This window comes from Hyperoodon ampullatus, assembly GCF_949752795.1.
Source record: "Hyperoodon ampullatus genome assembly, chromosome: 3".
Taxonomy (NCBI): domain Eukaryota; kingdom Metazoa; phylum Chordata; class Mammalia; order Artiodactyla; family Ziphiidae; genus Hyperoodon; species Hyperoodon ampullatus.
Genome location: NC_136916.1, coordinates 33,532,601 through 33,604,689, shown reverse-complemented (window position 1 = coordinate 33,604,689; position 72,089 = coordinate 33,532,601). Strand labels below are relative to the sequence as shown.

The 72,089-nt window shown below is 44.6% G+C and overlaps 1 protein-coding gene across 1 annotated transcript; it reads right to left on the bottom strand.

Moving 5' to 3' along the window:
- Window positions 1-11,612: 11,612 nt before the first annotated feature.
- On the bottom strand, window positions 11,613-66,637 carry ABHD17C (abhydrolase domain containing 17C, depalmitoylase; the record flags this gene model as incomplete). The annotated part of the gene is given in 5 exon segments (XM_079700209.1): window positions 11,613-11,832; window positions 15,698-15,877; window positions 66,048-66,429; window positions 66,432-66,487; window positions 66,489-66,637. Coding segments are annotated over 5 exon segments (987 nt in total).
- Between the last annotated feature and the right edge of the window lie 5,452 nt (window positions 66,638-72,089).

The following is a 72,089-nucleotide window of genomic DNA, read 5'->3' as shown; positions in this document are numbered from 1 at the left end:
ACTAGAAAATATGAATTCCAGGACATATTGCAGGAACTCTGTCCTGTCCCTCCCCTCCTCTTCCTTTCCCAACTTCCCCCTCAGAATGTGTGACCCATCCCGTCCTGGGGAATCCTAGACCAGGTACTTCCCAAGGAACCTCCCAGGTTTGTGATCCTATGTTTGTGGCAGATCGTGGTTTAACACATGAACTTCTGGTCAAGGTATGAGCCATGTTAGTAAAGTGATGTCAATTGAAAATGCAGGAGGCAAGGAAGTTTACAAGACAATTGGGAGAGGAAGAGAGAGAGAGGAAGAAGAAGTAAGAAAGAGAGAGAGAGGCTGGCTGACTTTAGAAATTCTCCTTCATATCACCAAGGAAAACTGTCCCTCTTTATATCCGTGTAAGTGCTGGGTGATATCAGATTGTTGTGGTTCGTTGAAGATAAACCATGTTGCAGGCAGGACACACACTGTCCTCAGAAGGAAAGTTTGGCACACCCCTGCGTTTCTACTGTGACAGTCTGAGGTAGGGCCATTGCGTGTAAATGTATGGAAGAGAAATGGAAACACTTTGTGTTTCTGAAGAAAAATTTTTACAAGGAAAATTCTGGTTAAACAAAAAAACCCCAAGGGATACTAGGACACACAAAAGCCATGGCTCTGCCTGATACGGTGCCAGGAGTGAATGCTGCCATTTTCCCATATCTTCCCAAGAGGCTTTTACTAATGGGTTCTTTGGAAAATTCTTTCAGTAGAGACCACAATGCTCTATTTCTACAGGTGGAAATAGCTAGTATTTTTATTGAGAGCTCAGTATGTTCTAGGCTCATACAATCCTCACCTGAGTATTATGAGGTAAGTACTAAGTCACCCTTATTTTACAGGTGAGGAAACTGAGACACAGAGAGGTCACATTGCATCCAGGGAGTAGCCAGTGGAGCTGAGATTCAAGCGCAGGCAGAGGGACTCCCCAGATGCATGTTGAACCGCTAGGTCATAATCCTCTCAAAAGCCTAAAGATTCGATCCCCTTAATCACTTTCTCGGCTTGTTTGTTGTTTCCTTTAGAACACATTATGATTTGATTTTTTCATTTGTTCACCTGTTATTGTCTGTTTCTCCTCCTAGCATATAAGCTGCAAGAGGATAGGGGCTTTGTTCACTGCTGCATCCCCAGAACCAAGTGTTTGGGCTCATAAACATTTGTGGAAGGAAAGAAGGAAGGAAGGAAGGAAGGAAGGAAGGAAGGTAAGAAAGAGAGGGAGGGAGGGAGGAATTCTGAGTATCAGTCAGCTTGATAGATGAGGTCTGATTAAAAGAATGCCTGTTATATTTTGTTTTTTCTACCGACCGCTAATTATGCACCGAGCAGTCTTGTTTTTAAAGAAAAGCCCACCTGTGTCTTGCGCTGAGAAGAACAGAGGTCATCTTTAAGGTGACAGCAGGCAGTGCAGAGGGCAAAGCACTGCCCAGCTACATCCATCTGCCCTTTATGTACATCCTCCCTTAGGTTATACTGAGACCCTGAAGGTACTGGCATGGCTCCGTATTGGAAGTACCAAACTTCCTTCTAGTATGTCACCTGGGTCATCTCTGGTGTGTGGGATTAGTAAAGTAGGAAAGAGGAGGCAAAGAGGAGGCCTCGGGCTTCCCTGGTGGCACAGTGGTTGAGAGTCTGCCTGCCGATGCAGGGGACACGGGTTCGTGCCCCGGTCCGGGAAGATCCCACATGCCGTGGAGCGGCTGGGCCCGTGAGCCATGGCCGCTGAGCCTGCGCGTCCGGAGCCTGTGCTCCGCAACGGGAGAGGCCACAACAGTGAGAGGCCCGCGTACTGCAAAAAAAAAAAAGAGGAGGCCTCTCATCTTTTTACTTTAAATAATCCTGTATTGTTTGAATTCCACCCCCCCCCACCATGAGCATGTATTATTTCTGAAATGAAACTCAAGCAATAAACAATATAAAAAGAAGAATTTGTAAGGCAGGGATTGGCAAACTACAGCCCATGAACCAAATCTGGCCCACCACCTGTTTTTTTTTTAAATTTAATTTAACTTTTTTAAACATCTTTATTGGAGTAGAATTGCTTTACAATGTGGTGTTAGTTTCTGCTGTACAACAAAGTGAATCAGCCATATGCATACATATGTCCCCATGTCTCCTCCCTCTTGCGTCTCCCTCCCACCCTCCTCATCCCACCCCTCTAGATGGACACAAAGCATCGAGCTGATCTCCCTGTGCTATGCAGCTGCTCTACCACCTGTTTTATAAATCAGGTTTTCTTGGAACACAGGCACATCCCTTCCTTTACATACTATCTATGGTTGCTTTAGTACAACAGTGGCAGAGTTTGAGTATGGAGACCATATGATCCACAAAACCAAAAATATTTACTCTCTGACATTCTGTAGAAAACATTTTCTGACTCTTGATCTAAAATAATTTATTTTAAATTCCTTATAGGTTTTTTCCCCCCCATAGAAACGAGACCTAGTGAAACCAATTAACAGAACTGGGTTCTTTCTGTCTACTAGGAAGGTAATCACTGGCTATATTTTGTTAATTTATTCAACGGCTGTGTTCTCTGAATATACAAAGAATATAAGATAATTGCTCAGCTAAAAAAACAAACCTTTCTTAGCATTTCTAGAAATACAAACATCTGTCGGGATATCTGCAAGACTCAGGAACAACTACACTGACCACCCTACTTGACTTTCCCTCAGAGCATCTGGTAACACTTGGCATATTACACATTTATCTGATTATTGCCTGTTGTCCCACTGCCACCAGAATGTAAGTTTTACTACATTAGGGATATAGTAAGCATGATTTCTGTAAAAGAAGCTTGATACTGAGGCAATCTAGATATTTGGTGTTATTGGAATTGATGGTGTTTATTGATTTCTTCTTGTGGTTTTGCAAAAAAGTTTAATGTATTTTGAGTCTACTTAATAAAGTAATAATGAAGCAAAAACCCATTAGGGTTTCCCCGAGTAAAACTGAGAATATCCGCTCCGCAAAACATGTCACAAAGAAAATAAAAAGGCGAGGAACAAACTGGGAGAATATATTTGCAGCACGTGAAAATAAAAGATTTGTTTGAATATCAAGAATATATAATCACCTGAAAAAGAGAGTACTCTATCAGAAAAGTGGGCCAGAGTCATGCACAGACATTTCACATGAAAGAACGTACAAATGGCCCGGCCCGTGTGTTTTTGAAAAGTTGCTCATTCCCATGCATAATCGGGGATGTAATTGAATTTCACATACACTGTTTAGGCAAAAATTCACAAAGTCAGACGATGTCAAGTGTGAATGACTAGGGACTTCCCTGGAGGTCCAGTGGTTAAGACTCCACACTTCCACTGCAGGAGGCGTGGGTTCGATCCCTGGTTGGGGATCCTGCATGCCATGCGGCACAGCTGAAAAAAAAAAAATGTGAATGACTAGAACTTCTATCCAATGTTGATGGGAGGGAAATCAGTGTCTTAGTTTGGAAATGACTTGGCATTACCGAGTGAAGCTGAACAGACAGATCCCCTACTCAAAATGGGGCCGTGCAAGTAGCATTGCTTGGGAGCCTCTTAGAAATGCAGAATTTGGGGCCCCATCCTGGACCTACTGAGTCAAGATCTGCATTTAGATGCCCACTGGAGGCCCCTGGGGAGCTTTGAAAAGTCCAGATGCCCAGGTGGCACCCAGACCAGCTAAATTGTAATCTCTGAGGGTGGGACCCAGGCATCAGCATTTTAAAAAGCTTCTCAGTAATTTCAACATGAAACTAGGGTTAAGAAACAGCAACCAGATGTCTCTCATATCATGAGAAATACAAAAATATCTTTAATAGCTAAAATCTGGGAGATAACCAGTATGTCTACCAATAGTAGATCACACACACACGCACACCCACATTCTTACTATAAAGAAGAGCAAAGGAATGACTAGTAGAAAATTCAGGATAGTGGTTACTCTGTGGGGTAAGGGAGGAAAAGGCATGTGATTGGAGGACATGCAGGGAGAAGGTGAGTTTCTAATGTCCTGGTAATATTCTATATCTTAGGTTCAATAACGGAAATATGGGTGCTCATTTTTTTCCCCTTAAACTATAAAAATAGGTTTTATCCACTCTTTTGGATAAAATTTTAAAGTCTAAAAAATGTTTTAAGAGGGCATCTTTCATATCCGTTCTTCTGAGCCGCCTTCTTCAAGGCATCCCACCCTTTCCAAGACCTCATCTGCTACTCTCCTCCAAGCTGGTTTTCTCTGCCTTTGCTAAGAAGTCTGAGTCAAGAGGATCCACTGCTCTACCCACCTGGATCTTTTTTATCCCAGAAATCCTGGCCCACTCCAGGTCCTATCTTAGAAAGTTCTGGATGGGCTCGGGATCTACATGTGCCTCCCAGCCCCATCTAAGGGTCATCTGGAAGTCCAGGGAAGGGAGATCTGAAGGGCACTGAAACAGGAGACAGTATCTGCACATGTCTGGAAAGCCCCGGGCCCTCCCACCCTGAAGCAGAGCCAGACAGGGCCAGGTGTCAACAAGTTGTGTCCAGCCAAATGGTAAATCATTTAGCAGCAGAGTAATGATTAAGCTACGACAGGGTAGACTGTCTTAAACTAGAGTTTTCAAAGTGTTCTCTGTTTTGTTCTAAACCCAAACTCAGCCAGCCATTTAATGAGTGGGTCTAAGACCCCACGACCTCTTACAAAGCTTTTCTACCTACAGAATTTCATCTGATCCCACCATGACTGCGGTGGGGATTACTACCACTTTAGAGAAGAAGAACAGGCTCAGAGCAGTTAAGAGAATTGCCCAAGGTCACACGGTATCATGGCAGAAAAACTCACAACCAGGCCTGCTGTCTCCAAGATTCTTCCAATGGTCTCAGCCCCTTCTGGGTCTGTAAATGCTTCTGCACTCAACTCCCGCACATCCGGAGATGCCCTCCTTATGCAGAGAGCTCTGACCAGCCCATGGCCTTCCCTCCCTGGGCCTGCCTGCAGAATACATTCAAGCTCCTTAACCTCCCCAGGAACTCACAGTTCCTAGAATTCAAAAATATTGGCTTTAAAAGAAGCTGTAGACATTACTGTCTAGTTCAGTGATTTGAATCCTTCAGAATCACTGATACCTTTGAGAATCTGCTGAAATTGTGGAACTTCTCCCCAGAAAAATGCCCATAGGTACAGACAACTCAAAGGGGCCACAGACCCCAAGACTCTTGTTAAGAATTGCAGATCAAGTATTACAATTTTGGTGTTTTCTCCAAAAAGTAAAAATAGAATTACCATACAATCCAGAAATTCCACCTTTAGGTATATATCCAAAAGAACTGAAAGCAGGGTCTCCAAATATATGTGTGTGTGTGTGTGTGTGTACACACCCATATTCATAGCAGCACTATTCACAATAGCCAAAAGGTGGAAACAACCCAAATGCCCATCAACAGATGAATGGATGAACAAAATGTGGTCTATCCATACAATAGAAAATTATTCAGCCTTAAAAGGAAGGGAATGAAATGTTACATGAATAAACCTTGACAACATTCTATTAAGTGAAATAAGCTAGTCACAAAAGGACAAATACTGTGTGATTCCACTTCTGTGAGGTACTTAGAGGAGTCAAATTCACAAAGACAGAAAGTAGAATGGTGGTTTCCAGGGTCCAGAGGAGGGGAAATGAGCAGTTAGCGTTTAATGGGTACAGAGTTGCAGTTTGGGAAGGTGAAAATTTTCTGGGGATGGATGGTGGTGATGCTTGCCCAACAGTGTGAATGTACTTAATGCTACTGAACTGTACACCTAAAATTGGTTAAAACGGGGAATTTTATGTTACATATATTTTCCTCTGGCTGGGAAGAAATAGGGCCAGGCCTCCTTGTTCCAAGGGCTGCGTCCCAGGCCCTCTGCCTGGGCGAGATCTGTGCAAGCTCCTGCAGACACGACTATGTCTTCTTTGCAGAAGTCCTGGTAGGCAAGGCCTCAGGGAAGAGGAGGCATCAGAGCTGGACGGCATGGGCTGTGATATTTATATGAACTTCGTCTATTGGCTTAGTAACCCTCACACAGGAGGGAATGAGATGTACCGAGGATGACTTGTTCTTTCTAGCTTGGGGAGTAAGACAGTGCCATCCAATGGATTCCAAGACAAATTATTTTAACAAAAGATTCTACTGATGATATGTTTTATAACCACTTCTCATGAATTCTGAAAGAAGGTTTGGGCTTTCCTCTTTATAAAGACTTATTGACAATATAATTAAACATCAACAACAAAGATGTCCATCTATTACATATCCAGCTCTTGGTCCAAGTTTGAATGTGTGGGGGTGTCAAGAGAAGAATCATACACGGGAACTCTTTAGTGATCAGTTTTACCATATAACGTATTTTGGCAATTTTGTCATGCCACTAAATATTGTTCTATAGCATCGTTTATGATGGTTACAGAATAATGCATTGTACGGACATAATAAAAACGAAATCCCTGTTGCTGGAAACTTAGATTGTTTGCAAGTCTTCACTTTTACTAACAGTGTAGCAGTGATTATCCCATATAAGCCCATGTCATCTTCTTGATTATTTCCTAAGGATAAATTCCTAGAAGCCAAATTGCTAGATTAGGCTTTTGATTCAAAGTATACTTTAGAACATTTGTACCAACTTGGTGTGTAAAATTAGCAATATAATTTTAAAGTAACTATTTATCCAAACCTTTACCACCAATGGGTATTATAATTCAAATATTTATACCAGCTTATAATTTAAATGGCATTTAATTATTTAAATGTATTTAAAAATATATCTATTAGATTATTTGATCAAATCTGTAAGTGATTATTTTGGGCAATAATCTTTTCAAATAAATATTGAGCAACCTCTTCAAATAAATATTTGTACCAAGTTTATAATTTAAAATGGCATTTCATTGTTTAAATGTATATATATTTGATATAGTCAGTTGATTATTTGATTGAATCTATATGTGATTATTATGGACAATAATCTCTTATGATAGTCTCTTCACATCCTGTGCTCTTTGATAAAGAGTGCCTCATCATTTGATTATTAAATATATTTTTACATTATATGTCATTTGCTTTATAATGTCACCCCAGTTTGTCACTAGGTTATGCTATTTTTTCTTTTACTCTGAAAGTTTTTTATTTTTAATAAATCAAACCTAGAAATGTATTCCTTTGTGGTTTCAAGCAGTAATGATATACTATGGTAGGTGAGTACAGAATACTGAAGCAGCTGTTGGCAGGGGCTACAGTCAGGGTCATGAAAAGTTTTCTAGACTCTAGAATCTGAAAGTCTGAGCTTTTTCAGTCTTAAGACTTCCCACCTGGAATTATTCTATCTGGTAAAGCACATGCCTGCATCTTTTTCATCTTCAGTTGCCCTGGCTATTCTTGACACTTTGTTCTCCCATACAAATTTTAGGATCACCTTATCAGTTTCCTGACAAAAAATCCTGTTGGGATTTTTACTGGAATCATTATTAATCCTATAGGTCTATTTGGGAAGAACATATTAAAAATGAGTCTTCTTATCCATTAACATGGTATAACCCTCATTAATTTAGGTTTTCTTTAATGTCCTTCAAAAAAGTTTTATGATTTTCTCCAGAGTATGTCTAACATGTGTGTTAGATTCCCAGTTACTCAATATTTTTAAAAGCTATTGTAGGGGCTTCCCTGGTGGCGCAGTGGTTGAGAGTCCGTCTGCCGATGCAGGGGACGTGGGTTCGTGCCCCGGTCTGGGAAGATCCCACATGCTGCGGAGCGGCTGGGCCCGTGAGCCATGGCCGCTGAGCCTGCACGTCCGGAGCCTGTGCTCCGCAACGGGAGAGGCCACAACAGTGAGAGGCCCGCGTACCGCAAAAAAAAAAAAAAAAAAAAAAAAGCTATTGTAAATGGCATCTTTGTTTTTAATTGAATTTAAAACATTTTTAACTGATTTATAGAAATAAGATAGACTTTTCTATATTGATTTTTGTGTCCAGCAACCTAACTAAATTCTTATTACATCTAATAATTTGTAGATACTTTCTGGTGTAGCTGTCTGGTGTTTCATCCAGACATCATAATCTGAGTTTTATTTATTTTTCATTTCTTTAAACATCTTTTATTATGTATAATCTACATACCATAAAATCTACCCCTTTTAAGTGTACATTTCAATGATTTTTGGTAAATTTAGTGAGTTGTGCAGCCACAATAATCTGACTTTAGAACATATTCATCCTTTTTATTTTTCCATGTCTCATACCTTTTTCATTTCTTTGACTCTACTGCATTTGCTAGGGGCTTTGTGTAATTCTGAGCAGAAGTGAGAATGGTACTATGGCTAATTCCCAATCTAAAATGGAATAATGCTTCCACTGTTTTACCACTCAGTACAATGCTTGGTTTTTGTTTGTTTTGAGAGAATCTGTTCATAAAGTTGCTTTCTAGCCCTAGTTTGATAAAAGTTTGGTTTGGTTTTTAATCATGAATGGGATATTGAATTCCATCAAATGTTTTGTCTGTGTCTGTTGAGATGATCATATGATTTTCCTCTTAAAAGGGAAGCTTCCAATTAGTCTCCCCACCGTGGAGGGTGCTCTAGGGTTTGTTTACTGTCCCCTGAGCACCACCAGACTGGAAAACCAATGCTCAGGTTAACCTAGTCCAGGAAATTCCTTCCAAGAGAAAACTGGCTTCAAAGCTCCTCATCTTTACCTAGTATTTGGCCTACATAGTCTTTATTTTCTTACCAGTTCATGTGTCTAAGATTTTTCCATTTTATTTAGTAGTGCTAATTTGTTTTTGCTTTTTTTTTTTTTTCCCCCACAAGGAGAGTTTGTCCTCACCCCAAGTCCATCTTACAGCAGAAAACAGAAGTGGCCAGATCTTTCAGGTTCAGTACTAAGTATGTTTTGTAATCTGAAACTGTCATGAATGGGGTGTCTCTTGGGATTCCCACTGTCATCACACACACCATCCTCAGAGAAAAGCTGTCCCCATGTCAAACTCTGCTAAAGAGTAGACAAAACCCCCTCCCCGGTTTTGGGGAAAGAGTCAGGAGTCAGAAAACATGAGCTGCTTCCAATAGATATAAACCACCTACATCAAGTTATAAAAACAATGAACTGAAAGGGCTTTGCCACCTTAGCTTCTGTAATTGTCAATCTTATTATCGTTTCCCACTAACTGCTGAAATCTGGCGGACAAAAGTAAGTTTACTAAATAGTTCAGGTGGGAAAAAAGGGGGAACTGGTTTACAGAAGATGCAAGCAGTAGACAAACGGGATCAGAAATCAGGTCTCTGGAAACCAAGGTTAGCTGCTCTCACACCCCAAAGGCAGGCTGTTGGATATGCTTCTTTCCCTTCTAAGTCTCCTGGACCTCTGGGACAGTACCACCTCCGTAGCTTCACTAATGACTCCCCTAGGTGAGCAAGGCCCCATCCTTCCAAGGTCCCCCATTACAGGTACTGATCTAAGACCAGGAAGCAGCCTGCAATGTGCTGGGACACACACTCACGGGAGCATAACCCACGCCCTTACACCTTCCCTCCACCACCATTTCTCTTCCTGCGTGCCCAGAAGGGGTGTTCTGAGAGTTGAAAACAAGCATCCCTCAGTTGCTCTTTTTCTAGTCAGTGATCAAAGGACTGAAAAGACTCAGCTCAGGTTTTCCAAAGAAACAGGCCTGTTCTCCCTCCTAGCCAGGTCACAGTGAGATTGCCTTCATCATTCTTGTTTCATAGCCAGAATCCACTGCCCTCTCTATTTGGATTCCATCTGTACTTTACTGCTACAGGCTTTATATCTTGGCTTCTTCAAAAGTAATCTATGGGGCTTCCCTGGTGGAGCAGTGGTTGAGAGTCCGCCTGCCGATGCAGGGGACACGGGTTCGTGCCCCAGTCTGGGAAGATCCCACATGCCGCGGAGCGGCTGGGCCCGTGAGCCATGGCCGCTGAGCCTGCGCATCTGGAGCCTGTGCTCCGCAACGGGAGAGGCCACAACAGTGAGAGGCCCGCGTACCACGAAAAAAAAAAAAAAGTAATCTCTGGTCTTTTATAGAACAAAAACACACACCTTGAGACCTACTGTATAGCTCAATATTATGTAACAACCTAAATGGGAAAAGAATTTGAAAAAGAATAGATACATGTATATGTGTAACTGAATCACTTTGCTGTACACCTGAAACTATCACAACATTGTTAATCAACTATACTCCGATATAAAATAAAAAGTTAAAAAAAATATATACACTTTGAGAAAAGTAATGACGTTTGTAAGCTCCAAGGGTTTCTTCTTAAATCTAGACAGATGTTTTCTTTGATGGAGAGATGAAGGAAAAAAACCGCATGAGCCCACACATTCTGATCCATGCATCCTTTATTCCATGACCAACCGCTGTGTTGCATCCAAGCAACAGTACACAAACTGGCAATCAACCGCAGTCCAGCTGTACAACAATCTGAGGCTTACAGTACATTTAAGGCTTTTAAATTTGGAAAAAAAATTTTTTTAATAAAACCAAAGAACCCTCAAACCCAAACCCCCAACCAACACAAGTAGTGTAGCAATTTTAAGCATCTTACACTTCTGATGCTTACTGGCGCAACTCCAGTGTCAAAACCCAAATAACTCCTAAACTAAAAAGATTAGTTTAGTGAAATTTTAATTACATAAATTTTTCAAAACATAAACTTGTAATTTTTTGTCTTGGAAATGTTATAAAATTTTTTAATAGCAAAACATAGGAATAAAAACGTATTAACAAAATGTATTCAATCATTTACATTACAAACAAGGAATCTGCAGTTCATTGTTGTAGCCTGACAAAAGAAAACTATCCATTAAGAATCTATGCACAATGTAATTGCATATATGTACAGTACTTTAAAAAAGCCTACAAGGAGGACTTTACAGAAGGAAAGTTGGCTAGGTTCTTTGTTAGACCAACCAGACGATCAAAATATTAAAACTCTGTGGACTAGTAATAAATTTACACTTAAAAAAACCCCCAGTTTCCTTTTAAGAATATTCCAGTTATATTTGTATGGTTCCAGTTGATGAAGCCGTTCATGATAGTTCCAGTAAATTACCCTTTAATTGATTTGTTTGGGGGAAAGATCGGAGTGTTAACAAAAATTAACGAAGGAATTTTCATCACGATGGTTTCCAGTTACACTATCACAGCTTCACAAATGGATTGGACCCATGAATCTAGTGGCTGAAAGAGAGCTGCAGGTCACCAACTGAGAACACAGGTGGAGAGAGGTTGAGTCCTGCATAAATGAATCCTATGTGGTGGGTAAGGAATAGAAAGGGGTGTGAGCATCTTTTATAGCAGGAGAAAATGGTCCCCCCACTCAGCTCTCATTCCCATTCTGCAAGGCGATGAAGCTGGGAATCACAACTGTTCAGTTTAACATGATGTGTGTTAGTAGAACCTCTGGATATGAAAGACCAAGATGCCCTCAGCTCTTTGAGTAGGACGCCTGAAAAGCTGGGCACTTCCTCGTGGTTATCCCGCCATGACAGCTATCCAGTTAAAGCATGTGCAAAACCGAGGATTCTTGTAAGAGTTCACAGTAGATGAGGTAAAATCAAGTCATCTTCTTCAGGAATTAGGAAGTTCGTGAGATATGAACTGTTTTAGCCTTTCCAGGTATTGTGCATAAAGCTCTATGTCATTATGGCCAGCCCCTTCGACCCAGAGGGGCTCCACGGCCCGGGGACAGCGCTCGTACATGGCCAGGCCATGGGAGAAATCGATGACCTCGTCCTCTGTACCATGAATGACCAACACGGGAGAGGTAACTTTGGATATCTTGTCAATGCTGCAAGACAGGAAAGGGGGAGGGGGAGAAGAAGGGCTCCTTTAGTTATGCTCACAGATGACAGGCATCACACCTAATGGAACCCAGTCGGTGTTCACAGGCAAGGGAGGTAAGCACGCGAGGGGCTTTTCCCCCCTCACTTTTCTAGTAATTCACTTTTAAAAAAATTAATTTTGCATTTTGCAATAATTCTGGATTTACAGAAAAGGTACAAAGATAACACAGAGCTCTGATCCACCCCAACCCCTTTCCTGTAAGGCCAACACCACACGTTACCAATAGTACATTTGTCAAAACCGAAAACCAGCATCGGTACATTGCCAAACTCCGGACTTTATTTGGATTTCATGAGTTTTTCCACTGAAGTCCTTTTTCTGTTCCAAGATCCAACTGAGAATACCACACTGCATTTAGCCATTGTGTTTCCGTTAAAGTATTTTATTAAAAACAGAACTCATAAATGTCATCAGACTAGCAATCCAGTAACTAATATTTCTGATATATTCATATTTTGGAGAGAGGATTTTTTTTTAAATAAACAAGCTAGACCTTAACATACCAGAATGAATGTCTCTTTTGAAATCTGAGCACTGAATCCACAGCCACTCACGTTTTCAGGACTCTTTCCGTGTAAGCCACCTTTGGCACCAATTAACAAGATCCTCAGAAACCTCATTTCATAGAAACAAATACCTCATTTTAAAATAAAAACCATACTGTTTAACTTGAAAACCTAATGTACAACATCTAGATTGAATTCTGAATGATTTCTGACTGTTTACAAAAATCAAAGCTACCCATAAAGGATGAATATTTGAGCATCTCCAAAAGAATGTGCTGCAGACTCTGAAAGCGTTTCCCAAAGAGGAATTAAGAAGACTGTAAACCTTGTTGGGCTGCGTGTGTAGGCAGCTTCTCTGACAGAGGTAACTGTCATCTCACCTGCAAACACACGGAGACAGGCGACTCTCTGTCCATTCTGGCCTCCTGCCAGAGACCCCCTTACTGTTGACTTTCTGTATCTGATCCTAGCCAGAGTTACAAAGGGATCAAATTGGTACCACCCGTAGGGATCATTTTGTTCAAAGTCACAGCTAACATTTACTCAGCATTGACCACAGCCAGGTGCTTTGCACTTTACATAAAAAATCCTCACTGCATCTCCAGTGAGCCACAGTGAAAGAGGAAGGACCATCTCTGTTAAACCAAGGAGGTAACTGAAGCTCAGAGAGATCATGAAAGGACAGACATGAGGCTGTGGTGATGGTACAGAGCTCTGACATCCATCACACATTCCAAAGATCTACAAACAGCTGTCACACAGCCTTATTAACAACTCAGGAAGTTGCCAGCCACCTCAAGACATCCGGGAAGACTGCAAAATCTCATCAGCCATGTCATTTGCCAAGATCAGGGCCACTGTGGAAGGGGTCAATTTTGCAGATTAGGAATCTTGTTTAGAAATCTACTTTCCTCTTATATTTAAATTTTAAAGTGACTTCTTCTAAGAATGCAAGAGTCCAGTTATATTCAATTTAAAAATCTATTTACTGACAGCTCCATGCTGCATGAGTTAGGAGACTCTCTGCAACCTGGAGGATGGATGTACCTGAGGTTAAATGCCACCATCTGATTCGAAATGTAAAGGAGGTAAAAGAAAATAAACCACCAACCAAATAATAATCAGGACTCCTTACCTCTATTTTTTTAATACTAAAAAAGAAATGGGAAAGTGCCTTCCTTTAAAGACAGGGGCAGGGACTTCCCTGGTGGCGCGGTGGTTAAGAATCCGCCTGCCAATGCAGGGGACATGGGTTCGAGCCCTGGTCCGGGAAGATCCCAAATGCGGTGGAGAAACTAAGCCCATGAGCCACAACTACTGAGCCCATGTGCCACCAACTACTGAAGCCCGTGCACCTAGTGCCCGGGCTCCACAACAAGAGAGGTCACCGTAATGAGAAGCCCACGCACCACAATGAAGAGTAGCTCCCGCTCGCCGCAACTAGAGAAAGCCCACACAGCAACGAAGACCCAATGCAGCCAAAAATAAATAAATTAAATTAATAAATTTAAAAAAAAAGAGAGAGAGAGAGAGGGACACAGAGACAAGTGTGCATTTGGTAGCAATGGACACCGTAAGACAACATTCCCCAAATTCAATTAATGATGAAAGTCCATGTGACTGTTAATGGTTTGAAATCTATCATATTAATACTTTATGGTACTGAATAGGATGAATGGCCTTTTCTGGCTGTTTCCCCTCAACAACCTTAATTAAGCAGCTTAAATCACTTAACTTTCTAAGCCTCAGTTTCCTAACTGTAAAATGAGTCTTGTGAGATAAGAAGCGTGAAATGATCAGCCGTGGACTGGCAGATCAGACAAACCCAGTAAAGACTAGTTGCTGGTTTCCTATTAATGAATAAGCTATAATTAGTTGTCGTGGCTGTATTTTAAGGTATATGCTAATTTAAGAGTCAGGGAACCTATTCATTTTGTTGCCAGGGTAACTCCTAGCATAGCTTCCGGCAAACATGCTAAATATCTCCCTTTCCACAAACTGGCCTCTCAATACCCATTCAGCACCAATAAGGCCACATTTGAATCGCACATGGGCCCTACTTAGCATTCTCAGCCACGCCACTGGAAATTTGCAGTTCGTTCAACTTTCCCATGAAGCTGAACTTCATTGAACCTGGTACAGGGTGCACAGAAATGAAGTTCACCCAAGGTGTAAGAAAAAGTTTCTTCTTGTGAAACAAGCCAGTCTGTGGAACAGATGTTTACGTAACCAAATGATGTTCTTTTTCTCTCCCAGCAATAACAGAATGACAGCAATGAATGGGTCAATCAAAATCCGAAAACTGTACATTCTTCTGTTGAGGCTTTTTCTACAATGTGGCCGTGTGAGTCCTGTTGTCAGAATCTCGGCCCGTTTAGCAACGTACCATGGGCAAATAGTTTTTAGTAAATAATACTTTCCTCAGCTTAGATTTTAAAAAACCAGCAGAAGTTTTCAAAGAGACGTATTCAAGAAAGCAGCATGCTCGCTGCTTTTGCATGTAAATACAGCTGCCCATTTTTCTTCCTTCTATTAGGGGACTAGAAAACAGCAGGGACTGGGGTGGCAGGGGCTCTGCTGCCCCTGGGGCGCCGGCAGGAGGGGGCCCGGCTGTGGGCTCCCATGCACATGCTTCTAGCAGAGGGTGCCGGCTCCTCTGCAGGGGAGGGGGTCTTCAGGCACAAGTGGGCGGCAGGAGGAATGAGTGGTTGCACTGGTCTGGGGCAGTGGGGAGGGGAGGGAAGGACCATCCACTCACATGGTCCCTGCAGCCCATTACCAGCTTGCAAGTAGCTCATGTCACTTTTTCTCTTACCTATTGGCCTGACTGAAAAAGTAACAGAAATTTCAAAATTGGGGATGCTTGCGGTTTTTCTTTGAGTGTCTAGACCACTGCTAATGGCCTCATCACAGATTTTGCATTTAGCTCTCGTGATTCAACAATACATGTCTATCTGAGTAAATGAACGAACACTGAACTACATGTTCCTTTAAGACATGTGGGCACTTTTTCTTTTATCCTGCACATCCAGCTAAACCAATTAATCCTGGATATCGGTACAAGCAAGGTCCTTATACATCATCTGGTAGATTGTTTTACAAATGAGTCCAGCCCAGAGGACCAAGTATCTGGCTGGTGTACATGTCATATCCACCTCCACGTTCCCTGAGGAGCCCAGCACAGGGGCTGACGTCTGGCTGCATTCAGGAGACATTTATTAGTAGCCCACAATGAACGGTGGCATCTGATGTGAAGTTGGGTCACTGGACGCCTTAGCACTTGTTGGACAGGAGTGAGCTTACCTGGGGAAAGCATCAAAGCAGTACGTTTTCCTGGTATCGGGAAAAGCCACGCGCAGTCCAGACATCAGAGGCGAATGGAGAATTACGGCTGCACACTCGTACCTGGAGGCCAGGTCTACCGTGGGGACAGTCCCGATGCTCTGACCATACAGGATGATGTTCTCGGGGCTTACGCCATACCTGGAGAAATCAGAGGGCATGGGCCGTTAGCTGATGTGTGAAAGAAAAAGAGAGTGAGAACACCACCACAGTATCATAAGCTCACAAAACTCCCACACCTGCCAGTTTAAAACCACATCATCTCATGGGTACCCTTTAGTTGAAGATGGATGTGAATGCCACAAAAATGTTAGGGGCCTATCTCAGTGCTAAGTGACTGAGATCCTGTCCTCCACAACTTTTGCAAAAATAATGAACATGACATTTTTTTCTGGAAATTAACTATATGAATGCATCATAAACTTCATTTCAGTGTTCCCAGAGTCATTTCATTTCCTACTCTCCCCTCCTGAGTTTCTCTGACCATCCTAAATGTATTTCTGAAATAAAAACAGAAGCGTGTTTGCTACATCATAATACTATTAGAGTCCTTTAAGTGGGGTTTTAATAAAATACGAAAGAAATTAACATTTATCATCAGGAAAAGGTACTGGGAGACAATTAATTTAAAGGCAAATATATTTTCTATAGCCTCTCCTTGGGGTTTAACCCTTCCGAGTCTTTCAATCCATCAATGGTCTCCCCCTCCAGTGTCTGCCAAGGTTTAGTTGGGTAAACAGCTGTGTGGAATACAGGCTTCATTTCCTGGCCTGCCTGGCAGCCTGGTGTGCAGACAACTAAACTTTGGGCGTGCGCTGTGAGCAAAAGTGACATGTACAACCTGCAGGTCATACTTTAAATTGAAGGCTCCATGGCCTCCCCTTCGCGTTGGTGGGGAGGAGACGTGATGGTGAGCTACCCTGGCCCAAGCAGAAGAACGAGCACCCAGATGTGATGCAGGAACAAAATAGACGAATCCCAGGAAAACAGGTACGCTACATATGAACCTACAAAGGATATCCAGAATATATTAAGAGTACGTAGAAATAAAGAAGAAAAAGACAGACAAAAGAAATGAAGACATATCGCAGAAAAGAAAACATGATGCCTAACAAACACGTAAAAAGATGTGGTGCTCAACCTTGTTAGTACGTGAACATGCAAATTAAATCCACAATTTATTTTTTCACACCTAAAAGAAAGGCAAAAACTAAAAAGTCAGACAATGTCAAGGGATAGCAAGGACATGGAAAAGTGGAAGTCTGTGACATTGCTGCAGGAGTATAAATTGGTATGAGCCCTTGGGAAGATAATGTGATATTATCTGGTGAAGTTGAAGGCTATAACCCAACGATTCCAACTTCTTTGCATAAATACCCACTGTAGTTTACAGGGCAGTAGGACATGCTTTCTTTTCTTTCTTTCTTTCTTTTTTTTCTTTTTTTGCTGGGTAATGTAGTTTATTATTATTATTATTACTACATTATTATTTTTAATTGAAGTAAGTTGATTTATAATATGCCAACTTCTGCTATACAGCAAAGTGACTCAGTTATACACATATACATTTTTTTTATTTTTAAAAAATATTCATTTGTTTATTTTTGGCTGCATTGGGTCTTTGTTGCTGTGCTTGGGCTTTCTCTAGTTGTGGCGAGTGGGAGCTACTCTTCCCTGCAATGCACGTCCTTCTCATTGCAGCGGCTTCTCTTGCTGCGGAGCACAGGCTCTAGGTGCACGGGCTTCAGGAGTTGTGACTCGTGGGCTCTAGAGCACAGGCTCAAGTAGTTGTGGCGCACAGCCTTAGTTGCTCCGCGGCATGTGGGATCTTCCCGGACCAGGGCTCGAACCCGTGTCCCCTGCATTGGCAGGCAGATTCTCAACCACTGCACCACCAGGGAAGTCCTATACATTCTTTTTTTAAAATATGCTTTTCCATTATGGTTTATCCCTAGGACATGCTTTCTGATAACAGCCTTCAGTGAAAAGAACTGTCAGTCTAGAGCTGAGGCGGCTGGCAGGATTTCACTGAGCTGCCTCCCCCTCAGGCTCCCTCAAACTTCACAGGAAAATGGGGGCCCTTAGGAAGGAATCTGGGGAGGGAATGGCTATTTCTGGCTGGTAAGTGCTGTTCCGTGCTTTACAGAGAGGCGACATCTGGGCTGTGCCGTGAGGGGCGGACAGGAGCTGAACACGTGGGGATAAAAAGGACTGTCGGTAAGCAGCATGAAGTCACACAGGGCCGGGGTGGAGTCCAGTGAGCAGCTTGGGGGGCTGGAGGGCTGAGGCGAGGCTGGGCAGGCCAGCAGGGGGAAGATAAGGAGGTAGAGCTTGTCCTGGAGGAGGTGAGGGGCCACTGGAGACGTTCAGGTCAAGGGGACAGGAACAAGGCTGTGCTTCGTGAAGATTCATCTTCCTGCGGCACGCAGGGCATGACAGAGCATAAAAAGGAAGCGGGGGCTTCCCTGGTGGCGCAGTGGTTGAGAGTCCGCCTGCCGATGCAGGGGACACGGGTTCGAGCCCCAGTCCGGGAAGATCCCACATGCCGCAGAGCGGCTGGGCCCGTGAACCATGGCAGCTGAGCCTGCCCGTCCGGAGCCTGTGCTCCACAACGGGAGAGGCCACAACAGTGAGAGGCCCACGTATCGCAAAAAAAAGGAAGCAGGGAGATAGGTAAGGGACTATTAAGAATCCTACAGGGAAGAGGAAACAGGAATGTAAAAATCGAAGACAAACAAACCAACAAAAAAGAGATGCTCTCTCCTCCCCAGACGCAGGTAGGAAATCACCTGCTCAGAACGAGGAGTCACCCACCCTCTCTTTCTAAAGGGAAGTTTCTGTGTGGCCCCAGCCCTTTGAACTTTGATACCATATAATACAACTGTGCCTGTGGAGGAGGGTCCCCAGATGCACGCCTTGTCTGATGTTCTTGCCTGGGCTTCATTTCAGTTGGAAGAACAGGTTATTAAAAAATGGTCAGCAAAAGGAGTTTTGACGGAAGGTTTGAGGAAGGAACTCATGTCTGCAGCATTCTGTGCCTTAAATCCCTATGTCAGAGACCATAGCTTTTAAAACATAAATCCCTTCAATCAGGATGAAATGATGAGAGATGTGAGAAATGAACCCTGTTCTAGTGCGTCAGCAGGCCATCACCCAGGGTGATGCTTTTACTGGAGGAAAGTTATCCCAGGGACCTCCCTCCACTGTAACTGCCACTGAATTCCTTCTTTGATGGACTAGGAGGTCCATTTCAGTCGAATTTAACTGAGAGCTCAAAGTCCCTTGGAGGGGGAAGTATAAATAAGATTAGGGGTCTCCTTCTCCGTCCACAATTTTCATCAAAAGTAGGCTATGACATCCCAAAGCACGAGGGCCATCGGATGCTGCATGCGGTGGGGTGTGGGGGTCAGAAGGCACCTGAAGGTAAGAGTACCTCCAAACCTCACATTTGCAGTGGAGGCTCTTTCCACAGGGGCCGTCCCGTGGCAGGATATTTTGCTATTAATTGTAAACAAATAGATCATAAATCAAAAAAGGAAGAGGAAAATGAAAACTGAACGTAGTTATTGAAGGACAGAGGATTAAGAGATGATTAATACTAAAAATAAAAAATAAAGCAGAAGACTTCCAGATTGAAATGGCATCAGACTCGCCCTTACCTTCTTTGATCAAATTTGCGGAATGATGAGGATCACATAGGATAACCTATCACAGTGATGAGTACTATCGTTATAGTCGAACCTATTTTCTCAGCATCTTTTTTTTTAACATCTTTATTGGAGTATTAATTGCTGTATAACAAAGTGAATCAGCTATGTGCATACATATATCCCCACATCCCCTCCCTCTTGCGTCTCCCTCCCACCCTCCCTATCCCACTCCTCTAAGTGGTCACAAAGCACCGAGCTGATCTCCCTGTGCTATGTGGCTGCTTCCCACTAGCTGTTTTACATTTGGTAGTGTATATATGTCCATGCCACTCTCTCACTTCGTCCCAGCTTACCCTTCCCCCTCCCCGTGTCCTCAAGTCCACTCTCTACGTCTGCGTGTTTATTCCTGTCCTGCCTCTAGGTTCATCAGAACTTTTTTTTTTAATTCCATATATATGTGTTAGCATACAGTATTTGTTCTCTTTCTGACTTACTTCACTCTGTATGACAGACTCTAGGTCCATCCACCTCACTACACATAACTCAATTTCATTTCTTATCATGGCTGAGTAATATTCCATTGTATATATGTGCCACATCTTCTTTATCCATTCATCTGTCGATGGACACTTAGGTTGCTTCCATGTCCTGGCTATTGTAAATAGTGCTGCAATGAACACTGTGGTACATGACTCTTTTTGAATTATGGTTCTCTCAGGGTATATGCCCAGTAGTGGGATTGCTGGGTCATATGGTAGTTCTATTTTTAGTTTTTTAAGGAACCTCCATACTGTTCTCCATAGTGGCTGTATCAGTTTACATTCCCACCAACAGTGCAGGAGGGTTTCCTTTTCTCCACACCCTCTCCAGCATTTATTTTTTGTAGATTTTTTGATGATGGCCATTCTGACAGGTGTTTTTCTCAGTATCTTGATACTGTGTTTTATATCCCGCTCCATGGACCTTGGGGGCCACACTGAATAAGTAAAGGAGAAATGGGCACAGACTCAAGGGGCAGAGGTGGGTGTGTGGTTACTGGAACAGCCTTTTCTCTTGAGGGCCCTGAATCTGTCCATCCTCCGAGATCATGATCTCCTTGAAACGCCTTATGGAGAAGCCTGAGTATTTCACGGAAGGACCCTCAGCTTTCAGCTTTCCACTCACAGGCGCCAGGACACACCCAGTACCAATTTCAACAAATTCCACCTTTGACACACAGACATTCGTAGCCTTAATGACAACAAACACTTTGCAACTCAACGTTTTCACTGGAAAACTTCATCACGTAAAACAGTAGCCATTAATAGGGGAAAATATGACAACTGGTATTACATTAAAATAAAGAACATCCGGTCATCAGAAGACATCAGTAAGAAAGTAAAAAGGCAAGTGGGAAAAGATATTTGCCACACATATAACCAACAAAGGGCTCACATCTACAAAATATAAAGAACACATCAGTGGGGAAAAGACCAAATACAGAAAAGCAGCATTTTACAAAATGGGCATTTCATAAAAGAAGAAATCTAAATGGCAGGGAGGGAAGAACGGGAGGGAGGGAGGAAGGGAAACTCAACTTCATTAGTAACAACGAAATGAAATTTCACCAATGAAAACCACAATGTGATACTAACAAAAATTTAAAAGTTGACAATATCAAGTGTTGACAAAAATGTGACCACAGGAACTTTCATTCACTCCTGGTGGGGGTGTTAAGTTGATAGAAGCACTTTACAAAAAGTAAAAGTGACGATATAATAACACGTACCCAGTGACCTAGCAATTCTACTCCCAGGTATATTCACCACAGATTAGAAATGTCTTCAAGACCATTTGTGAGCAGTTGGAGACAACCCTAAGGGGTGTCAACAGCAGGGAGGATAAGTGATCGGGGGTGAAGTCGTGCCACAGAATATCGTAGAGCAACGCTGATGAATCTTAAAGGCTTGCTGTTAATCAGAAGAGGCAGACACAAGAGAATACATGCTATACGACACCATGTGCAAAAAAACTTAAACCCACCCAAATTAAACTTTACTGTCTAGGGATACTTAACTGAAAGAAAAGCAAGGAAGTGAAGCCCTAAAAACCAGGATAGCAGTTAAGGATGGGGGAGGGGAACGGGTTGTGGCTGGGAAGAAGCATGTCATTTTGGGGGGGCTTATGGATCGCTGGTTATAGTCTATGTCTTTTTTTCTTTTTTTTTTGGCTACGCCACTCGGCATGCCGGATCCTAGTTCCCTGACCAGGGCTCGAACCCTCGCCCCCTGCAGTGGAAGTGTGGAGTCTTAACCACTGGACCGCCAGGGAAGTCCCTATAGTCTGTGTCTTGTCACGAGTGTTCCTTTTACAGTTCATTAAGCCAGATATGTACATCTTATGAACATTTCTATCTGGCTACTTCTATCTGTTATATTTCACAACAAAAAATATTTTTAAAAAGTTCACCAGATATTTCAGATATGGAGACAACCCTCCTCAAAACTGTTACAACTCATGATAGATTTTGTGCTAAAAACAAATCTCCCAAGGAAACATGAGGCCATTAAAAATTATGTCTCATCAAGAGCTAATGTGGGGAAAACTCATGTTCCATAAAAAGCAGCCTACAAAAAACAGGGTCACAATTATGTTCCTTCCAACAAAATCTATATATGGAAAAGGGACTTGAAAGTAATATATTAAAATGATAATAATGGTTATCTTCAGGTGGTGAGCCCAGGTAATGTTTCTTCTTTCAAATTTTCATTTCTAATTCGGGTAATTATTAGGTAGTGATTTGTTAAAATAAATAAATAAAGGAAGCAGTATTGCTGGACCTTTTTGCATGGAGTCAGCAAGCTTTCTTTACAGTGTCTGTATCTGAAAAGGCTTTGAAAACTGTAACATGCTAGCGAAGTGTTCAGATTTGTCAGTATTACATCAAGGACTTTTCCACTGTTTTTCCCTGTTTATTAGACTGTTTATTACACTGTCTGACAACACATGAGATGCCTGGGAGGTTGGGGATGGGGGCTATGGAAGGTTTTCGGGAAAACTCTAAGAGGCCTCTGTTCCAACACCCGCCGCTTGCAGATGAGGATGTTGAAGTGGAGGGTCCTTTTCATGGTACCACTAGGGTGTTGTTTTTGACAAAAAAAGGCTAGAAGACTGATGACCTCTATACCAATGGTTCCAAAATGAGAAGTATCTGAATTTCTTGGGACTTTTTAAAAATGTAAATTCCCCTTACTTAGAAATCTTCCATACGTAGAAATTCCAGCGGGTTTGTGGATTCCTCAAACTAACCATTGTTTGATACTGAGTAAAAAGGGTCAGCCCAGATCCTACAGACCTTTTAGCTCTCAAATTCAATTAAAAGATAAAGGATAAAAAGAGAGATGGTAAAGGGAATCTATTACTAAGTCTGTGTGAAATACAGGGCATTTAAAGATAACAGCTTTTCACAAAAGAGGTGGATTAAGTGCAAAGTATTTTCTTCAAAAACATCAACAATCCCAAAGTCCAAAACCTTTATCCTAAAGTAAAACAGATGTTAAACCCTCCCAACCTGGAACAGGACAGTTTTGTAGCAGGCAGACATGATACATAGGCAGGCAGGATTTTTTGCATTTTTTACTTAGAATTTGCTATTTTCTGGTACGACGATAGCAGAACATTAAAAGTGATTTCTTCTCGCTCGTACCACCTTTGTGGGCAAGATACAGGGACGGGAGGAACGGCAGCAACGGCCTACAAACAATGTTTTCTTCAATGTGTCCAATCCCCAAGGCAGGCTTTTACAAGTAAACTTCCGCATTGCTCAGCTACAAACACACCAGTCGCTGGGTGGATGACTTCAATCGGGAGACAAGGATGCCGTCCCTCCCGTCCTACGCCTACCAGCTCTCCTTCCTCTGCTGTTTCCCCTTGCTCCCTGGCGTGTCTGGAAGAGGCACTGCTTTTCCATCCCAGGGCTAACCTTCCACCTGAGCGCTGGATTCCCACCCTCCCATGACTTTGAGAATTTCATCCCCACCCACGCCGAATTCCAGTCTTATTCCCAACGCAACACAGGTCTCCAAGTCTCTGAATCTAAGAAAGGGCCTGTCTTCACGGGTGCTTCATCCTTTAAGTGACGGCCCCATCACTTACCTCTGCTTCCCTACTGCATCCTCAACCCTAACAAAGGCCTCTGAAACCCACCCTCTCCTCCCACAATGTCCCGAAAGCTGCTATCAGAAGTGCCGGGTCCAACCGCTTTTTCCCACTCCTCATCCAATTTGACTTCTCCTCGGCAGTTCACGCTAAGAATGATGCCTTTCTTCTTCAGCTCCATTCCTGGGCCTCTGAGACACTGAGCCGCTCTTGGTTCCTCCCCCGTCCCCACCACCAGCGGGCTTGGCCCCTTCCCTGACTCCACTCTTCCTGCTGTAGACTTCCTACTGCACTTTTTTTTTTTTTTTTTTTTTAATTTTATGTGGCCGCACCATGCAGCATACGGGATCTTAGTTCCCTGACCAGGGATCGAACCCATGCCCCCTGCAGTGGAAGCGCTGAGTCTTAACCACTGGACCGCCAAGGAAGTCCCCTTCCTATTGCACTCTTACATCTTCTCTCCAAATGATTTCACCGAATCCCAGGCCTCAACTATTAACTCTCTGCTGGCGATTCTCAAATATTTACTTCCAGCCCTGGCCTTTGTCCTGAGACAGAGCAGAATGCCCCCTGCCTGAAGGGAGGGGAGGTGGATCAAATACAATGTCCCTTGCGCCCGCCTTTGTTCTCAGCGCTGGCCCTGACCTCACGCCTCATTCCATCTTCCAGTGATCCTGGGAGGGGGACATTCTTGTCCCCTTTTTATATCTGAGGAACTTAATAGTAAAAGTGAAGTAACTTGTCCAAGGTCAAGTGAGTGGTGAGGCTATGAATTTAATACTGTTATCTGTGATGGATAAATTCCAAACTCAAAGTGTCTAAAACCAAATTCGTTATTTTCTCCCCTCAAAACCTTCTCAATAACTCAGTCATCAGGTAGAATTCTAAAAACTATATTCCCCTCTGTTGCCAATCCAGTATCCAAAGTCAGGATGAAGACAAATTATGGAAAGGAGTGGACGGTTACATGACAAATTCAGCTAAAGATCTAAACTTACTTCGGGCAGTGACCGATTAGCTTGGTGATTATGCAAGCTGTGGATTAGTTTCTACACCTGGAAGATGTCACCTATTTTTTTAAAATAATGCATTCAAAAAATAGTTACTGAGCACCTCTTTTGGACTAGGCATGGAACCTCTGGGGGTGCAGAAAGATGAATGTAAAACATCTGGGGGTCTCAAGGAGCTTATAGTCCAGTTGGGGAGGCAAGGAATGTTTACAAAAGTATGGGGAGACAAGCAGAAGCCAGGTCTAAATCTGAGTCATTAGGACACAGGATGTCACAGCAGATGAGGCAAGAGGTTCAAGGTCAGGCCAGGGTAAAAACCATGTGGACAAAGGCCTTCATTTGCTACGAGTCAACTACAGCTATATTTGCATGGCAGACAGACACACGTTCTTACCAGACTCTCCCTGGACCTCATGAAATCTGCGGGCCTGACTTAAATATGTAAGTAGGTGTTGTCTGCACATGGATCTCTAGGGAAAAGCCATTCTTAGCCAGTGAGATTCAATGCATTCATTTTATAGCAGAGTCTCAAGTTAGTGCATCATCATCTCCTGCTGGAGTATGTCTAGGACTGCCACAGCTGGCCCTGGGGACCCACGGCAGGTCCCGACACTCAGATCTGACCCTTGGCATGTGGCTATACGGAACAGCTGAGACATGTATTTATACAAGAGCTATAATTGGGCCCGGCGGTCCTGATACTAATGATCAGAATTCCAAGGCTGCCAATGAAGGGGTCCTAGTTTCCCAGCATCTTAAACATCAACACAGGGTTTCCCTGGTGGCGCAGTGGTTGAGAGTCCGCCTGCCGATGCAGGGGACACGGGTTCGTGCTCCAGTCCGGGAGGATCCCACATGCCGCGGAGCGGCTGGGCCCATGAGCCATGGCCGCTGAGCCCGCGCATCGGGAGCCTGTGCTCCGCAACGGGAGAGGCCACAACAGTGAGAGGCCCGTGTACCGCAAAGAGAAAAAAAAAAAAAAAATCAACATCGTAGAAAACAAAGGTCTCCATCTCTAAGAGTCTCCTCTTGAGTACCGTTCCTTAACCCTTCTTTGACTGGATCATAAGCTCTAATCCCTCAATTTCTCTCAGGCTAGAATTCTGATTCTGTAAGTCCCATACCCAAGCACAGTCCATCTGGTCTTCAATTCCCAGTGTTACAACCCCCAGAATCCTTGACCTCCTGACCATCCTGCTTTTATCAATCCCCAGCCCCCAGACTTAGGTAAGAAGAATTGCCAGCTGAGAAGGGGTGGGGGTGGGGCAGGCGGTGGGTGGATCCTCTTCCCACCATGGAGACCATGGCTCTACCCAAATGGCCAGAGCACCAAGTACCTTAAGTCCCCTACATATGAACCCTCAAGTTGCAAGCTTTCAAAGATGCGAACCAATCACATACGTTAGTTCATGTGTCTGGTGTATACTGTCACATGCGTGCATCCTCTACAAGTGGCTGTGCTTCTGTGTACTTTACTGTACAGTACTGTATAGATTCCAGTAGTACAGTTTCTTTACTTCAAGCCCAGGATGTCCAGAATCAAGCGTAAAAGCAACGGTGATGTAGCTGGTACTACTGTACTTTTCAAGGTATTGTACTGTAAGATTAAAAATGTTTATTTTTTGTTTGTTTTTTATGTATTATTTGCGTGAAAAGTATGATAAACCTATTACAGTACAGTACTATAGAGCCGATTGTGTTAGTTGGGTACCTAGGCTAACTTTGTTGGACTTACAAACAAATTGGATTTACGAACGCACTCTCAGAACTGAACTCGTTTGTATGTAGGGGACTTACTGTGCAGCCTAAAAGATGGAATCATGATGCTTCTCATCAGAGTCTACAGATGAGCCTGAGAGGGCTCAGAACCCATTAGGTCTTGGAACTAACATTTTTTCTCTCTAAGGAGCTCGAGACATAGCATATGGTGCTGCATAGGGAAGACCAGCAGGGAAGAGTGCCAGAGGTAAGTACTGAGGTCAGGATGAGCTACAGGTCTGAGGAGGCGGAGGGGGTGAAAGCTGTTGGACGTTGTATCAAGGGGTTAGTTAGGCAGCGGAATCAAGAAGTCTGCATGGGGCTTCCCTGGTGGCGCAGTGGTTGAGAGTCCGCCTGCCGATGCAGGGGACACGGGTTCGTGCCCCGGTCTGGGAAGATCCCACATGCCGCGGAGCGGCTGGGCCCGTGAGCCATGGCCGCTGGGCCTGTGCGTCCGGAGCCTGTGCTCCGCAACGGGAGAGGCCACAACAGTGAGAGGCCCACATAACGCAAAAAAAAAAAAAAAAAAAAAGAAGTCTGCATGTGTGGGACAGGTAGGACCAGAAAACAAAATAAACAAAAGCAAACCTAGGCACAGACTGGGCAGCAGGGTTTCAGAAGTCAGACAGGGAGCTGGTAGAGCCCAAAGGTGTCATTTGCAGAGGCGTGGATGGACCTAGAGACTGTCACCAGAGTAAAGTAAGTCAGAAAGAGAAAAACAAATATCTTATAATATTGCTCATAGGTGGAATCTAGAAAAATGGTACAGATGAACTTATTTCCAAGCAAAAATAGAGACAGGCATAGAGAACAAACGTATGGACTCCAAGGGGGGAAGGGGGGTGGGTGGGATGAATTGGGAGATGGGGATTGACTTATATACACTATTGATACTATGTATAATATAGATAACTAACGAGAACCTACTATATATATATAGCACAGGGAACTCTACTCAATGCTCTGTGGTAACCTAAATGGGAAGGAAATTAAAAAAAAAAGAGGGGATATATATATATATATATATATATATATATATATGTAGAGCTGATTCATTTTGCTGTACAGCAGAAACTAACATAAAACTGTAAAGCAACTATACTCCAATAAAAATTAAGAAAAAAATCTGCAGAACACGTATGTGGCACCAGCAGTTTAAAAAGGAGGAAGAAAACGCCCACAGAGGAAAAGACTTTAGTAAAGAGAAAACTCAAGCAACAGCTCCCTGTAAATTCGTAGAAATACTTGGATGACCCAGAGTGAAGGGGGTAAAAGTCAGGGTGTGTTCTGATAAACACATACTAGAAAACGCAAAATGCAGCGCAGTGACTGAGGCACGCCACGTGAGTTGTTATGTGGGACCCTGGGGGTCAGGACAAGAGAGAGCTCCCAGGTAGGTGGTGGGTTTGGTGGTCGGCGAAGGCTCTGCTGCCTTTCAAGGGACGGTGTGAAGGGTGACGTGTTTCTGCGTCAGGGAGAGGTGCTCAGTCCACTTTAGCGATAGACGACCATGCCATTCTCTAAATGCTCTTCGCCTGTGGCTGCCCCAGTATCACACTGGCCAGATTCTTCTTCTCGCTCTTCTGTTTCCTTTGCTCACTCCTCTCTCTTCTCCCACACTTACCTGGGCATCCCTCAGAGGTCAGTCCTCACCCTCCTCTGGAATCTTTTCCTATGTAAGTCCCTTGTTGAACTCTTCCAGTGCCAGAGCCTAGCATAGCACAGCGTCTCTTCTATAGTAATCGTGCAATAAATACGTGTTAATGGAATACACGGGTGGCAAGGGTTTCTACAATGTGTTGATTCACTCCCGGTATCTCACCTCTGCTCCAGCCCCCGGCCCCTCTCCTTTCTGTTGATATTTCTTCCTGAGCATCCCAGCACTGCACACTCAACACCTCCCAGACCGGACTCTTCCTAGTCTCTTCCCAAATCTTTCCATTTCTACCTATCGCTCTACCCTCTACCTCACAGGCTTAAGAGCTAGGATGAACTTCAGTCTTTGCCTCTCACATAGACTTTGTCACTAAGCCTTGTCACTTCTATCTTGGAGACGGTTTCCAGAGGATCACGTCTCTGACACCACTTCTGTTGCTCTGTGGTGGCATCTCATGGCCGATCGATCAGGAGCTGCCTGTCGCTTCAGTGTAAGAATGAGCACTGCCCCATGAAGAACATCCCCACTGGTACCCAGGGTCTGTTCCTCAGAGGTCTTCCTGGAATCCTCACCACCGCTGACTGTCCATCCCCGTGGTGCGTACCCTGCTCCAGTGGGTCCCTGACTGCTCACACTACTCACCTGTCCTGTCCTATCCTTTTGGTTCCTGTGTATCATTTTATATGGCTGGTGAGGGGGTGGCTATCCTAGTTCCTGACCACTGACCTCGCTTCCACCCACCGCTCACTCTGACTCTGGCTAACTGCTTGCACTTAGCAGCTTCCATCCTGGCCTCTCCCTTCTTCCCAGGGCAGAACCTGGGAATCTCCAGGCCCAGTCAAGTCCCATTTCTGACTTCTCTGCTCTCCCAGACCCGCTTTCTCCCCGGTTCTATCTATACAAGCTGCCACACTCAGGTCACTCCCCATGCCAATCCATCCTGTAACTTCCCATCAGGTAGATCTTCCAAAAAACTTTTGTTGTGTTACTTTGCTCATCAAACCCTTCGGCAAATCACTATCCCTGGGATAAAAACCCATGTCCTTAGAGTAACCTCCACAACCTGGCCCCATCTTACTATTCCAACCCTTTCCTTTCTCTCCAAGTAAACCTTCTGCTCCTGCAATTAGACTCCCCACTGCCTCCTCACAGCCCCTGAGCCCCTGTCTGGACTGTCCTCACTCCTCCCCACAACCTAGAAAACCCTGGGGTCCTTCAGGTCCATTCCAGTCCTACCGCCTTCAGACACTTTTCTCAACCACCCCAGTCTACCTGTGGTGTTTTCTTTCCTGAGCCATTCACTTGTGCACCAGGTCAACATGAGGCTGTATGTGATGAACCGTTCTGTGAAATGTCCTATGTTGTCAGTGAGATTTTGAACTCCCCAAAGTAAGCAAAACTGTTTATGTCTTTGGGAACATTAACAATACCCAGGGGACTTCCCTGGCGGACCAGTGGTTAAGACTTTGCCTTCCAATGCAGGGGGTGTGGGTTTGATCCCTGATCGGGGAGCTAAGATCCCACATGCCTTGTGGCCAAAAAAAACAAAACATAAAACAGAAGCAATACTGTAACAAATCCAATAAAGACTTTAAAAATGGTCGTCAAAAAAACCAACCAAACAAACAAACAAAAAAACTAAAACAATACCCAGGCTCAGGGATCGGTACAATGGAGGCATATCTTGCTTTGAATGGAATGTGATTCTGGCCAAAGGCTGTTTCTGAACGAATTAAAACTAGATCTCATACATAGTTATCATTCCAATGGACAGACAATCCACTCCAAGTTCATCGTCTTCTTGGGGATCTGGATAGGAGCAGAAACGACCTCTTGTCTGCAACCTAGCAAAAATGAGTCAGTCCATGAAGGATGACAATAATATTTCGTAAGCACTAATGTTATTTTAGGCATTATGTAAGATTTACTTAAAACACGACACAAGGAACTAAAGTCTCCCAAATTTTGCTAGGGGAAAGCCACGACCCTGAATGATTACTTTCCATAACAGGCAATGCCAGGTGTATAGTTACCCCCTTGGAAACCTACAGTTTTTGCTCCCTGCCTCTTCCAAATGTCTAGCATCTTCCTGCAGTCACCAGCTATGCTGAGCTCAGGTTGACAACATAAATTTAGGTTTTGGTTCCCACTCAGCATATAGGACATGTCCCCAGGAGCCTCCACAGCCCGTACCCAAGGTACAGCAGCATCAGCTGCAAGAGCAGGAGCTGAGGTAGGAGGTGCCCACGGAGGAGGCCGGGGGCGCCAGGGGGACAGTGTCCAGTGGCAACGCTCCCTCCACTCATAAGGTAAAACCTGTTTGTTTTTGTTTGAAGGTAAGGCTTGCTCTTCTCTACAAACACGGCCAAGCTGAGCCTCCCTAAGACACACTGCATCCTGTTTAAGTTTATGGGCCTTGACTTTGCCCTGTGTCAAGAGCATTTGCATTTATCTTCAGACGAAGCATGCTTGGCACGGTTCCACTGACTTTGAAGTCTATATTTTAAATATTTCAGAGCTAGAACTCCTAGTGGAAATATCTTTAGACAGAGAACGAAGATAAATACACAAGGTAACGTGAAAGTTAATTGAAGGATGAGGTCTGAGGATACTGGGAAACCCTAATAAACTTCAGAGCAAAGCCTCAGAGTAAAAGGACTGGCTGGGAGGGAAGCAGGTGGGTAAACACGGCCGGCTGAAAACACAGACGGCCTGTGACTCTTGCCTTCAGGCACAGAACTGGGAAATCCATCTTTTACTTTCTGTAGCCAAAGCTTAACAAATGTGTGATTTATATTTTAATTATGAGGAAGATAAAAAAGTTATCAGTCCCCTGGAACATGCTTGGTTTTCCTTTTTAAAAATACATCTTTGTATGTTTAGACTTTTTAAAATGTTATACTGATGTTTCACAAACAGATTTCTATCGGTCGTTAACTCCAGTGGCAAAAGCAAAGGAAGCACATTTTATTTTTTTGGCCACAATGTGCGGCACGCGGGATCTTAGTTCCCCGACCAGGGATGGAACCTGAGCCCCCTGCAGTGGAAGCGTGGAGTCTTAACCACTGGACCACCAGGGAATTCCCAGAAACACATTTTAAAGTGAGTACCTGCTGCATTAGCACTATTTGAGACAATTAAAAAATTTAAAGGTAAGTGATGTCAATTGACTGCTTCCTTTTTTCTGACCAAGGGAACTTAGTTAAAAAGGACATTTAAAAGCAAGATAATGATATAACTGTGCAAGTTCCAAAAATCTGAGCATGCTCAAGATATTCTCTCAACACTGCTTATAAAATAAAATGTGCCTATGCAACATTAAAAGTAGCCTCCTTGGGCTTCCCTGGTGGCGCAGTGGTTGAGAATCTGCCTGCCAATGCAGGGGACATGGGTTCGAGCCCTGGTCTGGGAAGATCCCACATGCCGCGGAGCAGCTGGGCCCGTGAGCCACAACTACTGAGCCTGCGCATCTGGAGCCTGTGCTCTGCAACAAGAGAGGCTGCGATAGTGAGAGGCCTGCGCACCGCGATGAAGAGTGGCCCCCGCTCGCCGCAACTAGAGAAAGCCCTCGCACAGAAATGAAGACCCAACACAGCTAAAAATAAATAAATAAATAAATAAATTATTTAAAAAAAAAAAAAAAAAAAGTAGCCTCCTTCAACCAAACAGTGCCATTTGCAGAGCGTGGATGGACCTAGAGATTGTCATACAGAGTGAAGTAAGTCAGAAAGAGAAAAACAAATATCACATAATATCACTTATATATGGAATCTAGAAAAATGGTAGAGATGAACTTATTTGCAAAGCAGAAATAGAGTCACAGATGTAGAGAACAAACTTATGGATACCAAGGGGGAAGGGCGGGTGGAAGGAACTGGGAGATTGGGATTGACATATATACACTATTGATACCATGTATAAAATAGATAACTCATGAGAACCTACTGTATAGCTCAGGGAACTCTACTCAATGCTCTGTGGTGACCTAAATGGGAAGGAAATCTAAAAAAGAGGGGATATATGTATACGTATAGCTGATTCATTTTGCTGTACAGTAGAAACTAACACAACACTGCAAAGCAGCTAAACTCCAATAAAAATTAATAAAAAAAAAAAAAAGAGTAGCCTCCTTCACCTGAAGCGGCAGTGAATGTAATGGGGATAAATATGAGCTCCTCGGTTATTCATCTTTGAGGATATGAAGAAGGAAATGAGATTCAGACCAAGCAATAACACTAAAACCAAGTGTAAGTTTAGGCAACATGAATATTATGGTCAGTAAGTTCATCAAAGCACAGGGAATGGTCCAAACTGGGGGCCAGGAAATCAGGAAGCACAGAAGTCGAGGTTGAAGCCAGTCACATGGGAGGGGATATTTGAAAACATCCAGAGAAGAAAGGCAAGAGCTGAAGGGAAGGAAGAGCATCCTGCAAACATGGATGGCAGGCTGGCCTGGCCGGGCTGAGAGCTTCACCTTGGGAAGCAGAGGGCCATCCAAAGGAGGTGGCGCATACTCTGGAAGCATCTGGGAAATGTGTACAGGGTCCCTGAGAGGATGGAGACGTGACAAGTTGTGCCACAGGAAGGAAGAGAACGTCTGGACAAGACGTGTTCTGAGTGGCTCGCATCAGGTGTGTATGTAGCAAGTCGTGGCGGGGAAGGGAGAGACTTGAAGATAATTCTGCAGTTGAGGGTTGGAAAATGGGCACAGAGAGAGTAGTTGAGAGGGATATCATGGGTGGTTGGAATATCGTTTTGTCAGAAAATACGTTCAGCTTGGGAAGACACTGAGTTCCAGGTAACTGTGGAGCATCCTAGGAAGGCAAATACGAGTCAAACTCTCAGGGTTCCTTATAAGAAAACTCTTCCTGGGACTTCCCTGGTGGCGCAGTGGTTGGGAGTCCACCTGCCAATGCAGGGGACACGGGTTCAATCCCTGGTCCGGGGAAGATCCCACATGCCGTGGAGCAATTAAGCCCGTGCGCCACAACTACTGAGCCTGCTGCGCTCTAGAGTCCATGAGCCACAACTACTGAAGCCCGCATGCCTAGAGCCCGTGCTCTGCAACAAGAGAAGCCACCGCAATGAGAAGCCCGCTCACAGCAACGAAGACCCAACGCAGCCAAAAATAAATAAATAAATAAATTTATTTAAAAAAAGAAAACAAAAAAAGAAAAATCTTCCTGAATTGTACTGAGGTCTGTGCTAGATAGACAGACGATCCCCTGAGTGCCTCTCACTGTGCCTCCTGCCAGGAAGGCAAGCAGCTGGAAGGAGGAGTCTGGGAATATCTGTCCAGGCCAGCAGCTGCAGGCGTACCTACGGCTGCAGGCAGAGGCTCTGCGGGGACCAAGCGGCCCAGGTCCCATGGAGATGGACAGATCAGACACATCAAAACTTACATCTGTAAACGAAAAGATACTGTGACGTTTTCTTCAATGGACTGTGATGACAATGACACAACGCTCAGAACAAGGCCATTCCAGCAAAACATAACTCTCCAGGAGGCATGGTATGGCAATGCATGCTCAGTCAATGGAGCCTTTCTTATATTTCAAAACCTATCAAGACATGCATTATCTAATTTTTGTAAAACAGCATCCACCCTCGGGTACGGTGTTTCATTCTATCCTAGGTGTTTGAGAAGTTTCCTTCCAAATGGTGGCACAGGGAAGGGTTTTCTGTGCCAGGTCTAAACCCACCTTCAAAACAACGTCATCAAGACTGTTCTCTCCTCTACAATACTCTTCCTCTGTGTCAAAGCAAAAATAAACAAGACTTGGCATGATTTAATTTTTTTTTAAAATTACTTTTCAGAGGAAAATTACAGTCCTAAAGAATACAAAATCAACTCTCTTTAGCTCTGTTACAATGAAAATAGAATAATTTGCTTGAACTCGTTTGAGTATAATTGTGCATGAAATTGTTCTAATGATAACTGGAGCTCTTCTGGCATTCTGTAATTTTCTAACATGTTGGAAAAGCCAAAAACTGCTACCTTACCCCCTACAGCTGCATAAATACCTGTGAAATGGTTAGAATACCACCTACCCTACAGTTTTTGAGAGGATTACACGAGCCGGCTTATGGTAAATCATCTGGCACAGGCATCTGATAAAAAAGCCATTTAATAAATGTCACTTCCGTCCATACCAAATACAGATTAAAAACAGACACTTGACCAAAGTAAAGCCTTAAAGGATCTCCCTATTTCACACCCAAGAAACACAGCCGAAATTAAGGGACAGAACTCATGAAATCTCTGGGATAGGGAAAAGCATTTTTAAAAAATCTAATTTAATTATCCACTTGAGGGCCAAGGCTGAAAGTCATTTCTTAGAACTAGAAACCCAAGAATCAATTCCTAATTATTTTATCTCACTGTAAGGTGCATTCTCACAACAGCTGTAGCACACAAGACACTAGATGGTAGGTGTGTCTGCCCCGGCTCACACTGACTTGCAAATGGAATTTGACAAAATCCCTTTAGTTCCAACACTACAGCTGCTGAGATGTCCAGTAGAGAGATGTTCTGAAAAGGTACAGCAGGTCAAAAATGCTCTCTGTCCCCAGTAGGTGACCATCCAAGGATGTCCTACTGGAGCTGTAGGTATGAACACAAGCCCACTCCAGACCCCCTTGGCCAGAGTGACTGCTTCTGGGAGAAGCAGAGTTGGAACCAAGACCGGGCAATGGGAGTCCCTCCAGGATGCCTATGCCCTCTTCTGCCAAGCCTGGGGGAGATCACCTTTGTCACCACACAGAAAGAACCTCCTCAAGAATCACTACAAACAGGAAAGCAAAGCCGAGAGAGGGAGCAAGCGAGCCGAGTCCTGAAGCTACCGTTCGTGGTTGGAGACCCGGCACTTGGTCGCGCCTGGCCAGGGGGCTCCCAGAGTTCTGACCTGGGCGGAGCTTACATTGTTCTCTCTTGAAACTGGGCTAACATTAGTCTTTGGTGAGCAACTCCGAGTGTGTAGTCACGACTCTGCGGCTGTGTGGGGGCGGGGACGGAGGGTGGAGATTTGCACAGCGGGTTAGAAGAGTAGGCTTTGAAATCAGACGACTCAAGGTCTGGAGCCTGGCTCTGCCTTGCACGGTGATCTGACCTCTTTGCAGTCCTGTTCCCTGGGCCGGAAAGGGGTGTAAGTTGTCTCAGGCCTGCGGTGAGAATTAAATGAGGTAATGAGTGAAACTCCATGGACTCCCCTGGGCTGCTTTCCTATGTCCACATCCAGACATGGCACGACTGGGAATTGAACATGACCCACGACGACACCTAATCTGAAACCAGAATGCTGGTTCGCTCGTCAGCTAGGGCTTGGCACTGTTTGCTCCCTTAAATGTCTTGTGTACACTCGAAATGGAAGTCTGTTAAATAAACATCTGCCTTGGGCAGACCCAGTGCAGTCCTTTGCCCTTCCTTGATGACATCTTCAGTTCCCTTTTCTCTTCAGTCTAATCCCTTCTTTGTGCCCGTCTTTTTTCCTTGTGTTGCCTACTCTTCACTCGGCTTCCAGAACCTTCCATTTTCTCCCCTTTCATCCTCCTTAAAAGCAGGAAAAGTTCACAGCATTGATTATGGAAATAACTCAAACCACAGGACAGGTGGCTGGAAAGGCCCTTGGAGATCACACAGATGGGTCCTTTTAAGATAAGGAAACTCAAGCTTTGAGAGAGGTTAAAACTTAACTCAGAACTGTAATTACCAAGACAGCTGCTGTAAGTACCTTATGGCTCCAGAATATGGAAAAACTGGCGGAAGAATTAGGAATCCCACGAATTACAACCAAGCTAGCAAAAGCATCACTTAGTGGAGGGGGAGCAGCACAGCTTCAGAATCAGGCGCAACTGTCAGAATCATGCTCTGGGTTTTAGTTGTCTCATGCGTCAAATGAGGCTCCTACCTATCAAGGCTGGTGTGGTGTGTAGCTGCTCGATCATGTTAGTTAACACCCCCTTGTAACTCAAAGGTAAAACAATTTGGAATTAGCACGTCCGGAGCACCAACCTAAGCATGTCTGATATAAATACTGCTTTAAAAAGTGAACATTCTGTTTAATGGGTACATAGTTTTCATCTGGGACAATGAAAAGTTCTGGAGACAGATGGTGGTGATGGTTTCACAGCAATGCGAATGGACCCCATGCCACAGAACTGTCCACTTAAAACTGGTTCAAAGAATCAATTTTATGTTATATATAGTTGGTCCCAAAAAGAGGGAAAAAAAAGTGAACAATCCTCTTAAATCTGACTTCTACTAATTATTTCCTTATTACAGAGTACAAGGGAGAAATTCTAGCTCTACTGAATTCAAAATGAGATTTTTAGGGAATTGCCTGGCAGTCCAGTGGTTAGGACTTGGCGCCTTCACTTCTGGAGCCCAGGTTCGATCCCTGGTTGGGGAACTAAGATCCCACAAGCTGTGTGGTACAGCCAAAAAAAAAAAAAAAAAAGAGAGAGAGAGAGAGAGAGAGAGAGATTTTACTACAAAAATAAAAATAAATAGTAAATATAGTTTGCTTTTTTTAAACTGTCAACTCTCTAGAATCCAAAGGCATTAAAATCTATCAGTAACATAAAAGAAAAAAGATTCTAAAGATATGCATGTCACTAACACTGTGTTCTTTTACAAATCTGGTAGAATATTCTACTCAAGATCCATCTTCAGGGAAGCTTCAGGGAAGCTCAGTGGCTATTACGAAGCTGGGATCCGGTGACAGCTTGATTCTACTTGACCACAAAAACTAGGCACAAAGACCTTGTTATCCTTTCCATTTTATCTTTCCACCTTGCCTGGATTTTTTTTTTTTTTTTTTTTTTAAAGCAAAGCAAGGAATAACCACTGCTTAGCATAGCCCAACAGTTCTGCCATCCTGCTCTTCTGGACATGAAAGGCCTCCCTCGGGAACATCACGAAAGGACGCCAGTTCAGGAGGTGGTGATGGAGAGAGACCCCTCTCTTTTTAGCTGCACCTTTCATTTGAATAACACCAGGACAGAATTCCAATTCTATATTTGAACACTCAAGGGCTGTTGTTAGAGAGGTCGCTGCCTTCTGAAATATCACCCCCTTGTCTGTCAAGGACAGAGGATTTGGGATTGTAGGTGCCGGATCCAGCCTCGTAGCCTCCAAAGAGCAGACAGCGTCTGTGTGACTCAGAGGTCTTACCCACACGGAGTCTTCATTTCCTTTCTCAAGTCAGCCTAAAATACAGCCTGGAGGTAACGTCAACATTACATTTTAATTAAAATACTATGTAGCATATAAACATAGAGGCAAATGCCATGTCCTTATTTATCGTAAACAGGAAGCCTACATTTGGCCACGACGAACATTGCGTATCATAACATTACTAATTCAAAAATACCCAGCTCGGGACTTCCCTGGTGGTGCAGTGGTTAAGAACCCGCCTGCCAATGCAGTGGACACGGGTTCGAGCCTTGGTCCCGGAGGATCCCACATGCCATGGAGCAACTAAGCCCGTGCGCCACAACTACTGAGCCTGCGCTCTGAGAAGCCCACACACTGCAACGAAGAGCAGCCCCTGCTCTCCACAACTAGAGAAAGCCCACGCGCAGCAATGAAGACCCAACGCAGCTAATAAATAAATCAATAAATAGTTAAAGAAAAAAAAAACCCCAGCTTGCCACATTCCATTCCATACACTTCATGGTGATGTGTTCTGATATCCTTATAACCCAGTCTTTGGAGTTCTTTTTGCAGGTCACACAAGCCCGTAATAACATGGGCTCTGAAGTAAGAAATTCGCAAGTTTTTTCCCCTTAAACCCACATGTCAATCCATATTCTCTACCTCGGTGTCCTACATTTTTCCCCTTGAGGTCATGGCTTGTCTTTAGCAGGATATAAAATACTATGTGTCTCTTATTTTAGATCACTTCGGAAACACACAGACTTCATGCAAGCTGCATGCCAAGGATGTTTCAAACAGGGACAGATGTGGACCCGGGTTTTCGTTCTGAAATGCAACTGTTTGGTCATTGCAGAAACTTCAGACTATAACAACTCGATGCATTTATTATACACAGTAAGGAGCCTGGTGGGGGTGATCTCTATCCCCATGCAGCCAATGGAAATTCAGGGAGGGCAGAGCAGGCCAGGCCACCAGAAGAGGTGGATCCCCTGTGCTATGTGGGGCATAGGACCTCGGGACCCACCGGCGGACACTGGGATTAAGATGCTAAAACAAAGGATGGGAGATGAAGAGTGGAGGATCAGACACAGTTAGGGGTACCCCTAACTCAGGCAGTGCTCCTAGAACCTGCAGCTGGATCCATCTTCCTTTCCTTTGTTCTGAGCATAAGAAATGTATTCCATCCCTCTGAGCGAGGCTGATCTATAAGCTCCATATGTCTGCTCCTAGGCACTTACCGTGATTCTCTCTTGTTCCAGTTTTTATCACCCCATCATGCCAGTGGTCCCCTGTTCCAAACTGGCTTATCTGGCTGGGTTCTGTCTTCTCTCTAAGCCCACTGGACCTCAAACAGTCCCCGTCTCTCTAAAATTCCAACCAAGACACTGACAGGCAATCTCTTTCCTCAGTCCTGGAATGTTCCTACGTTATTATTTCTAATACATTTGACTCCCTGCTGACAATTTACCACGGTTTGTGAGTTCCCGTCAAGTCAAGGCAATTTGGCAAAGGAGAGTTTTGACTACAGAATTGCAAAGTTAGTCAAAAAAATTTTTCACTCAAGACTGGAAAGAAATCAAAATGATACAAATCTTCTAAAACGTATTAACCATGCTTTCGATACTATAGCTCTGTTTGTATGCATTTTTATCTTGAAAAATAAGCTAATTTTTTCCCTCTTTTACAACATATCAGAATTCCTCAGATCAAAAAAAAAAAAAAAAAGGGAAAGAGTATAGCCAAAATGTTTATGAAAATATTAAGACTTTATTACAGTTTCAAACTTGCTACTTCTTTGGCACAAAGCAAAATTTACGGGCAAGGTTATAAGTTTTCATAAAATGAATATTTGAATCGAGTATTGCATAAGAAATATGTCAGTTGAGTGGTCCCCATTCCCACTGGTTACATACATACATGCTGACCCAGTTCTATCCCAGGACAGAGATAGGGAAGAGGAGAATTTATTCCTCAAATAATCACTGAGGGACCACTATGCATCTATGGTGCTCCAAGCTAAGGGTATAAGAATGAACAAGAAAGTTTTGGGGTTTGCCCTCGTGGGGCTTATAGTCTAACGGTGTGATTATGTAGGTTCTCTTTATTCTAAAGTAAGAATGCCTGATTTTAAAGATCTGGGGGAGGCAGATCCAGGCCTAATTCATTCCCTTCAGTTGACAGATCAGAAATCCAAAGTAAATCACCTGATTGCTAATGTCCCCACATGGTCAATGCCTCCAGGCATTTTCATGGGGGCATTTCAGGGCCTTTGACCTCATTTTCCAAGGGGATTAGGCCCATATCTGCCTCCTCCGACGTGTCCCCCAATCAGGCCAGACCAGAGGTGCTTGCTCCAGGGGAGGTTGGCATCTCATCTACCTGTGAACAACAGCCAAGAACCACTGGGGGGCTGGCTGCTGTTCAACACTAGAAGGTACTTGGCAGACAGCAGTAGGACCCAGGATGAACCATGGCGATGATGATGGGGGGGGTAGGAGTGGGGGAGGAAGAGGAGGAGGAGACATACCTTATCTCTCAATCTCACAACAACCTGCATGGTGCCATGAAGGTGCTATCATCAGTTCTTTTCATCTATAGTTCTGGGGGTTTGGTGGCTTTCACCTAAGGCCATGAAGCTTGTAGGTGGTAGAGCCTGGCTCTGAACTCACATCCAATGCTTGCCTCCAAAGCTAAGCCCCTCTGCCCTGAGCCCCACAACAGCTAGAGAGGAGTGGCAGCACCCACACCGCCCCGTGATGGCTGGATGAAGTCAGGAGCGCAAGAGGCCTAACGACCCTCCTCCTTCACCAAGGTACTTAAGGATGTCACCTGGCCCTTCCCCTAACTCCACACTCATACCTTTAAATCATGAAGCACCAGAACCTTACTGGAAGCCCCAGAATTCATGGTGCAGCAGAAATCAGCACACACATTGCCAGCCCAGTCCCCGGTTCCACGACCTTGGGAAGTCTCAGACCCCACTGCACGTAGACCTGAGAATTATAGGCTTTGGACCACTGTTCTCCCAGGTGCTCTTTCATTTCCTCCCTCCTTTCTTACCCTATACCTTCCCAGTTCTCTCAGGAAAGTTACCTCTATTTATGGAGACTGATTCTATTCTAATTTTTAAAAGAATGCTATATTAGGACATTGATTGTTAAAGGATTGGGAGTGACTCAAAAGAATGCGTACTATTCCACCCTTCCAGGGCAGAGGCTGGCTAAGCCTCAGAGGACATTCTTCAGCTAAGGTGCAATGAACACAGGAGGTGTCACCTGCCAAACAACCAGACAGTTGGAATTTCTCAACTCAAATTTTTCAAATAACCAGATACTACAACCCATCCTCCGCTGGCTAACTGCCCAAATCTCTGCCTAAGTGCTGCACGGACCCACCAAGCCACACAAAGCAATTGAGATCTCTTGCCTCGAGGGAGAAGAAAGAATTAAAGCTGAGCTCTTCCAGGACTTGGAGAAGACACCGAGGCAAGTCTTCCTAAGAATTCATCGTAGCCACGAGAACATTTCCAAATGAGTCAACGATATTTTGATTTTGCACTTTAAATGTTTCTCTCTGCCTTGGACCACAAGATTTGAACAGGGTCACATATGACCTCTGATAGAACTTATTTCAACTCCTAATACCAGGCCACTCTAGACACCCTGAAGGAACAGGCAATCAGAGGAAAATCACTAGACATATGAAGAAAAGCTATAAGTTCTGAAAAGGGACTGATTTGAGGGATCAAAGTAAATAAAAGCTATGACACGTTGTTTGACTGCAATACAAATAACAACAGAAATAGAAGCAATTAACCAAGAGAGGAGGAACAGTCCATGAAATTAAAAAAATATATATATATATATATACACATATATATATAATTTTTCTATACAGCTCCTGAATCAAGGAAAAATCAAAACCACAATGATAGACTAGGTAAAAAATAATGAGATCACCAGGTATTGAAAGGCAAAATAACAGTAAAATCATCATCGTTGTCTTGCCCATCAAAACAGCTAATGGTAATGCTAAGCTAGCGTATGGAATTCAGAGCTTAAAGAATATGCAGATGGGGCTTCCCTGGTGGCGCAGTGGTTGAGAGTCCGCCTGCCGATGCAGGGGACGTGGGTTCGTGCCCCGGTCCGGGAAGATCCCACATGCCGCGGAGCGGCTGGGCCCGTGAGCCATGGCCGCTGAGCCTGCGTGTCCGGAGCCTGTGCTCCGGAGAGGCCACAACAGTGAGAGGCCCGCATACCGCAAAAAAAAAAAAAAAAAAAGAATATGCAGATGTCCACACTTGCTAACAGCGTGGAGCAGGAATTCGTGGCCTTTCCAGGTCTGCAGGAGCCCATCATTCCCAGAGAATGTCTGAGGAAGAGACCACAGATACTCTCCGTTCCCAGAGTCTGTTAATGCGTAGAAACTGCAGAGAATATTTTCTGCATATATGGGTTAAATGTTTGGGGCAAGTTTCGGTTGGCTAGGTTTTGTTTCTTTTTGAGTCCCCTACTTGCCTAGGACCTTAAATCCAGTAGCACCTGCACCTCTGAGTGAAAATCCCCCACAGACTAAACAGTGCTGGGGAGACACACCCCCTTCCACCTCTGTGCCTTTTCCTTGTAAGTCTTTGACTGTTTGCTTATTCTCCAAGAAACTAGAGTATAAGAACATAATAACAGTGGTTATATAACTAAGCTAACAAGGAAATACTATTTGGTACAGGATTTAAAGACCAATAATGGGACTTGTCATAAAAATTGGCAAAGTAAAAGCACGCTTCTCTATTCTCCCCGCCTTGAAGCCCACTCAAAACAAAAAGTTTTTAAATAAGAAGGAGATGAAAAGAAAAAAGAAAACACTGCAGAGAGCCCAGTGTAGGAGCATCACAATCCCCACAGACCCACCAAGGGCAACGACACTCAAGCACAGAGCAAGCAGAGCCTGTGGAAGGCATTTTTAAATCTCATTTCTGGCTCCATTTTCTATTTCCAGCCATGTTTTTATTTTTCCCTTATTATAACTTATCTCCCTTTTTATTTTATAGAACATTCTAAGACAAGGTATAAATAGATCAATCAATCAAAAGTCACTGTATAGTACAATACCCAATTTCCATATTGATGACAGTGGGTCATCAAAATGATTTATTTTCTGCTTAGGATGGAAAAGTACATAAAATATTTTAGAAACATTTCATCACAAATTGTAAGTTTTGGCGCTGAAAATAACGCACACCAGACCACTCTGAAGTTCTGTGGCCCAGCACCAGATTGTGGATCCCGTCTCCGCTGTCTCTGACCAGTGCCCAGCATACACCCCTCAAATGCCTTCTGAGCGAATGGATCCCCTTAAGAGTCCCAGGTAATCCAAGAGGACAGGCCTCCCTGACGGCAAATATCATCTGTGGGACTAAATTAGGAGGGACGAATACTATTAACTATTCAAAGTCAAAGCATCTCCTTCTGTGGTGACTTCAGGTGCCCCAAGAAACCTTTGGTAATCTAGCTTTCTCTGAATTTCCCCTACATGGAGACAATGAGTTCTAACAATGCAAACATCAGCTTTACCTAACAGTTCTTATTGACAATTAATAAAGTGTCTCATGAGAGTCTTTTAGTGTGCCCTGGCTGAGTCTGATCAACTCTGGAAAACTGGTAAGATGTCCTTCTGGAGTCCCCAGTGTGATGTGACCCGTGGCAAATTCTCTTTGGACTATGGCAGTTCAACAAGATTCAATGAGCAGACGCCCTCACTATGTGACCTAGTCAGTTCCTGCACAGTAAAAGGGCTGTCAGCATTGACAAAATTACAAGAGAGTCTCACCTGTGGGGAGGCTCACCTATAGCTGCACGGGCTGTATTCAGGGCAACTCTGGGGCCACGTGCACAGGCTACAAAGTGAGTGGTGTCCCCGGGGTCGTGTGATGGGCAAGCCCTGATCACTAGCACAGGTAACAACGCTGGTAGCTCAAAGGAAAACTCCTGGTTTATGAAACTGTAATGAAGGAGATTCCTTTGGCTTCTAGTTTAAAATGAGGACCCAAGCCCACGTGTTTGCTTCTCAACCCCACTGAAAAGAAGTTCAGAAAGGAATAAACCCACAATAGCAGAGACAATAGGAAGATGGGGCAAAATCAAGACACAGAAGATTTCGATACATTTCTAGTGACAGGAGAATGGAAATGTGTGGTAGAGAAAGTTGTCCAGAATACACTACAAGAGGGCTGCAGGGAAGGCGGGGGTTACCTGAGTCACAGGAAGGTTTCTGGTTCAAAATTAGCATGAAACTAAAAATAGATAAGTTATAGAAAGTCTGCATAGGGAATTACACAATCTACTCCCCTCCCTAACGAAGAGTTTAAATCCTCTGGGTGAGCTAAGACTTCTAGTTGGTGCTCCCAAATCAAGTCATCCTCATCCTGGCATTGGAAGTCTCCTTCACCTGCCCAGGCTGACTTCCCTCTCAGGGGCGAGGCTGAGAGGGCAACAGATCTGCTCACACCATGTGGAGGAAACCCAACCTGATTATCCAATCTTTCCTCCTTCAGTAAGAACAGATAACCAAAAATGATGATGATGATGACAGCTAACATTTACTGAGCATTTACTATATCCCTGGCACAATTCTAAAAACTTTATAGGTACTGACTCATTCAATCCTCAACAACAGCCCTAACAGAGAGCTACCATTATTATTATTAAAGTGCTTTATAAGGACCAAAGGCAAAGCCAGGATTCAACCCGAGTCTGAGCCAGAGACCAAGCTCTTAACCACTAAGCTAAACTACCAACATATAAGGAAAGCAAGCAGCACAAAAGACCCAAATGTGTCCTCAGAAGAACAGACAATTATGGGACCAGCATTTAAGGCTTAAAAAAAAGAAGAAAGATACATTAAAAAAAAAAAATTCACAAATCTGAGAAAATATATCCATAAAACAAGAACAGTATGTTAACAAAAAAGGGAAAGTCAAAGAGGAAAAATGAACTCAGAGATGAAAAACGATGGCTAAAATAGAAAATTTAACTCAGAGGCTAGAAAATAAAATTGAAGAGACCTCCCAGGACATCAAAGTAGACAAAAGAGATGGAGACCATGAGTAACAAAGAGGAAAATAAAATCCAGGAAGTTGGAGTAACAGAAGCTATACTCGGAGGGAACTAGGACAATAGACAACCTTGACACTGTAGCAGTAAAGGTCAAACTGACAGTAAGCGGGAGCTGAGGGTAAAGGAAGGTGAATAGAGTTCAGATACTGACTAAAGTGGATGGAGTTGGATGTAAAGTTTAAGTATATTATTTAAAATCATGAACACTGCCAATGAAGAACCAAAAATAACTACCAAACACCAAAACTAGCAAAAAGAAGTCATCAGGACTGGATAGCTAAAAAAATTCCCCGTGTTTGTTAGCAGGAAATCAATAAACACTGTCTAGAGTTGCTCCTGGGTGCTGGGGGTAAGGAGGAAGAGGGGTCACTGTTACTTTCCACCATAATCTCTTCTCTTTTTTTTTTTTTGCGGTACGCGGGCCTCTCACTGCTGTGGCCTCTCCCGTTGCGGAGCACAGGCTCCGGACGCGCAGGCTCAGCGGCCATGGCTCACGGGCCCAGCCGCTCCGCGGCAGGTGGGATCTTCCCGGACCGGGGCACGAACCCGTGTCCCCTGCATCGGCAGGCGGACTCTCAACCACTGCGCCACCAGGGAAGCCCCAATCTATTCTCTTTGATTTATACTGTCTGCATATGTTATTTCAGTAAAAAGGTTAAATTCTGTCATTAAAATGTCATTCACTTCTTATGCCATGCATTACTAAGTTTTCTCACCAGCATGCTGGCATAACTTGGTGCCTAACGATATATCCTACCGTATTTACTGTGGCATACTCTCCCCAGGTACTCCGATGGCACTTGCTTTAGAATAAATGAGGGGTGCGGTTTGAGGAAATGAAACGCAGGCTTTATTCGGACTGATTCTCAGAGTTATTCTGTCCCCTCCTGTGCCTCTTTCTGCCCTTCACAAATCAACTACATCTCCAGCTGAAGCAAAATGACGGCACTGGGTTGGCCTGGTGCCACAGTTCTCCAAGTCACCAGAGTCTAATTTGCTGTCGTTGCATTTAAGAATCGGATCTAAAAATCAAGAATGAATATTAACAAGGTCAATGGCAAGGAGATACCATGGGCAAAGCATGGGGCCTAAACTTACAGGAAGAAACAATATAAGTATGTTTAAAGTCTTTAAAGGTGGTGTAAGAAAATTAAACAACAAGCAAGAGATCTGATTTGGCAACAGTGCATGTGTGTGGAAAAAAAAATTGACGGGAGGGTCTTAAAATTGACAAAAAGGAACTTCCCTTGGCGGCCCAGTGGTTAAGACCCCGTGCTTCCAATGCTGGGGGGCATGGATTCGATCCCTGGTCGGGGAACTAAGATCCCACGTGCTACGTGCTGCACACTGCAGCCAAAAAAAAAAAAAAAAATCAAAAGATTGGAATGAGGCAAAATTCTGAGTGGGCTGTGGAGAACGCTTCTGAAGGCTATGTTCGGTTCTAGGAAAACCCCACTTTCCTAACCTAAGCCACCTTCCTGACAGACCACCCATGTGGACTTCTGTGTCCTATGGTGATGATGAACCAGCTGGTGGTTCCAGTTAGGCCAGCAGCAGCCTTACTCAGCGGTGTGTGTGAAATCATCTGAATATTTTATTGCAACCATTTAAGGACTCTGTTCTAGGGCATCTTAAGCTCTTCAGGAAACCAGACAAGGGGAGAGGGTGGGGCTTCCTACTTGGATTCAACTTAATTGCTCTGAAGAAAAAGGGGTCAACTGCCAAATAAGGATTTTCAAACCTCTGTTTAAACACGTTTTGCTCATATTTTATCAAATGAGTGGAAAATGGAAAAAATGAAAAGAGCTAACATTAATAAGCGCAAGTCTCATAAACTTAATACAGTTGAGGCAAGGATGAAAAGTATTCGATGGACCAAAGCTTTGATTTTTTTTTTTTGTCTCCATCAAATGCCCACTGGCCTCTGACTGAGAGTATATGTTCAATTGTAAAGGAAAAAAAGAACACTTACAGAGCAGGCATGGGGCTTCCCTGGTGGCGTAGTGATTAAGAATCCACCTGCCACTGCAGGGGACATGGGTTCGAGCCCTGGTCCGGGAAGATCCCACATGCCGCGGAGCAACTAAGCCCGTGCGCCACAACTACTGAGCCTGCACTCTAGAGCCCGTGAGCCACAACTACTAAGCCTGTGTGCCACAACTACTGAAGCCCACGTGCCTAGAGCCTGTGCTCCACAACAAGAGAAGCCACCGCAATGAGAAGAAGCCTGCACACCACAACGAAGTACAGCTCCCACTCACCGCAACTAGAGAAAGCCTTCATGCAGCAATGAACACAGCCAAAATATGAATAAATAAATTTTTTTAAAAAGAGCATGCATGAAAAGCTAGCAATAAATGGAAATTGAGATGTAATTCGGGAATTTAAAAAAATGAATTTTCAAAGAATGAAATCTTCCATATAACACAGAAGTCTATCATTGCGCTTGATCCGATATTTTCAGAGACGTGTGCTGCCTGTTCATAGTTAGGCTGTACCAACTGGTGGGTCTAGGCCCTGGGAGGGACAGTTCCATTGCACTTCCCTCTGGTCAAACCACATCCAAAGTACTGCTGTTATAACTCTAGGCCTGTCTCAGAAATGTCGCTAAACAGGAATGCATTCAGAGGAGGACAAGGATGGTGAGGAATGTGGAAGCAACTCACACAAAGCGTGCCCCAAGGAACTGGGGATACTTAGCCTGCAAAAGAGATGAGCAAGTGTGAGAAGAGTTTAATTCAGCTGACACTTACTGAGGCTCCACCTGTGTTCCACGCTGCAGGCAACTCAGACCTGAAGCAGATGCCATCACTGCCCTCATGGAGCTTACCTGATAGTGGTGTCCAAATATCTGAGAAATGTTGTGTGGAATGACAAGCAAGAATTGGGACCAAGGAGAGAAAAGTAAAAGACAGAGTGGAGCTTAACAGAAGAAAAACTGTTCTTCTTGGAAGGACTCGACTGCTGATATGCAGATATTAATTCAGGTATTCATTCAAACATAAAAAAGGAATTACTGGCAAAGATAAATTCGGGATTCGGGTGGTTAGCTACCTGGGAATTGGAGGCGGTTGCCAGGGGTGGGCGAGAGTGAGACAGGGACCAGATGGTTAGAGGTAAATTACTGTCATTTCCCTAGCTTTCACCCTTCAAGGTAAAGCTCTGGGACACTTATTATTAAAACAAACAGTAAACAAACTAATTAACTGATAGCAGATCATAAAAGTGTACTAAGAACCTAAGATTATGATGAATCAAATTTTGCACCTGATGTTAGAAATTAAAATAAATTCTTAAATAATGTATGAGTTAGACTAATTGAGCAGCTCCTAGACTTCTAGATTTCAGACACCAGGCAAACTGCCCCTTCCTTTCCTACTCCAGTAAAATGGGGAAATGATTTAGGTTGCCAAATAAAATATTTTTCAAGGTGATTTTAATAACAAAAGCAAGAGTGGCAAAAGCCTCAGAATATCCAAACTCTGAATACATACAGCTTCAGGAAACCTGCATTGCCTTTATTTTTCTTATTTTGCTGTGAAAAATAAGTCAAAGTGTCTTCTTACACCATGGATTGGCATTAGGGGTCCACCAGATCACATCAATTCTCAGGTCCCTTCCGAGGATCATCTGACTGTATGCCCTAAGGGTCTACCTGGCAATGGAAGGTCAATATCTTATAATCCATTGATAAATATAATGGACTTACACAGCACAGGTAACTAGAGAAATGACCATGCCCTTTAATATCTCTGGCCATAATTCAAGAAGACCAAACTTTAGTGGGGTGGGAAGAGAGGGGAAGGATTTAAAATGATTTTCTTTATGAATGGTGTCTTATGCCAGGGATCCATTCTGCCGAGAAACCTCTAGATGCCCTGGACATAACTCTTCTACTGCAAGAGCCTCTCCTTTTAGGGTTAAAGAGACCTTCTCACTTCCAAGAAACTGTAAGGGACCTAGAGCCTGATAAGAACCCACAAAGCAGAGAGGTTTCCAACAAGGTCAGAGGACTTACCTTACTTGTTGTCCCGTGGTTGTTGAGACAGAAGCATGTCCAGATCCAGTCTGGGGTTAAGTCAGTAAATTCTTATTGAAAACTGCCAAGTACTAGGCTCTTTGGGCAGCTGGGTATGATAAACACCCTATATCCATGGAGGGGACATGACTCCAGGAAACCATCTGAAATGGTAATTCAAGTTCTTGAGGATAAGAACCCCATTCTTAAGTTATCCCTCAAGGCCAGGTCCATAAATATCAGATGGCTTTTTAAAGATTTTCACTTCCCATCTAAAAAGAGAACTCCTGCAATTCCATAGGAAAAACTGGTCCAACTTAAAATGCTCAGGAATAAAACACTGCTCTATTATTTAAAACAGGTCATAATGGCTCCGTAAAACCAATTTCGGGAATGAAAAACAGACGAATGAGAAAGAAAACTCAATTGCACTTTTAAAAAAATAATAAAAATAAAAGGGTCAAATACGAAAAGACTATGTTCCCGGACCATTTGTACACGACTGCTTTATTTACAGACTGACAAAATCATTAGAAAACAAACTACAGAAGTAATTACTAATGGCAACAAATTAAGAGAGGCAGCCCTGGAACATTTTTTAAAGTCTAAAGAAATACACTGAAGCCTTGCACTTACTACTTAACAGCCACATGGGGTGATGTGAGTCATTTACTCTCCCTCCACTTCCTTCTACCTTTGGATCAAGTCGGGGTAACAGTATCTGTCCTATCTTTCTCACAGAACTATTCCCAGGAACAAAGACAGTGTCTGTGATAGTGCTTTGGAGATTACAAAACCCTTTAGAGATACAGTAGGCTGCTATTTTTCAAATCTTTGAAGGCTATCTACTATAAACTTTTTCATTTCTTTCCCTCTTTCTTTTCAGCTTTTTAAAAACCCATTTGCTCTAACTTACATATAAGCACTTTACACTGACTCATTTATTATTCATAACAAACACTACTACATATACTACTATCATTTCTCCATTTTACAGAAGAGGAAACTGAGGCACAGAGGAAACAGCACAGGCAGGATTCAAACCCAGGCAGTCTGGCTGTACCGTTCTTGCTCTGCACCATGCAGCCCACCTAAAGTTATCAAGCGTTCTATTTACTAATCTTCAGCCATCTTCATTTCATCAGGATCCATAAAACAAAAGGCAACTTCGTGAAAACCATCCAATCCAAGTGCTGAGTAGACATCTCAGTAGAAAAGAATCATTTCTATTCTTCCTTTCATTTGATTTCCAAAGGTTCAGGAGACATTTTTTGTCTTCAGAATACTGTTACACAAAAGTACAGAATTGTGTGTGTATGTGTGTGTGTGTGTGTGTGTGTGTGTGTGTCGGGAGTGGGGCAGTGTCACCTCCCTAAGGGTATTCAAAGTCATCTTTTAAATGCAAACTAAAAATTTTTTGGTACTATAGAAGATCTGGTAACAAGGCAAGACTGTACCAAGCATCTAGCCCAGTACCTGACACATCAGGCAATTTGTCGAAGGATTGTAATTTCTGAAAATATTAATTTCTCATCATGCTCAGATCCTTTAATTCTGAGAAAAGAAATAAAAAAATATTAGCTAACGGTATTAATCTAGAGCACTGGTGTCTAAACTTTTCATCATGCACCCTTTTTCATAAAAATGAGAGCATGGACTCCTGATGTGTGTGTGTGTGTGCGTAGACAGATAAAAATTTATATGTACATTAGTGTTTTAAAACACTGTATAAAATCTTATGAACATTTAAAACAAAAACATATATTGAAAAATAGTAAACAATGAGCAGAAATATAAGTTCTGGTATTTTCTTTCTGCATCCCAATGTACAGTCTTGAGCACCTTGGAAGATGCTCACTCCCTATCCACCCCATCACCTTGGGAGACTAGTTACATGGGGAATATTGTGTGATTTTAGAACAGGAGCTCCAGGGTCAGGATGCCTGGGGCCACATCTTGGCTCACCTTTTAACTCTGTGTGAGCCTGGGCAAGTCATTCATCTTTCCTGGTCCTCAGTTTTCAAATCTTTAAAATGGAGATAACAGTCCCCACCTCACAGATAACATTGATGATTAAATAATGTAATGTGTGAAATATGCTTAGCACAAAACAGCCAATCAATGAATGATGGTTAAACCAGAACTCACATTTAATGCAAACCTCCTTTTTATAAATGGAGAAAATGAGGCCCAAAGACATTACCTGACTATCCAGGCCACACAGCTGGGTATCTCAATGGTTGCCTAGAAGCCACATCTCCTAGCCCCACACCAGTGATCTTTTAACCATACCCCACTAATTCTAGATAAATGGAACATACCCCTGGGGGTCCCCAACTTATTCTATCTTTACAACACTGATATTGAAAACACGGGCCAAGGCTCCAGTGCCTTTCCTTTGATAACTATTGGATATTAAATCTATTTAATATCTCCCTTAAACCTGTTCTCACGCTGCAATCCATACTCCGATGGTGTGACACCACAGCACATCAGGAAAAGCTTGAGTCTGCAGCTAGCTCATCACACGCCTGAATGCTGATACAGACAGCAAGAAGATATTGCTGGGGAAGCAGACAGCTAAGATTTGTGCATTTCAATGATGCAGATTTTTTCTTAAAAAAAATAATAAGACGTATTATAAAGTAATAATAAAAGAGTAAGGATGGGGTGTGGGTTGAGGTACAGGTGCTACAAGAACGGCAGAATGTTGACAGCTGTTGATGGTGGGTGATAAAGACATGGGGTTTATTTTAATATTTTATTTGCTTTGTATATCATAATAAAGTTAAAAAAAAACAAACAAACATGGCAAGGGAAAAAAAGTAGCTGGTGTAGAGGCCTCAAGGGCCATGAGGAAATGAAGGCAATGGAGAGGCAGTCAGTGGACTTCGAGAGACATTTTTTTCCAAGTCTGCATTCTCTTAATTGTCAACGGAGATGAAATATACAAATATTCCTCAATAACAATAACCACAACCACCTTTTCCAAGTCTTATAAAAGCATGAGATGGCAGGCTTCCCTGGTGGCGCGGTGGTTGAGAGTCCGCCTGCCAATGCAGGGGACACGGGTTCGTGCCCCGGTCCGGGGAGATCCCACATGCCATGGAGCGACTGGGCCCGTGAGCCATGGCCGCTGAGCCTGCACGTCCAGAGCCTGTGCTCCGCAACGGGAGAGGCTGCAGCAGTGAGAGGCCCGCGTACCGCAAAAAAAAAACAAAACAAAAACAAACAAAAAAACCCACATGAGATGGCCATCAATACAGGCATGGAGGACTGTGGGAATTCACTTTGATAGTAGACAGACTTGCATCCACTCTTGGCCCATCAATGACAAAAAAGACAAACATCCCCCCATTGCCTCTAAGTACTCCTCTACCCTTCTTGGAATGGTCCCACAGACAGGTGTCTCTGAAGAAAACAGCTCTGTCTTCCAGAAGGAGGGCCGGCCATGCTGAGGATCGGATGGGGGGCTGCCAGCAGGATCTCAGTTCCCAGGGTCCTTTATCGCCCCTCTCTCTCCCCTGGGCTGGGGTATACATTCACACCCAACCCAGGAAAGAGACTTCAGCAGGAAGTTGGGGTGGCCATAGATACCTGAGGCCCAATCAAAGGAGATTAAGACTCTGAATCTTGAACCTGAAAAGGAAGAGGCCTCAGTACAAACACCACCCCTCAGTCATTCTCACCATTCCTTTGGCTGACACTCAAGGGTCTTCTGTACAATACAAGGGGTGCTGTACTGGGGTCTCAGTGTGAGCAAAAAGAGTCAGAGGCTGGCCCTGTCCTCAAGGAGATGGCATTCTTATACAAGAGTCAGACAGAACAAAACAAAAGACCAGGTGATAAGAGCTAGAGCAGACATATAATCAGAGCTCTGGGAGCGGAGGAAGGGCCAGCCGCCTGGATGGCAAGGCTCTGTAGGGGAGACGTGTCACTGGGGGCGGGGGGTGGGGTGGGTGGCGGGGGTGCGGATCCTGAACAGCCTGTGCTGGCCAGAGAAGGGCATTCCAGGTAAAGACACAGAAAGGCCAAGGCATATTTTTCTTTCATAAGCTTACAGGCAGCAGTCTTTTACTCCAAGTAGCACTTTCCAGAAAAGAGGTTCTGATGGAAGAGAAAAGCTCCTAAGAGGTTTAGATTCCAATTGTCTGGGCTGTTAATTAATTAACTTTGCAATCCTTTAGTAAAGGTGAAGATGGGAGGATAACTCAAAGATAATAAAAGAGTGGATTTTAGAAGATACAGATGCCTATAAAAGTCCCCTAGAAACTCTTGCCCCATTTTCGGTTCAGAGAGAAAACACATGGAAATAGACAGGCAGGAGGAATTATGCAAATTAAAACTGTAATCTTCACCACACTTAATCCTGCAAAAGTAATTATGGTGCTCTCACATTTTACACATCAAGAAACGCTGGTCCAGGATTTCCCTGGTGGTCCAGTGGTTAAGACTCCGCACTCCCAATGCAGGGGGCATGGCTTTGATCCTAGGTTGGGGAACTAAGATCCAGCATGCTGCACGGTGCAACCAAAATTTTAAATTTTTAAAAAAAATTCTAAGGAGGAAGCAATTATGATACAACTGCAAGCCATTCTGGGGGTCCTCAAGCAACTTAAATGTCTCAGTATTCCTCAAATACAGACCACCCACCCTTTGTACCAGGCCTGCTGATATAAAATGCTTTAATCCAGATCTACTATATCAGAATCTCTGAGGGTGGGGTCCAGAATCCATTTTAGCAAGGGCCCCCAGGCATTTCTTACACTAAAGTCTGTAAACTCATAATCACCAACTCATCCATTTATTTACTCAACACATATTCCATAAGCGCTCATTACTGGCCAGACAGCACTGTCCTAGGTACGCACAGATGTAAGCTACAGCTGGGCAGTGGATGGAGCGTATGGAGAAGGATGTGAGGTGCGGAGAGCAGGCTGTCGCAGGAAGCCCAAGGAAGCCCTAAAATGATTTTTAAATGAACTTGGAGTCATATGTTTAATTGGAATACATTAGTTTTTCCTACTAAAAACATCAAGAAAACCCTAGAAAAATGTATTAAGAGCAAAGGAAGCTGGGCTTCCGTGGTGGCGCAGTGGTTAAGAATCTGCCTACCAATGCAGGGGACATGGGTTCAAGCCCTGGTCCGGGAAGATCCCACACGCCGCGGAGCAACTAAGCCCGTGTGCCACAACTACTGAGCCTGCGCTCTGGAGCCCGCTATCCAAAACTACTGAGGCCCATGCACCTAGAGCCCGTGCTCCACAGCAAGAGAAGCCACCACAATGAGAAGCCCACACATCACAAGGAAGAGCAGCCCCTGCTCACCGCAACTAGAGAAAGCCCGCGCGCAGCAAAGAAGACCCAACACAGCCTAAAATAAAAAATAAATAAATTTATTTTAAAAATCATTTTATGTAGCCTTGTTATATGAAATGTTTAGAAATGATTAAACACGTGAATGGTTACATGTATATATACATGTATGTAAATTTAAGTGGTATGAATGTTATGACAATAGTAATCATTAAACAACATAGCAACCAAAAACAGAGATTCTGAAATATCCTTGCATTATTTATGACAATAGGGATAAATCAAATTGTTTTAGTTAAACCAGCATACAAGAATCTTGTTCTGGTATCACAGACATTTGCAGTCAATATAATTATCACTGCACATGGTCTGGTTCTGTCTGTGACCATCACTAAGAACAGTTTTGGGTAAGCTGGAATTCTCATGAGATTACCAACTATAATAACAGAGGTGTTGGCCAGCAGAGTTATAATTACCGTCTGGAAACCCACTCTTTGTAGATATATTCTGAATACAGGCTTCCTTTATGTTTTTCCCCCAATGTAACTGCCCAGGTTTCATTTTAACCATTTAAAAATGTAAACTGAAGGAACAAACTAATAATCAGCACTGGAGGTTCCTTGTGCTCCTTTTTCATTTGACTCGGTTAACAAGTAATCTTGAGGTAGGGCTCCTCTCAGTGATTCAGCAAGTCAATGTCATGCAACAGTTAACAACAGTCTGAGCACTGAATGTGAATGACCTAGACTTCCTGGAAACAGAGGTTTCCAGTTTCACCATGGTGCCATGGTCCTTTAACACTCTGAAGTAAATCAATATTGTAGAAGTTATCAATGAGCTCCATTTCACACAGCCTTGAAAACTCAACAGGGATCTGAGGTACAAGGCATCACGGAGCATTCATATTTTAGGAGGAAATGTGCATTCAGGTCCCTGGGCCAACTTTAGGAAAAAAAAGATAACTCTTATCTACTGAAGGTTGTCCCATTAAAAAAGAGCAACCAGAGGGCTTCCCTGGTGGCGCAGTGGTTGAGAGTCCGCCTGCCGATGTAGGGGACACGGGTTCGTGCCCCGGTCCGGGAGGATCCCCCATGCCGCGGAGCGGCTGGGCCCGTGAGCCATGGCCGCTGAGCCTGCGCGTCCGGAGCCTGTGCTCCGCAACAGGAGAGGCCACAACAGTGAGAGGCCCGCGTACCGCAAAAAAAAAAAAAAAAAAAAGAGCAACCAGAATGTCCTGAGTGGTGGAGAAAGAGGGAGTTTCGCTTCGTCGTTCTCCCCATCCCTGACTCTATGTCTGAGGAAGTCTCTGGTTCCGCCCAGAACACAAGCTCAGCTCCTGAGCAGCTAAGCCTGGAAACAGCAGGGTGGAGGGAAGTGAGCAAAGCAGGAAGGGTTTGCAAAGTAAGTGCAAGGTGTTGGATTACAGGTAAGGTTTCTTCTCCTTTTAAGATCTCCTTTGGGGATATAAACACCTTGGTAGATGAAGTGCTATCCGATTTAAAATACTAAAGCACACCACTCCCCGAAGCCAAAACATCATACATAGAGCCCTCGAGGTCAGAGGAACAAATTCAAACAGTCTCTTCCCCCTTAGCTGCAAATAAAACTAAAACTCCTTTACAGTTCCTCTGTAGCCACACCCATCAAGCTCCCTCGCCCTGGGTATTATTTACATGTATGGAGAAGGGGGAAGGGAGCAATTTCTTTAACACCTGATCTAAGCGTCTGGTCTACAGCATGATCTGAGCGTTTGGTGATTACAGCTCTGATGCTCTCAACGATCTTAAACAACAATAGCTTCCCATTTGTTGTCCTCTGACTATGCGGAAAGCCTTGTGCGCTAGAGCATCTGACATGAGGTCGTTGTTGATTATTATTATTATCATGTAGGGGCAGAAAAGTTTTCCCTTCTTCCTTTCTAGGGTCTTTGGCTGGTCTACTAATTAAATTGATATAAGACAGATTAACAGGAGAAAAGCAAACACAAGTTTAATAACATGCATACATGGGAAAGACCCAGGAAAACTGAGTAAGTCTCTGAAATGGCAGAAGTCCACACCTTAAATATCATCTTCAGCTAAAGCAAAAGAAGACAGAGGTGGGGATCAGCTCTGGGAGGTCACCAGGAAATGCAGAGGAAACAAAGGTGAGGTTGTTATGCAGATTAAAGTCCTCACCTTCTGCACTGATAAGAGCTTCTAGAGATAAGGTCACGCCCCCTCCCCCCCACCTTCCTGGAGCAGCTGGGGAGACACCCTTACAAATGGAGATTTCCCTTATACATGTAAATGCCTCTTACAGAAAGGTAACTTCTACTCGGGTTTTCCAAAGCCTCTCCCGTGGCTGCAGTTTCTTAAAATAATCAGCCTCAAATAATCCTTCTGCCAAAGAAACACACGTTGCAGTGGCCAATTCTGCGCCCCTACGGCCACCACTGTTATTACTTTAACTGAGGTTCAAAAAGGTTAGGAAACTTGCCTGAGGTCAAGCAGTTAATAAGTGGCCCAGGCAGGACCTAAACTCAGGTGTGTGACTCCAAAACCTCTGCCCATGACCATTAAAAACATCAGAGAGGGCTTCCCTGGTGGCGCAGTGGTTGAGAATCTGCCTGCCAATGCAGGGGACACGGGTTCGAGCCCTGGTCTGGGAAGATCCCACATGCCGCGGAGCAACTAGGCCCGTGAGCCACAACTACTGAGCCTGCGCGTCTGGAGCCTGTGCTCCGCAACAAGAGAGGCTGCGATAGTGAGAGGCCCGCATACCGCGATGAAGAGTGGCCCCTGCTTGCCGCAACTAGAGAAAGCCCTCACACAGAAACGAAGACCCAACACAGCCAAAAATAAATAAATAAAATACTGAATACATAACTGCAAAAAAAAAAAATCAGAGAAAGTGAAGGCTGGCAGCCACACTCCTCTTCAGGTTACCCTTGAGGTTAACCTTGCCTGAGCTACTCTGATGTAAGAGCCACAAATCGGTTCCAGCTATAAATCATCTCAGTGCAGAACTGAATCATTAAATCATTTCAAGGTGGGGATCTCTTGTGACTCGGTGACACAGGAGTCCGCTGGCCCCTGCAGAGTTGGGGGCCTCCCTCTCCCCGCCCCCTTCACCCACCGCCTCCCTGTCTCATTTGCCCCAAGGGCGGTGCAGAATTCCGTCCACACCACAGACCGTTTGCACAGCAGCCCCAGTTGCAGGGTGGATGGTGCATCTGCTGTAGGGCAGAGAAGGGGGAGGCGACTCGAGAGGAGAGCCCTATTTTTCCACAATCTTCGGTTTCCAGGCTCACAAAGGGAGCCACACGCCAGTCAAGAGGCAACCATGTCACTGGTCTACTGACCTGGTTTAAGGTCTACTCATTATGGCCTATTCTTCAAGGTCTGTGCTCTCTGGCCAGTCACAGGCTGGGGCACACAGGGGCTGAGTGGAGAGTGGAGAGTGGAGAGGGCCCCGGGCAACCCCCTCCAGAAGTGCTAGTGATGGCTGTGCGGGGTAGTGCTCATCCCAGCCACAGCCCCACCTTATCCCCAAGGAGGGAGCCCTGTTCACTTACACCACCTCGGCCCTGGCCATCACTATCCCGGGGTACAACCGGGGGGAATCAAGAATGGGAATGACGCTACTATATATAAAGTAGATAATGAATGGGAACCCACTGTATAGCACAGGGAACTCTACTCGGTGCTCTCTAATGGCCTATATGGGAAAAGAATCTTAAAAAAGACTGGATATATGTATATGTATAGCTGATTCACTTTTCTGTACACCTGATACTAACACAGCGTTGTAAATCAAATATACTCCAATAAAAATTTTTTAAAAAAGAAGAAGAATGGGAACGAGGTATCTAGAAGCCAGAGGGAGACCAGCTCCTGGGCAGCTGAGTCGGGGGTAAGCACAGCTAGGATGAAGTGATGCGCAGAGACCAGGAACAGGGAAGAGGCTTGTTCTAGAAAGAGCAATGGACCAGGCATGAAGAGAGAAGGAGCTGGGAGGCACCAGCTCACACAGAGGAAGCTGAGAGCGTGAGGGCTGAGGGCCAAGACGGCTTTCGGGTCCCCAACTTCAGTCCCCAGGAGACTCAGGAATCTTTCAAGTATGAACATGGCTGTGTCCTCTCAACAACTACTCCCCGACTTGGTCCATGCTAGCGGGTTCCTGGCCACCAAAGACCTTCAACTAAAACCATCTACAAACGAGTATAAAAAAATCTTCCCTAGCATACTCTTTTCTTCAAGTGTTAACCAACTGTAATTGTGGCCAATCTTTAACTGTAGTTTCTAGGTGAGTGCATCTCAACCCTGGCTGCACACGTGCACGCATAGATGCGCACACACGTGAATGAATACATGCTCACTTATATATATGCGCGCACACACACACACACACTCTAAGATAAAATCTACCTAGAACTGCTGACGGGCAGCCAGGGTTGAGATCCACCGTAGAGACTTGAATCCACCAAGTTTCTCCGTGTAGTCAGGGAAAGCAAATTCAAAAACATTAGGCACTTCCTCTGAAAATCATGAAACACAGCCTTACTTAAAGAAGGCACCTCAGAAGCCATGTACAGTAAGTCCCCTACGTATGAACCAGTTCCAGTCCGAGAGCATGTTCGTAAATCCAATTTGTTCGTAAGTCCAACAGAGTTAGCCTAGGTCCCCAACTAATACAGTTGGCTCTCTAGTACTGCACTGGAATAGGTTTATAATACTTTTCACACAAATAATACATAAAAGAAACACAAAAAATAAAGAAAACATTTTGACTCTTACAGTACAGTACCTTGAAAAGTACAGTAGTACAGTACAAGAGCTGGCATGGAGTGAACAGGCAAGAATTACTGACTGGAGGAGGGAGAGGAGGTGGGAGATGGTAGAGCTGAAGGATCGTCAGCAACAGGAGACGGAGGGTGAGCTGCAACGTCACTCACACCTGACGTGGATGGCACAGGTTCTGGTTCCTTGCTGGAACCAGATGCACATTCGCATCTTTGAAAGCTCTCAACTTGAAGGTTCTTATGTAGCGGACTTACTGTAGTTGAATCCCTTGCTTTTAAAACAATGGAATGTAAAGCCCAGAAGTGTGGAGCGTCTCCCTGCATGAAGTGACATCATGGATTAGAGGGACTGCTGGAATTAGAACTAAGTTCCCTAGTTCAAAAAGTTTTGTGTACATCTAATTTTCGCAAATTAAGTCTTTTACAAATCAGCAAGCCTATTATTTAAAGCAATCCTGAAAAAAAAATCATTCTGATATCCAATTCATGATCTCCTAAGTGTATCTGTGTTGAGACTTTGGATTCTTGTACCTGAAGCTTCTTTTTTTTTTTTTTTAACATCTTTATTGGAGTAGTGTTGCTTTACAATGGTGTGTTAGTTTCTGCTGTATCACAAAATGAATCAGCTATACGTATACATATATCCCCATATCCCCCCCCTCTTGTGTCTCCCTCCCACCCTCCCTATCCCACCCCTCTAGGTGGTCACAAAGCACCAAGCTGATCTCCCTGTGCTATGCGGCTGCTTCCCACTAGCTACCAATTTTACATTTGGTGGTGCGTATATGTCAATGCCCCCTCTCACTTCATCCCAGCTTCCCCTTCCCCCTCCCCGTGTCCTCAAGTCCATTCTCTATGTACACGAAGCTTCTTAAAATAGAGCAGATTTATGGCCTCCAACACTAGCGTAAGCAATATCCAATAGAGAAGGTAAATCTGCTACCACGATGAACAGTAAAATTCCTGAAGCCAGACTCTGGAGTCTTATGCAGGGTTATTAATATGGGTACAGTAGTTACTAAATTTGGAGAGAGGGAGGGAAGTGCAAGCAGTAGTAGAAGGTCGGGAGTGAACTTAAGGGTTTGCTCTAAGTGACCTCAGGATAGTATCATTCTAAAGACTTCTTCAGAAAATTAAAAAAAAAAAAAAAGAGGGGGCTCTTCCACCAATATGCCATTGCACTAGTAGAGTTTTCAGACTGAATTTTAGAAAACTGAGCCTCCAAGATTGCCCTAAAAAAAAACAGGAAGAGAAAACCCATTAAGGAGTTATTGACCATTAACACAGAAACATGGAAAGGCTTGTCAGATCTTTGGCATCTGGGTTACTAGAGGAAAGTAAGGCCCCTCAAAAAATAGAACCATGGGAAAGTAAGCTTTGGTGGGATAAGGGTGACAGCGCAGAATCTGGTTGTGCTAGAGAAAGAAATCCTGCCTGATGGCATGGCGAGGGCAGCCTGAAGAACCAGGTACAGCCCGAGGGCACTGGAGAAGGGCAGTGGGGACATTAAAGAAAAGGCTCCAAGTGAACCCCCAAAACACACTTCACCTATGTCAGTTTCAAAAGATCTCTTCTTAGGAGTTGCGTTCTTCCTAATGGGATATTTTCACACTGACTGCCTTGAACTGCAAGCTGATATTCTATTTCCATTCTAGAAAGATCGTTGTGCATTCACATAACGCATTATTTATAACACATTCTGTTTTCCTGGTCACTAATCAGTCAAACTCAGGAAGAAATCATGAGCATTCTTCCTTTAATGGCACCGTAGAATTAATTCCCTCTGAGAAAACTGAGAATAAAGAAGTTAGTTCATTAAATTCAACAATCTCAGGAAAGTAGTAACTGTTTTGCTGCTCCCAGGAGAAATCCATCCCGAGTCATACTGTAAACAACATTCACAACCAACAGAAGAAGGTGCTTTTCAAGGCTCTCACTACCTGAGGATATCCATGACAGCCTTCCCATGACTTAGGGATTTTCCAATTATGGACCCTATGAATCACAGATGCAAAAGTTATAAAAGAGTAACACATGGCAACATATTCAAAACGCCTCTAAAATTTAGTCCATCCTTTCACAAAAAAAAAAAACAGTTTGAGATTAACGATACTCAAGCAAACCTTAGGGTCTGGTACAATCACAGTATCAATATATGTGTTCAATGGTTAATGGTTTATTAGTTGAAAGAATGAATGAGTGAAAGAAATAGTAAGTCTCTTGTAACTTGCCTTTTGTACCTAGGCATTTAAAGTTCTTTTTTTAACCCCAGCCTCTCAGCTTGCGGGATCTTACATCTTAGTTCCCTGATCAGGGATCGAACCCCAGTCCTGCCAATGAAAGCGCAGAGTCCTAACCAAGAGACGGCCAGGGAATTCCCTGAAAGTTCTTATTTACCTTCCTCTCTCTGCATTTGCTTTCTCTGATTAGGTCAGTTTCTCTGCCAGTGTTACCAAATGCCTCTCTCGTGCACAGTCTTTGCACAAAACAACTTCTGTGAATGGTGATGGGAAACGCTAATAACATATTGAATCGTAAATGCCTCTACTCTCCTGTTTCTCTAGATTAAAATGTTCCAGCCAAAATTCTCTCTGTCTAACTGACACCTCATTCTCTGGGTTATTTGCTTGTTTGGGGTTACACCTTCAAATCAGCTTGATTCACTCCCTCTTGAATCACAGGTCCCAATTCTGCAGCCTAAATCAGCTCACCTCCGAGAAGACCCCTGAAGGATGTGTGCTGAGGAGGCTTAATCCGCCTACTTAATTCCACCTTAACCAACAGGCAGCCTTTACTGCACAAATTAATCACACCAGCTCAAATTACAACACTACTCTCCAATAAGGCTATACTGATTTTCACAGTGTCCTTTCTACAAATATTTCTAAGTGATTCCAATTCATTCCCTCAATTACTTGGATTCACAACATGCTTATAAGGTGTATTAGTAACTCAAATGTAAAACATGCCCTAACCTTCAAGGCCTCCACCATGTTTAGATTCTCAGCTGTCTCTCTCTGTTCTAAAACCAACTGCCGAGGGGCTTCCCTGGTGGCACAGAGGTTAAGAATCCGCCTGCCAATGCAGGGGACACGGGTTCGAGCCCTGGTACGGGAAGATCCCACAAGCCAAGGAGCAACTAAGCCACTAAGTTGTGCACCATAACTACTCTAAAGCCCACAAGCTACAAGTACTAAGCCTACGTGCCACAACTACTGAAGCCCGTGCGCCTATAGCCTGTGCTCTGCAACTGCAACGAGAAGCCACTGCAATGAGAAGCCTGCGCATCGCAACGAAGAGTAGCCCCGGCTCGCCGCAACTACAGAAAGCCCGCGCACAGCAACCAATGCAGCCAAAAAATAAATTAATTAATTTAAAAAAATAAAATAAATAAAACCAACTGCCGGTAGGCTGAATATTGTGTGTTTGTGTGTGTGTGCATGCGTGCACGTGCACACGTGCACGCATGCACGTGTCCCATATGTTGAAACCTAACCCACAGGGTGATGTTATTAGGAGGTGGAGTTTTTGAAAGGTGGCTAGGTCATGAAGGTGGAACCCATATGAATGGGATTAGTGCCCTTATAAACCAGCCCAAGAAAGCTCCCTTGCCCCTTCCACCATGTGAGAAAACGATGAGAAGTCTGCAACCAGAAACAGGGTTTTCACCAGAGCCTGACAATGCTGGCACCCTGATCTCAGACTTCCAGCCTCCAGAACTGAGAAATTTTTGTTTCTTTTAAGCCAACCAGTCTATGGTACTTTGCTACAGCTGTACGAACCTAATAAAACACCAACTTACTTCTTCTATGCTGAGTCCATGCTCTCCCTGGCTCTTTCAAATCCTACCTCTCTTCTACACCCTTTTCAGTCATTTTTCAAATGCTTAAAATAATCATCTATTGGCCAAATAGCAATGACCACCTTTTTTGCCTTCGAATTTACTTCCTCCCCAAACCCTTATTTTAGATTACTGGCCCACTCTACTGCTCATCATTTAGGGAATTTGCTACCTTTACCCATGGAAATACTAGGTAGTATTTGTGTTTGAAGTCCTCCATCAAGGACTGGGCAGCTCACTAGAGCATGCACAGATAGTAATGGAGAAAGGATGAAGAGATATACAAAAGGGTTACTGTTACTCTTCTGTTCAATACAGATACTTCAATGTTGCAAACATGGGTATATAGTAGATACAAAGTGGATCAGACCTCAAGCCAATACATTGTAACCCGTTTCTATGCCTATAGTTATGCCCATGGATACCAAACCCTAGAGGTAAAATAGATGCAACTCTCTGTAAGAAAATTAGGAAAATTTGAATCCATCCCATCTATTTATGGGGCACCCATATGTGCAACCCATTAAACAAACATTTAATGAGTGTCTCTTATCTTAAGGCACTTTGCCAGTTGTTGGGAAAACAGAAGACAGGGAGTCCTTGCCCTCAAGGAACTTTCAGCTTAGTGGGATGCAGTCACACAACAGGACACAGCAACACAGTGTGATAAGTGCAGGTAAAGGAGCTGAGTACCAGGTGCACAGGAATACCAAGGGTCCCGGAACCCAGTCAGGATCCAGACAGGATAGAGAATTCAGGGTATAGGAAAGGGGCATATACAAAAGGCCGGGTGTGAGTATGAGGAGGGAGGGCAAGTACTGGGCTGGGTACTTTGGGGGATGCACAGCACTGACACACACACCTTACATTCCTCCTGGGGGAATAACACCTGAATGCAGAGATGGAGATGATTTAGGATAGGGTGGGCTCTCCAATCAGTGTTCGGAGCAGTGTTCTGAGTGTCTCTTCTCATCAGGAGATCAGAAAAGAGAAAGATCCCCAAGGAAGACATGAAGGCTGGGGGTGGAAAACGGGATCTGAGGCAGCCGCGGAACAATGGGTACATGGGGTGGGGGGGAGGTCCTGCTGCCGTGGCAATGACCTGAACGGAGCTGTACATGGGCAGAGAAAAGGGCATCTTCCAGGCAAGGTTAGAGCAGAAAAACTACAGAGAGCAGAGAGGAGGTGGTTAAGGGACTGCTTAGCTTCTGAGTCAAGTACTCCTAGCCTATTAGAATAACTGAGACATGTAAATGCACCTCTAGAGAAATCTGATAAATAGGACTGCATGGTGTGGAAAGAGTACTAAACTATCAGTCAAGAGACCTACTGCTCTTCCCCAGTCCTCTGTCAAATGAGGGTGCACAAGGACAGTGTCCATAAATGATATGGGAAATAAACTTAGTCCTTCACAACCAGCATTCTTTTTCTTCTTCTTTAAAAAAAAAATAATATGAAATAAAACAGAACATAGTGGGACTTCCCTGGTGGCGCAGTGGTTAAGACTCTGACTGCCAATGCAGGGGACATGGGTTCGAACCCTGGTCCGGGAAGATCTCACATGCTGCGGAGCAACTAAGCCCGTGAACCACAACTACTGAGCCTGCACACCACAACTACTGAAGCCCGCGTGCCTACAGCCTGTGCTCCGCAACAAGAGAAGCCCCTGCAATGAGAAGCCCACGCACCACAACGAAGAGTAGCCCCCGCTCACCGCAACTAGAGAAACCTCGCACACCGCCACTAGAGAAACCTCACGCACGGCAACAAAGACCCAACGCAGTCAAAAATAAATAAATTTATTTAAAAAAAAAAGAACATAGTCTGCATGTGTATTGCCCACAGGCAAAAATATTGGTTTGTGAGACATTTGCGTCTGATATATAGACACAGATGTGTATGTGTGCGCTTAGTCTAGATGTAAAATGTGTTTCTTATTGTGGGGTCACAATCCAAAAAAGTTTGGAAAGCACAGGACAAGAAGATGTGAAAGGTTTCTTCAAATCCTAAGATTCTCGTTTAGCCTTTAAGTTCTAACCTATTTTACAGGTGAGTAACTCAATCTAGACATGAGTTCTGGTATAAAATTAAATAAATCCTGGGCAAAGTTAAGCTATACCAGCACATAATTCAAAGTTTAACCTTATCTAAAACAACGCCCTTAATTAAATTAAATATGACAAGTCTCCAGGAAATAACTATGCCTCACGTATGTTGTAACACAGACACACCTGCATATTCAGGGCAAAGGGTTAGCCTTACATCTGAAAGGATTTCATTCTAATCCAGACACGCATATCTGAAAGGATTTCATTCTAATCCAGACAGGCACATACAGGAACAGTGTTCTGCAGAAATTTTATCATAAAACCTACTCAAGGTAGGATTTTAATGTTTCACTTTAAAAAGATCTAATGCCAACCCTTATTTTTAATACCTTTACCAACAGCAAATTCTAGCAATCTATTGATTGTGTGTGACACACATACTTTTGAAACCCTTTACTGGAACAGGTGGCTTTTTAACTTGTAGATTCTGACTCAGTGTCTCTGCCTATGGTACCATCTCAGCCTAAACCACTTTCAAAAAGCTATCATCCAAATGAACTCCTTCAGGACTTCAGGAGAACGTGAATAAGCAACATATTAAATCAAATCCTAAGTACTTCCCTATTGGAAAAGTCATTTTCCCAGAAAGGCACAGGGTAATTTATGAGCATATGTATGAACAGGAATGGAGACAAAAATCACTAATGTTGGCAGTCTGTATGAGCCGAGCAAACACATTTTAGATAAAGACTATACGTGTCAATAGCCATAACAGTGCCAATTACACTTATTCTGGGGACTCTTTCATCTGAAGCAATCGGATGTCACAGGAGACATGATCTCAGGTATTTTCACCATCCCTGCTACCAGGTGGCTGGGGCAAAATCATAGATACCCAAACCGGAGCACAAACAGGTGACACGACTTGCCCACTTACGAGACTTCTGCCTCACTCGGACTAACACTCAAGTTTTGTTTGCTGGTCTTACTAGGTCTAGCCCCGAAACCACGCCCCCAATTTCTGCCTTGCACATAAAAGGCCCTCCCTCGATAAAATACTTTGTAGTTCTCCTGTGAATGCTAACTCAAGGTCAAGAGATTCCCCAAACCCTGTAACGTAAGATTCCAACTCATCCTGGGTTTTTACTGAGGCTCTGAGGAAGATGCCAGGCCCACAGGCACGAGCTAACTCCCTGCCCGCAGTGCCAGCTACTCAGCCCCACCAGGAGGCAAACTTCACACCACCCGACCCTCCGGCTACCTCCACGGATGCCCAGACACGGCCCCGCCGAGCACTTTACAACCGGAACGTCTTTGGGAAGTCTTCCCGACTCGCCCCCTGATTTTACAAGGAAGGAAACAGAGGTATGAGACTCGCGCGCCTTGCCCAAGGTCACTTCAGCCTGAGGACCTCCAGCCTCTGGCTGCCAGCTCACACAAACTAAACGCGAACCAAGCTGTTTCTGCCCGGTATTTAAGCACCCCAACGTTGCCACTTGCGGTGACCAGAACCACAAAAGACCCAGCCGGTGGATCGGGGGCACCCGGGCGCGCCAAAGCAGGCAAAATCCTCCGAATCCGAACTCTCCAGGAAACCGAGGGCTGGAGGGGTTTTTGGAGGGGGTGAGAGAAAGCCAGGGAGCGAGAAGAAAAGAGAATCCACGGCGGCCGCGGGGCGGCGGGTGGGGTGGGGGGGTCTCTGCTCGCCCACAGCCCCGGACGAGGGGCCCCTTTCCTCTCAGGCCGCCCCAGAGGCCCCCAGGGGACCCCCAGCCTGCCTCCCCGCAGTGGCAGGCCAGGCCTGGCGACCGCCGCCGGGCTCACCGGGTGCGCAGCGCCTGCCACGCGGCGTCGATGTCGGCGTAGAGGTTCTTCTCGGAGGGCTTGCCCGAGCTGACGCCGTAGCCCGAGTAGTCGTAGGAGAAGATGTTGCAGTTGATGCGCGAGCCGAGGCCGATGTAGAAGCTGCACATCTGGCCGAGGTCCACGGCGTTGCCGTGCGAGAAGAGCAGCGTGTAGCGGCTGGAGGGCGCGCAGCGCACGAACATGCAGCCGAGCCGGTTGTCCCGGGCCGTGCGCGAGAAGAAGACCTCGACGGCGTCCAGCTCGCGCTGCGAGTACTGCCAGTCGGCGCGCTCGCTCAGGTGCAGGCTGCACGCGCCGGGCCCCGAGCCCGCGCCCTCCTCAGGCTGCTGCGGCGCCGGCTGGGCCGCGGCGGCGGCGGCGGCGGCGGGCGCCGAGGCCGGGGCGGGGGCGCCGGGGCCGCGCTGCTCGGGCGCCAGCACCGTGTAGGTGGGCTCTGGCGGCAGGAAGGCCAGCTTGGCGGCGATGCGGCTTGGGCAGGGCGGGCAGCAGAAGAGCCAGCACAGCTCGCCCAGCGAGAAGCCGTTCATCCTGGGGCCTGGCTCGGGCATCGGGGCGGCCTCGAGCCCGCCGCCGCCGGTACGGCAGGCAGGCAGGCAGGCTGGCTCGGGTGCGAGGGCGGGCGGGCGCGCGGCGAGGAGCGCGCGAGCAGAGCACGGAGGGCGGCTGCTGCCCGCCCGCCCGGCGGCAGGAGGGCGGGGGGAGGGGAAGTGCAGGAGGAGGGAGGCGGGGCCGGCCCGGCGGGCGCCGAGCTTAGAGTCGGGGCGGGTCAGCGGCGGCCCCGCGGGCCGGGCGAGGCGCGGGCGGCTGGGGCCCGCGCGCGGCACACAAAGCGGGCGGCGGCGGCGGCGGCGGCCATGCCGGCTGGAGCGCACCGCCCCCCGGCCCCCGCTCCCGCACGCCCGCCGCCGCCACTTCCGGGTTACCGAGAGCCCGCGCCCCGGCCGGGCCCCGGCGCAGGGCTGGGCATCTGGGCGGGGCTCCCCGGCCACCTCCCCCGACTCCGCGTGTGAGGGCGCAGGCACCTGCTCTGGCCTGGGAAGCGAGTCCTCCTTCCCGGGACGGACCGGGGCCCGGAGCATGGGGCGCCCGGCTTAGGTGTCTGCGTGGGGGGCAAGGGGGCAGATCCCCAGAGGGGGCCCTGGAGGGGGCGCCGGCTCCTTTAGCCCCCTGGGAAGCACGACCTGGGGCCGACAGGGGCTCTCCGGGAGCGCAGGGACCCGGAGGAGCGGGGCACCCGGGCTTAGGCACGTGGGGCAGGTGGGCCGATCCCCAGGCCGGACAGTGGAAGTGGCGCGGGTATCCTCCCCGATCGGACCATTCCCCTCTCTCCCCTCCCCCTGGAATTCCCTTCCTCAAATCCAAGTTTTCTCATACATGGAGGTTCTTGGGAATCTATTGAAAATTTAACGAGTGGAAGAGAGTTGGAATGAACCTGAAATACTTGACTCTTTGGGTCCATGGTGCTTTCTGAACTGCCTCTTCCCAAAGTCTCAGGACCATAAAGGGTACTGGTGGTGTGGGACAGAGCGGCTATCGCTGTATTTCCCTGTTACAGGAGGCTGTTTCTGCATATGTAGCCACAGTATTGCTTTCCTAGGGGCATGACTGGGCCTTTAGTAAATCCCTGTATCTATAAAAGTCAGCTACTATAACAGGGCCGCACTGTATAGTTAGCAATATATCACGTGGCCGTTGTCATTTCTAATCCCACGGGCAGTAGGTTTTCTAGTAGCAGCTAGGCGTCCTTTACAGTGCTAGTTCCTCAAAGCTTGTTTCTCGGGTCCCGGATTTTTAATAGTCTTAATCAGGAAAGATTTTATAATGATTTAAATCCATTGTAATCTTGGCATGCACCTTTAAGTGATTTTTTTTCCCCCTCCAAATATTACTCTCAGTGCCTTGAGACTGAGTAAGCTCCAGTGCCAACTTCGCAGAGCCTTCTATCCTTCCTTTCTCCTCCTGAATTGGCAGCTAAATTCCCTTTCAGGAATTGACAGGAGATACCCTTCCTGGACTGCCAGCAGGGCAGCTAAACACAAGGAGGTTGCCAGCATCACCACTCTGGATCCGTTGTTTTAACTCACAGACATCCAGGAGAATTTAAACTATCGTTGTGGCTTTTGTGGAAGGTGTATTTTTGAGCACCTTCATCTAAATGAATTTACCCATACTGATTTCTTTTTTCTTTCTTTCTTTATTTGGCTGTGTTAGGTCTTCACTGCTGCACACGAGCTTTCTCTAGTTGTGGTGAGCGGAGACTACTCTTCGATGCAGTACGCGGGCTTCTCATCGTGGTGGCTTCTCTTGTTGCGGAGCACGGGCTCTAGGCGCACAGGCTTCCGTAGTTGCGGCACACAGGCTCAGTAGTTGTGGCTCGCGGGCTCAGTAGTTGTGGCTCACGGGCTCTAGAGCGCAGGCTTAGTTGCTCTGCTACATGTGGGATCTTCCCAGACCAGGGATCGAACCCGTGTCCCCTGCATTGGCAGGCAGATTCTTAACCACTGCACCACCAGGGAAGTCCCCATACTGATTTCTATAACCTTCAGGACCTGCTTTTAAAAGATTATTTTTTCACTAAAATATTAATAGTTTTTAAATGTTTTTGAAACTGTCCAAAAACTTGGGCTAAAGAAAACTTGGTTGGCAAAGCCTGTTCAGACTAAATATTTGAAGTCTTATTTTAACATTATTTGCACTTGGTGATGTTTCACCCCAAACCACATTTTATCTTCTGGAGATTAGGTTTCCCTTTCTAAAAAGCTTTATAACTTGCTACTGTTTGGGCACTTTGTTTCTTGTATTCAGCATATACTGATGTAATGTTTTTCATGCTCACAGCACCTAAGATGTTAGAACTTTTGTGCTGAAGCTATAAAGATAAGACAGTCCCTGCTCTCAAGTACCTTACAATTTAATTAGAGTATTGGCAGAAGATTCAGAACACTTTTCCCCATGCATTCAAAACAAAACAAAACAAACAAACAAAACCCCAAATCCCTGTAAAAGCTAAGGAAATGGTTTTGAATCCTGGTTCCATGGTGATATTTCTTTGGGAAGGTAATGTGATAGCCAAGTGTGTTACTCCCTAGTCTTATTCAGAATAAAATAGAATTTGGGGAACTGAAATGAAAAAGTGTTTAACATGCCCCTTGGTCAGTCTTTCTCCAGTACTGCTCTCCTCATGTCTTTTGATGGGACTTGAATAGCATAGCAGTTCATGAAAGAGTGAGAGTCCCAAGTAGGTGTGTCTAACGTGCAACTGATGGAAGAGACCGACTTTATATTCCAGATGGCCTGGAGGTAGTAGTGTTAATATTGTTAGGAAAATTTTAAAGTCATATATTTGTTTTTTTACATCCCTAAAGGATTTGTGGAGTGTCACGGAGTATAATACCAATAAATAAATAAGTAAATAAATAAAAGCCTGGTTTTTATTTTCATCCTCTTGGAAGGCTACACAGAGGTGGATTCAAAGAGCATTTATTGTGGGAGGGAGATGCAAGAGGGAGGAGATATGGGCATATATGTATACGTATAGCTGATTCACTTTGTTATACAGCAGAAACTAACGCACCATTGTAAAGCAATTATACTCCAATAAAGATGTTTAAAAAAAACAAACGAAGAGCATTTATTTCCCTGGAGAGTATGTTGGTTCAGGTTTGTGGGAATATTAAATTGAGACCCTCTTTTAAATGAAATTGCCCATATTGATTTCAATAACCTTCAGGACCTGGTTTCAAAAGACCATGTCTTCACCAAAATGATTTTTAGATGTTTTTGAACTATTCAAAAACTTGGCTAAAGAAAAATCTGGTTGACAAAGACTGTTCAAACTATGTATTTGAAGTCTGTTTTTAAGTTATTCACACTTCATGAAGTTTCACCTAAAACCAAAATTTTATCTGTGCCATAGAATAGAGCTCCCAAATGGTTCTCAGCCCATGCCACATACAGTCATGGTCAAGTTTGTGTGGCCCCTTGAGACAATGCCCCCTCCCACCCGGGGGGCTCAGCCTCCCCAGACAGAAGGGGTTCAATATCTGCACACCTCTCACACCCACAACAAATGTGGCAGCGTGCCTTGGCATATTGGTTGGAGAACTTCAACATGCAGCACAGGAAGAATAAATTTGCCCTATAGAATGCAAAAGTCGGGGATTACTAGCTGTTCACTTTGACCTTAAAGAATGTCTCTTTGGGGGCTTCCCTGGGGCTTCCCTGGGGCTTCCCTGGTGGCGCAGTGGTTGAGAATCCGCTTGCCGATGCGGGGGACACGGGTTCGTGCCCCGGTCCGGGAGGATCCCACATGCTGCAGAGCGGCTGGGCCTGTGAGCCATGGCCGCTGAGCCTGCGCGTCCGGAGCCTGTGCTCCGCAACAGGAGAGGCCACAACAGTGAGAGGCCCGCGTACCGCAAAAAAAAAAAAAAAAAAAATAGAGAAAGACGTAAGTTTGCGTCTAGATCAGCAAACGTATTTACTAGCTACTTACCATGATTCGGTCACTGAGTTGATGTGCAGAATGAAAAGGTGGCTAAGACACAGTCCCTCCTGCCCTCAACAAGTTCATCGGTCTGCTGCTCAGACTAACTCTGCATCCTGCTAAGCCAGTCTGGGTCAGTAAACTAAACGATATTCCAAGTAGCTAAATGCCTTGGTCTCTATTACTTAATATTGGCCCTTTACACATTGAACTTTTCTTCCAGATCAGTCCGCTTGATTTTGAGTGGCTCGAGATGGCCTCAATTGTGTCAGCAGTGTAGAGGAGAATGATCCATTTTTCACTGACCATAAGAGGAGGATATTTATGCTTCAAAACTGAATATGGGGCTTCCCTGGTGGCGCAGTGGTTGAGAATCTGCCTACCAATGCAGGGGACACGGGTTCGTGCCCCGGTCTGGGAAGATCCCACATGCCGCGGAGCAACTAGGCCCATGAGCCACAATTACTGAGCCTGCGCGTCTGGAGACTGTGCTCCGCAACAAGAGAGGCCGCGATAGTGAGAGGCCCACGCACCGCCATGAAGAGTGGCCCCCCCTTGCTGCAACTAGAGAAAGCCCTCGCACAGAAACGAAGACCCAACACAGCCAAAAATAAATAAGTAAATAAAATTAAAAAACAAAACAAAACTGAATATGGTGGTTTCGATGGAAGGTAAAAGAGAAATCTAAGATACATTACTCCCCAGGAATTCCCTGGCCGTCCACTGGTTAGGACTCGGTGCTTTCACTGCCAGGGCCCTGGTTCAATCCCTGGTCGGGGAATTAAGATCCCGCAAGCCGTGTGGCACAGCCAAATTGGGGAAAAAAAAAAAAAAATGAGTGCCCTGTTTTACTTTTGCTTTGCTTTTCTTTTTTTAAATTTAGGACTGGATGCTCTGTGAAGGCAAGGATCATACCTATTTTGGTCACCACTGTTTCTTCCATGCCTAGCTAAAAGAAGATGCTCAGTAAATATTTATTAAATTGATCAAGTAAAGAATGAGTGAGTGATTTAGTGAGTGCTTCAAGAGATCAAGACTGTACCTTCTGTTTTGGGCAGTATTATTGAAGGACAGGCTTTGAGGAAGACACAGAAGTCCAAAGCCCATGCCAGCAACCCCCTGCAGGAATAGACTACACACGTCCTCTGTCTAAGGAGTTGTGGCATTTTCCCCATCTTTCTTATTAACAGAGCTCAGGTTTTGTTCTGGGTAACAATGCTCCCAGTTAAGATGCACAGTCACCTGGCCTCCCCTGCTGTGACGATGGCCACAGGACACAGTTCTGGCTAATAGTCTCTATGTGGAAAGTTTTGCAGAGCTTCTGGAAAGACTTAACAGAGCCAGACTCATCTGGAATGTTTCTTTGCCCTTTCCCTTGGTTCCCACTTGGGTTGCAGGCATTATTATTATTAGAGCTATGGGAGCCACCTTCCCACTATGAGGGTGAATTTCATAGTTGAAGATGGTGGAGAAGAAAGATAAAATTCTAGATCCTTCATGGCATCGTTGAATAGCTG